At 34.8% G+C, this 65,548-nt stretch overlaps 3 protein-coding genes across 5 annotated transcripts; 2 read left to right on the top strand and 1 right to left on the bottom strand.

Annotated features, from left to right (window-relative positions):
* The first annotated feature begins 11,300 nt into the window (after positions 1 to 11,300).
* On the top strand, positions 11,301 to 21,338 carry LOC127794325 (alpha-galactosidase-like). Its single transcript, XM_052325330.1, has 15 exons — positions 11,301 to 12,042; positions 14,874 to 14,932; positions 15,123 to 15,179; positions 15,255 to 15,289; positions 18,138 to 18,241; positions 18,563 to 18,638; positions 18,757 to 18,815; positions 18,974 to 19,039; positions 19,743 to 19,826; positions 19,930 to 19,994; positions 20,107 to 20,189; positions 20,385 to 20,475; positions 20,587 to 20,636; positions 20,739 to 20,879; positions 21,008 to 21,338. The coding sequence occupies exons 1-15, from the start codon at positions 11,795 to 11,797 to the stop codon at positions 21,092 to 21,094; spliced, it is 1,305 nt and encodes a 434-aa protein (XP_052181290.1). The 5' UTR covers positions 11,301 to 11,794; the 3' UTR covers positions 21,095 to 21,338.
* Positions 21,339 to 21,598: 260 nt separating this feature from the next.
* LOC127794326 (uncharacterized) lies at positions 21,599 to 37,974 on the bottom strand. 2 transcript variants are annotated; one of them, XM_052325331.1, is made up of 7 exons: positions 37,533 to 37,974; positions 36,611 to 36,757; positions 35,508 to 35,725; positions 35,150 to 35,393; positions 34,850 to 34,935; positions 32,515 to 32,606; positions 21,599 to 22,269 (listed from the first exon to the last, which is right to left on the bottom strand). In XM_052325331.1, exons 2-7 carry the CDS (start codon positions 36,683 to 36,685, stop codon positions 21,977 to 21,979), a joined length of 1,008 nt encoding a protein of 335 aa, XP_052181291.1. In that variant the 5' UTR covers positions 36,686 to 36,757; positions 37,533 to 37,974; the 3' UTR covers positions 21,599 to 21,976. The 2 variants fall into 2 exon arrangements, with proteins under 2 accessions (XP_052181291.1, XP_052181293.1); XM_052325333.1 differs by having other exon boundaries at positions 35,150 to 35,390.
* Positions 37,975 to 39,350: 1,376 nt separating this feature from the next.
* LOC127795667 (ABC transporter G family member 11) lies at positions 39,351 to 44,724 on the top strand. Of its 2 annotated transcripts, none has more exons than XM_052327478.1 (11): positions 39,351 to 39,632; positions 39,979 to 40,433; positions 40,989 to 41,278; positions 41,707 to 41,878; positions 41,956 to 42,078; positions 42,533 to 42,661; positions 42,828 to 43,022; positions 43,265 to 43,351; positions 43,472 to 43,744; positions 43,860 to 43,967; positions 44,040 to 44,724. In XM_052327478.1, the coding sequence occupies exons 2-11, from the start codon at positions 40,041 to 40,043 to the stop codon at positions 44,361 to 44,363; spliced, it is 2,094 nt and encodes a 697-aa protein (XP_052183438.1). In that variant the 5' UTR covers positions 39,351 to 39,632; positions 39,979 to 40,040; the 3' UTR covers positions 44,364 to 44,724. The 2 variants fall into 2 exon arrangements, with proteins under 2 accessions (XP_052183438.1, XP_052183437.1); XM_052327477.1 differs by having other exon boundaries at positions 39,867 to 40,433.
* The last annotated feature ends 20,824 nt before the right edge of the window (positions 44,725 to 65,548 follow it).

The following is a 65,548-nucleotide window of genomic DNA, read 5'->3' as shown; positions in this document are numbered from 1 at the left end:
AGGATCAAATTTGACATTTGTTATGCATTTATTGACTCCTTCTAGTCTATATTGACTATTTAGTCTACCTATATAAAGTCATAATATTCTAAGATTTAGATACAACATTTATTACGCATTTATTGCATTATTGCTGTATTATTCTTAAGTGTTATGCTCAAGGGTAAGTAAATATGATTTTGATGATAATAAAAATATTTTTATGATATAAATGTATTTTTTATTCATACAAAATGTAAATTTATTTTGAATTAAAAGTGGGTACAAAGAGTAAATTTATTTTGAATTAAAGATGGATTGTCTTTAGAAATGTTTCATTGTTTTGATCATTTATGTCTCAAAAGTTTATGTTTAAATTTTCATATCCTGATAAATGCATTTCTTACTCATGCAAAAAGTAAATTTATTTTGAATTAAAGGAGAATTACTTTTAGACATATTTCCTTATTTTGATCATTTATGTCTCAAAAGTTTATGTTTAAATTTTTATATCTTGGTAAATGCATTTCTTACTCATGCAAAAAGTAAATTTATTTTGAATTAAAGGAGAATTGTTTTGACACATGTTTTCTCTTATTCATGCAAAAAGTAAATTTATTTTGAATTAAATGAGAATTGCTTCTAGACATGTTTTCTTGTTTTAATTATTTATGTTTCAAAAGTTATATTTGAATTTTCAAATATTGAATTGAAAGAGAATTGTTTTTAGACATATTTTCTTTTACTCATACAAAAAGTAAATTTATAAAGTAAGTATTGAGACTCAAGGTTAAGAACAAACTTGATAAAGCATTCAAACAAGAGTGAGAAGGTTCGAAGTGCTGGAAGTATGTTGGTTGGTAGAATTCTCAACCGTTGGTGACTTGTTTGTAATTGTCTCTAGTTGTAAGTTTGTTATTTTTACTCACTTGTTGTGTGAGTGGATTGTATTTGCTAGTAGTATACTAATGGTTCTTGCTTGGGCAAAGGATTGTATGTTGGTTTTAGCTCCAATTAAAAGCTAGTGTTGATTCTCCCTAATGGAATCTCAAGCTAAGTCTTGAAAAAAAGGATTAGACTCATTAGAGCTGAACCTCTATAAATTTTTTTTGTTTCTTGTTATTGTGTGATTTTATTGTTATTAATCTTATTGCAATCATCACATATTAAAATCATAAATTTAAGAGTTTCAAAAGAGTTAAAATTATTAATTTCTTTGAAAAACCCAATTCACTCCCTCTTAGACAACATTAAGTATAATAATGATTGACATGAGCATCGAATGATCCGTAAGGAAACTAGACTTTACCTCCTTTTTTTTTACAAGAAAAGGTAATTCAAGATAAGTTTGGTGTAACACCCCGTCTCGCCAGGCGTGTCATTATAAGGGTATTCCCGAGATTTCTTTTTTTTTTTTTTCTTTAAGTTAAACACACGCGGTATTTCAAGAATAATCTTCACATGCAGAAACAAAACCCCGCGAACCCCAGTCTTGCCCGTTTAACTATCAAGAACAATAATCTTAAACTAAACGAGTCATAATACAACGCAGCGGATACACTAATACCAAAACACCATAGTATTTCCATAGCAAAATACTTAATACAGATCAAATGATAAAATCGCTATTATACAACTGTTCATTTACAACCTGAAATACATACTAAAGCCTCCAAACGTTACAACGACTTAACAAACTAAGCACCATTGGCCCTCAACCGGCCACATCCTTGCCCTCGCAGCAGTTCCTGGCTGGAATATTAAACGTTCCAGGGGCATAGCCCAAGTTAGATGATAAACATCTAAGTGACGGCATAAAACAGTTCATACAATGCATGAGAGACACACGAGCATGGCATACTCAGACGAACGTAAATATGCAAGACACGTCTAACTCGAGATATCACCTTGACATACTTAATCCCTCGAATGCCCCACTGTGGCACACGTTCACCTGGTCCAACGTTAATCCCTCGAGTGCACCGTCGTGACACCCGTTCACCTGGTTTAACATTATTCCCTCGAGTGCCCCAGTGTGATACCCGTTCACCTGGATTAACATTGTCCCAATCTCAAGTAGACCCCATCCCGCCCCATACGGACCCAATGATGCAATTAAACTTGACCCCAAATGATATGAAAATTTACACGCCATGCACCAACATTTTAAAATAAAACAGTTAATGCAATGTAGCAAATATCGACACAATGATCATAAGCAAAAGCCTTGTAAAACAATTTATGTCTAGGAGGGTATAACCGCTCACTAGAACCCATCACAAGCACCTAAAAACACTTCCAAGACAAGGAAAAGTTGGAATCAAACCACTCACCTCGAATATATTCAGATTGCCTCGATCCTCGTGCAACGCCTCGGTTTGCGTGCCAAATCCCAAATGCTTGAACTTATACTCAACCTCGAGCCACAATACTTCCTAAACACCATATTTAATTAAGGAAGCATTAAAATCCATTTTCCTCAATTTTCCATAATTTTCTCTATTTTCTCCCAATTTTCTCCTCGATAATTCCAAAATAATTATTTATTCAACTATTTTACGAAATATTTCAACACAATAAATCCTAAAATAATTAATTAAAAATACTGGAAGAAGAAATACCCAAAATTCCCATTTCACGCGCCCTCACGCGCCCTGCGCGGGGCTGCGCGTGGAGGCTGGCGCGTGCAGCCACGCGCGTTGTTTTCTTCCTTAAAACCGGCTGGCGACGACCCCTCCGATGACTGATCTGAGCACACCCCCTTCAAGCCCTCGATGATTCGATCCCATTGGCACCATTTTTAGGCCGAAAGGCCACCGGAAAGTGGCCCAAACGGCCAGTTGCAGGTCGGCGGTGGCGGACCGCCTCCAACTCTCAGCCAAGTTCGAACACCCCTCAAACATACACCAAAATGCTTTAAATCGATCCCAAAGTGATCCTTGATTCCTCACGACCAAAAGCCCCTTAATCACTCGCTCAAAAACATTCAAAAACTTGGTCGATTTATGCTTTAAAAGCTCGAACTCGCGGCCTCCTTTTATACCCGAAAATCGGCTAAAATCCGGCCAATCACCGACCAACCCTTGCTCCCCAAGACTCCTATGGCCGTATACGACCTTCCCCAAGCAATCCTCGGCCGTCCCATCACCGGAAACGGCGGCCACGTGCGGTGGCAGTGCGGCGGCCGTTTTCTCCCTTGCATTCACATTGCAAAATTTTGCTAAATTGCATTTTCACCCCCTGATTTCTTCATTTGACATTTTAGCCCCTACCAATACACCCCTGATCTTTCCAAATATACCACTAAGGACCACAAGTCTTGTAATATTCATTTCATTCTTGAAACTTCCAAAAAATTATCGTTTTGACCTCCCTCGGGTAAATTTAGAAAAACTGCACTTAGGCCTGACTGATTGATTTGACCTTAAATCCATTCAATTTAACCCAAAATCTCTTAAGGGTTGTTCTATACACAAAATATTAGTCCCTAACATGCTCCATTGACTTTTCGGATGTCTCTTATGTCGATTCGGTTTTCTCAGCCCGGCCAACAACTGTACCGAAAACTGTTCCTGATCCAATTTATTTCATCACTAAAAATCATAATTCGAATCACTTGTCGATATTATACCATTTTCCTTGGCTATCTAAGGTCCGGGGTACTCCCTCGAGCCACTTCGGTCTTTTAAGACTGCAATAGTGTGTTCTAAAGCCTTATTCTTTTGATAATTCCACTTGTACCATTCATCAAATATTATTTATGACCTCAAATCATTCCTGGGTATTACAGTTGGGCTTGAAAATTACATGAATAATTTTTAAATCACAAAAACCTGAGAAGAGCACGAGTATATCACAAATCAAGTGATGATCAACCTTAAAATTTTTATCAGATAATTTTCTTGCTCTCTCCTATGAACAAAAATAAATAATTACATACTCAAAATTAATATTTTTTTGGGTGCATATATTACTAGTGTCGTTTTAATATTATTTATAGATTTTATATGTAGAATTTTTTTGCATCTGTACACTTGTCTATAAATGATATTTAATCAATTTAGAATTAATAAATTCAAATCTAAATCATTTGTAATTGAAATAGGTCTGGATGATTTGATATATATTTGGTACTAGATCTGCAATGAACTAGAATTGAATATCATTCATTCTTGACCAAAAGGGGTCGATTAGAGGTAGGGTCGCAAAGGCAGGGTGCGGGCTCCGGCGACGGGTCCGTCTGAGGGGCGGCTGGCACCTGCAAGCACTCCGACGCTCGAGTGAGTAAGAGAGTGAGAAGAAAGTAATGTATCAGTAGGTTAGATGTCAGAACATATCTTGGCTCTAAGAAGAGTTGGCTGATATAGGAGGAGGAGGCGTCCTCCTACATGCATACGTCGTGCATTTTCAGGTGATGGGACTGACTATCTAGCGCCGATGAAGGTTCCCAGGTGGTAGCATGGTGGCGGCAGGATCCTTATTAATGTGAATGAGATCCTCCATTAATGACGATGGGATCTGAGGCTGTCGCGCGGATACCCAGTGGGGGTTGCAATGATGCCGTGGCAGGCTGACGCTAGGCCGAGATTGGGTTCAGAGGGAGGACCAAGATTGGGCTTAAGGAAAGGGCTGAGACTGGGCCCGAAAAGGGCTAAGATTGGGCCCAGACGGTCCAAATATCTTAATTGAATTTGTTGATGAGCTCATTAGTGTTGTATATATAAAGTGATAAGTTCAAAATCTAAAGAGATGAGAGATATATGGTTACACATTAAGATTTAAATCTTGAATGAAATGGATTTTATAATACCCCATATTGGCATAAGGTTGCCACATAAGTTAAATAAGTTTAAATTATCGAAAATTGGCTTGATAGTAAAAATAAGTCGCCGAATCTACCATAGGGAGTGCCCTGGAACCTTGATGTCTAAAGAAAATGATATGGTATTGACGAGTATCCCGAGATAGGATTTATGGTATTAAAAAAAAATCAGAATCGAGACTGTTTTCGGTATAGTTGTGATTCAGGCTGAAAAATCGAATCATCGTAGGGGACTTCCAAAAAGTCAATGGAACCCTAGGGGAGCTCCAATTTTATGTAAGGATTAACCTTGAAGTGGTTTCAGGATGAAACAAAGGTCTTATGAGGGCGTAGAGACGAAACGTAATTATCGAGTAAACTTAGAATGATTAATTTTGGATTTTAAGTATCTCAATGATTATTAATTCGATATTTGAGGGTGTAATGACAATTGTGCAAAATCTAAAATGGGATTATGAAATTAATTGAGGGTATGACCTTAAGGGATGTGAGGTCTGATGAAGTATGGTGAGGTGATGTGAGGTATGGTAAGGTATGGTGAGTTATTACGAGTTATGATTGTGAATTTCAAAAGTTAATCCATTCTAACTTTGGATCACTTTGGAGTCCAAGCCTATAAATAGGGCGATGGGGTTATTCTCAAAACCATTCCATTTGAGAAAGATTAAGGTGAGGGATTTGTGCTTGAGAAATAGGAGACAAATCTGCAAAAGGAAGGAGGAAGGTCGGAGCAAAATCGAGGTTGTGCACGAGAATCTTAGTTTACTGTGAGAGTTTCCACTTCAAACTTGGTTTATCGTGAGTGTTCTGATTTAAAAGCTTGGTTTACTGTGAATAGTTCTACTGAAAATTTGGTTTTATTGTGAGAGTTTCTACTTCAACTTGGTTTATTTTGGGTGGTTCGACCATATATTTGATTTGTTTATACAAATGATTTGACATGCGATAGGTTGGTTTCATGTGGGAGGTTCGTCTCAAATTATTTTCTACCTGTGCATTGAACTTCATGCGTTATAAATTAATGCATTGAAATGTTAATTTTAAATGATGCATGTTATGTGTTGCGGCATTGGCATGTTTATGTTTGGTCCATGTAAGATGTGGGTTGTCAACCTGTGTGTGGCATTTGAGTGATAGCACTCGGGATGCATGCCAAGAATTAATGCAATGTGACCTACTTGGGACGGGACTGAGACGGACTTCACCTTATAATACTCAAGTGGTGGGGCTGAGAGTGGACACCACCCTGGATGTTGGCTCAAGTGGTGGGGCTAAGAGTGGACACCAACCTGGATGTTGGCTCAAATGGTGGGGCTGAGAGTGGACACCACTGTTGGTTCCTAATGATGACAAATATATCCCAAGAGGGGGGTGAATTGGGATTTGTATAAAATTTCGTTAATTTAAAACTTTGATTGTTGGCAGAATACTAGGTTTCGAAATATAGGCTATATGTTTTGAAATAAACCTTTATGTTAAGTAGGTTTCGAAACCTACTATATATGTTTCGAAATATACCTCATTGTTTTGGAAGTTTCGAAATATGAAATGTATGTTTCGAAATCTACTTCACTGTTTTGATTGATTCGAAATCTTTTACCTTGTATTTCAAACTAATGATTTTTAACAAAGATGATATACATAAATAAGAGTATACCAAAGATATTTGTATATCAAAGATATGTTTGTATGTATGTATTCAATTAAGCTCAAGAAAACTTTGTTTTAGACTTTGATAACAAAACTTATGAAAGCGTGTGCAATATGCAATAGTGATAAACAAAAGCTAAAGAACACTTGCACACAAGATGTATAGTGGTTCGGCGCCCCGCCTAGTCCACTACCTTCAATCTTACCCATATGAAGGATTTTTCAATTCCAATCACTTTTACTTAGTGATCAACACAACAAGGGTTTTACCATGGTTCATCACCCTAAAACCTTACAAAGTGAGTTTTTACGGGCTCAACTCAAACCTAGCACCAAGTGAGTTTTTATGGGCTTAACTCAAACCTTACACCAAGTGAGTTTTAAGACTAAACTCGAACCTTTAATAAAATGAGTTTTAGGCTCATCTCAAACCTTTACACCATAATGAGTTTTAGGCTAAATTCAAACCTTTACAACATTAACAAGATAAATAACGTTTTATCTTTTACAACCCAATGAGCAATAAATGCCTTACCAAATGGTTGTACAAATCTCTTAACTTGAGGTGAGGAGAGCTGGAAAGATGAGACTCGTTGTTTGCACTTGCTTCTCCTTTTTCACATCACAATGCACATCTAGGATCATATGAATGAATCTTCTTGAAAGCTTTTTAAATAGATTTAGATCACTTGTGCTGTGTGTGTGTGTCTCTAGTGTGTGTTTTCTTGTTCTTGCTTGTTGTTTCTCTATCAATCTCTTCTTGTCTTCAAATACCTGCTATTTATACAAAGAGATATAAATCTGGCCGTTTATAGCCATTAGAGATAAGACATAAAAGTAGGTTTAGAAACATGCAAAGTGTGTTTTGAAACATCATAGAAATAAACCAAGGTTTCGAAACATATACAACAGGTTTCAAAATATACAGCCTTTTACAGCTGGACAAGAACCTAGAGACAACATATAATGGGAGACAGAGTCTTATGTGCATTAAGATTAAACAATGGTCTCCACTTTAAAATTTGAATTTGAATCTCATAGAATGGAGAATGCATTAAACAAATGATAGAGATTAAAACAAAATTGCAAAACCAATGCATCTCGATTTTCAAATAATCTGCTGACAGAATGTCAGAGGTTTCGAAACATGACATGATAGATTTCGAAACATACCTCTTTGGAAATGAGGTTTCGAAACATAATATACAGGTTTCGAAACATAGTCCAAAACCTAGTTTGAAAACACATATAATGCATAGATGTTTCGAAATAGCATACACTGAAAACATTGAAAACCTTTTCAAAGGGGTTTCGAAACATGCATAGAAACATGACAGAGTTTCAAAAATATTTGCATGAAAGCACAATCCACAACATGTATACATCACAGCTTATTTACATTTATTTAGTTCAAGTAAATGTCTTCATTTTATTTTATTTATATTTTATCTTCCATTTAATTTAATACATATATGTAAATAACAAAGTACCCCCTATTTGGATTTAATAAAAATATCTAGAAAATCAAAATCCATAAGAATAAGAAAGTAGATTTTGGATTTTAGTACAATTTTAGGATTTTGCGATTTTACCACCTCTAAAATATATACTTTCTATTTAATGAAAAATTCATTAAAAATCATTTTAGTACTAATGAATGTTAGATATCAAAATACCGGGAGATAGTTTTCTTAAAAGAAAACATTTTCTTAAAAGAAAATATTTTCTTATATGTCTCCTTATAAGGTGCTAAACTTCCAGAATTAGTCAAAATAGGATTTTGAAATCTTAATATTTGAAATTCATTTGGTTTTCATTATCACAAAAAAATACATGATATTGAAATTGATATATGTTGAAAACCATAGTCTTGACTCATAACTTAGGGATTAAACCAATATATGTTTTTCATCATCAAAACTAATATACAAAAAGTACAACAACAAACCACCCTATGTTTCTTTGAGAAATAACATTATTGCCTAGGTGGACGTTGATTTTGGGGACAGTGTTGATCATCTTGTAGCCATGGTTGTGTTGAGATCCGTAATGCTTTTGAGTAGGAGTATAATGTCTAACATGATATAGGGGTGATGCCCGAGTTCATGCGTTGAGGTTGTCCCTTTTAAGCAAGATTGTGTTATGCAAATGTGTTGATGAGGTTGTGTTGCCTTTAGAGTGATTGCATTTTCCCCGATTAGGGTTAAGTGCTATGTGGGATTCTCTTAGGCTGGGTCATGTCGGGATATGTCGGATTTGTTTTATGGTCTTGCATATATTCATAAAAATGTAATTGAACTCTCACTTAGATGATTCATCATCTAATTTGAACTATATCTCTGGAATATTCAAATGTTTCAGGTGAAAGCAACGACGCTAAAGGAAAATGGGTTATTGAGATGTAGCCGTCATTTACATTGGTGATCTTTAGTGTATATTTTGTTTATGTTAGAGGTGTTTAATTAGTAGTTGTTGTTGAGAGATGAGTTTTTATGTATTTTGTTTTGAAAATATCATGTCAAATGATGGTTCGATTTCTACATTATGAATAAAGCGAATTTGGTTAAGTGAAATTTGAGGTTTCGATTTTACTTCTGTTGATGTGATGATATTACTAGTATTAGCATATTTTTTTAAGTTAATATGCTGAGATGGTAGATCGAGATTGCCGGAGTTTAATTTACACTGAGTGTATGTTGAATTATTGTCGAAAAAAAAAAAAAATATCCTCGAAATCTCGAGTTAACGCACGCTTGAAAAAAGTAGGGCGTTACAGATTTGACATGAGAGATGGTTGAGAAATTTGTTTTGATTTAACAAGGAAATATGTAAATTTAGTTAAAAGATGGTGTCCAAAATAATTTTATATAATTAAGAATGATATATAAGGTAATCGAGTTAGTTAAGTTTTAATCAAGTAAATCAAGTCAAGTTATAGATTAATGAATTCATTCTAATCGAGTAAAAGTCTAATCTTATTCTCATACTCAAGTAAATCCCTTTATATAATCTAGTATTTTCTTGATAAAAAAAGTCTAAGTCTAAATTCTACATAAAGATGTTTGTATAATCAATTATAAGATTTTTGTAATTGAGTCCAAGCTTAAAGGTAATTGATTATAAATAAAAGTTTATTCCATTAAAAATTTAGTGCACTTGACTAAATAGGAGTTTGTATTCAAGTAGATAATGAAAGTTTTTGTCGAGTCAAAATTAATTGAGTAATTGATTTTTGTAATAGAGTATGTATTCTTGAAAATTTTGTTAAACTTTGGATATAATTTGTACTCGAGTTCTTAAACTTTTAATCGAGTAATATATGTTATTTACTCGAGTAAATTATTTTTGTAATTGAGTGAATAAGTGTCTAAGATATGCCAAGTTTCTTGATCATAAGTTTAATCGAGTATCAAAATTTGTATTTGAGTAAAGATCCTTATTTGTTCGAGTAAATAGCCTTTCGTAATCGAGTATATGTTGAATTTTTATGTGACAAAAATTTAATCGAGTAAAAAGTAGTTTGTATTCGAGTAAGTAGTAAATGTAATCGATTACAAAATTTATATAGTCAAGTAAAGATCAATATTAGTTAAGTAAACACAAGTTTGTATTTGAGTAACATTTGTTTGAATTTGAAATTTATATTCGTTACAGTTCATTAAATACAATCTGTCTTTACTTTCCAGAATATTAAATGATCTTTAGACAATTTGTGTATAAATTATGATTTTCTAATTGATTGTTTGAGGATTCTAGAGATAAAAAATGACAATTATGACTAAAAAAAAAAAAAAATTCTTTTTGTTAAAGGACAACTCAACTAGAGATTTCAATACCAAAAGGCTATAAAAAGAGTTTGGAGCTTGTGAATTTGTAAAGATTTTCACTATTGTGAATTTGTAAAGGTTAAGGCTTATTCTAAAAAAGACATTGGTTGTGACTAAACTATTTGAAAAGTCATTAGCTGAACTTGTTTCAAAAGTTACCCAAGTAAATTGATTTGATTAAATCCTTGATGGGAAACTAAGATAGTGGAATAGGTATAAGTTAAATCACTATATATTTTTGTGTGCTATATTTTTTATTCTTATTAATTTACTAATTTAAGTTCTTATTTTTTAAAGATAAAAAAAGGCTTAATCGAACTCTTTAGAGACAATGATAATTAACTTCTTTCAAGGGGTAAAAGGAGCATTAAAGATGGATTAATCAATCTCTCTTAATTATTTATATTTATTATTGTTATTGATGTTTTCTTATGCATATTATTATAGGTTTAAATGGGTTTTGTATTATAGTTTTAAATGGGGTCCAGGCCTTTGAAATTTCAAAAATATTATGTATGAGGGGTATATAGGGGTGCTTTCAAGAATGGAAGATATGTATGGATAGGGGGTGTTCCAACATACAATCTAGAGTATGAAACTAAAACAAAATTCTAGTGTTCACATACAATTAGGATTGTAGGTGTAGAAAGAGACGTTTGGGTCAGCTAGCACTAGCACAACAAAACAAAGAGGGCTCGAAACTCTGAGAAGGTGAAAACAATTAAAAAAGAAACGAAAAGAAAAAAAAAATTACTACATATTAGTATCATCAGATCGGATAAATGATTCATTGATTTGTTTACCCTTTTTTTTTTTTTTTTTTCTTTCCATACTTATCATTTGAGAGGGAGATGTTGTTGGTTAATAGAGAAACTGTATAAAAAAAAATAAAAATAGAGAAAAAGACCAAACAAGATAGCGTAGGCAAAGACGTGGAAAGGTTGGTGGGTGGGGGTGAGAGAGAGGGGAGGAGGGAGGAGTGGAAGAGAGGACTCAAGAGGAGGGGGACGAGGACGGCACCGAAGCAAAAGGCAAACAGAAAAGAGATTCTACTACGAACAAATATATATATATATATATCATTTTTGGGCTGACCAACGTTACAGCTGCATAGGAGAGGAGTTGGGATTTCCTTTGTCCAGCTTACCTGCAGATCACCACCATTTCCATCATCACAGAGAGAGAGAGAGAGAGAGAGACTGCCTCGTCCTCATCCCATTGTTTTTGTGTCTTCGTTATTGGAGCTTGTGCTAGAAGATACAGTAAATTAAACCGTCGGGGCTTGCCAAGTTGGATACGAAATATCATCATCATCATATGATATGCAGAGAAGTAGTGGCATTTGGCAGTAACCTCGTATATGTGTGTATAAATATGTGCCTTTGTGGCGCTTCAGTATGTATTCTGGTACGCACCGAGCGAGAGCTTCTTCCTAGTCTTGTTCGTTAATTTGGTGGTTGGTGTCAAGTGTCAACACAACATATACATACAGCTGCTCATCCAATCCAATATTAATATGGGCGATAGCACAACTGTTGGTCCGTCGTCGACCAAAGGATATCGCCAGCTGCTGCTGAAGGGGTTGGGAAATCAAATGCTTATTTCCTTGTTATGCTGCTTGTTGCTTGCCGATTCCACTGGAGCAGCTCGTGATCTACAAAAGAAGACCACGTCCAAGCCCATCATATCCAACAATTCCACGGATCTTTCTCAGAATCGGAGGCTCCTTTTATCCAATGGACTCGGCCTGACTCCTCAGATGGGGTACTCTCTCTCTCTCTCTCTCTCTCTCTCTCTCTCGATATAGTATATATATATGTTCCGAGTCTTCTCACGTGCATAGTGTAGTGGTACATATTAACTCAGAAAGTGGGCGATTCAATTGGCCGATAGCGTGTAATTTCCATTTTGTCTCCACTTTTCGTTTTAAGATAAATAATTTAAAAAACAAACGGGGACAAAATAGGAAATACATACCTCGGCAAATCAAAATCGTCCCACTTTTTCCTTGATATGCCACTGCCTTACTCTCTCTCAATATTGAATTGTGGAGTCCAAATGGGATATCGAGTGGCCAAAATTATCAACACACTATTGTATATTCATTTTAGAAAACATCATAGTTATTAAAAAGGTAATGTTGATTATTATTTTTAGATAAAATATGTTGTTTTTAGTCTAAAATAATTTTATTAATTGTTAAATTGGTGTAAAATATGATATATTTATTATTAACTAATAAAAATATTTTCAAAATAAAAATAGTTTATTGTATCTAAAAATAAAATGTATTCATTGAAGTTAATAATTACTCTAAAAACAATAATTAGCATTATCTATGTAACATTTAATTTTTTAAAAAATGTTATAAAATAATAAATGAATTGAGAAAAAGTAAATAATAAATGTTCTTTTAAAAATTTTGACCTTAAAATGAATACATTTAACTATTATCGTTAATATAATAACATGTACAATGGTTAAAGTATAATAAACATATAATATTATTTTCAAATAATTAATATACTTGAACTTTATTTTTAGTTTTGAAATATTCTTTTCCATCGGTTCACAATAAATATATATCTTGTTTTGAAAAAGTTTTAACAACTAATAAGAGTGTTTTTGCATTGGGAGGAGCATCGCATAGGGTATTTATTGGTGTTTTGGGTACATACAATAGCATTAATTTCTTGTAATATTAGGGTATATTTGATAACATACATTTTTTATAAAAAATATCTAATTATGTGTAATTATTATATATATTTTTTATGAAAATAATCAAATATTCTTAATTTTTCTATAAAAAAATTATATATGATACAAGCATTTAAATTTTTTTTTTATGAAATTTATTTTTCAAGGGAGTGAGATAGTTTTTGTTGTCCAAGGGCACAATATATAGTTATGATATAATACACTTGATAAAGTATATTTCTTGTACTAAATATTATTATTAATTTATAATAAATATACTCTTATTACTATTATTATTAATCAATAAAAAAACACTTAGAATTTGAAAATAAAAAATGTTTAATATGCATGCATAATAAAAAAATGTACGACAGCTGGCTAACTGGTGGCTGCTGGCTGTGAAAGAGGAAAACAAGGGTCTGGACATGTGGGTACAACCCACCCACCTCTATCAGCCATAATTCATCCGTAGACTGTACGTAGTGGAATGCACAATGCATGTGTATGGGATTTTGTCGACCGACTGACTGATGGCTCACCGTCAGTTGCGTATTCTCATTTCTCAGACTAAACATTAAAAGCAAAAACGTCTATCTGTGAAGAAGAAAATGCATGTTAATTTTAATCACAAAAATAATATTATATATGTTATTGGACACTAATGCCTATCAATATTGTCATATTTTCTAAAATATGACAATATTTTAATCTAAAATATGACAATATTGATAGGCATTAGTATCCAATAACATATATTTGTTGTAATGTCATATTTTTTAATTATAATATTCTTATAATTTGGATTTCCCATCAAGTTTTCTTTTTAATCCTTATCTTACGCCTAATTTTGTCATTATATACTCATTTTTATCTCATTTATTTTTTTTATAATAAATTTTCTTATTTTTCTTATCTTATACATCTTTGAGGAGACTCATCTCGATCCATCTTATTACAATAATTTTTTTATATTTAACATTCATTTTAATATATTTATATTTTTCACATATTGATACTTTATTGTCTAACATTATATGCTAGTTAATTAAAAAATAAAAATAATGTTATAATTAATTTTACTAACACACACACACACAAAAAAAAAAAATTTCTAGCTTTTAAAATGTTCTTTTGTATTTGTATGATAATGTGACTAAAATTAAATATATAAAATATAAGCAAACAGTCTAAATAATAATATACATGTCCTAATTAATATATATAGGTAAGTAATGATGTAATAGGCAATTATAGATATAATTGTGTAATGTCTACGTACACTGGAAGATGGTCCACAATCAGGGTCATGCATATATATGATATGATATGATATGAAAACACAAAGAGGGGAATGGGCTTCTTAATGACGTTTTGACTTTTAGTGCCATGGTAGGCGTACTGCAATTTTCTCCGCCACACCACATTCTGATTGATTTGGCACTTTCTGTCTACATTTATATATATATATATATAAAAATATTTTAGTTTTCAATTAAGACTAGGGAGGACTGTCGTTTTGAAAATGGCAAACTTCTTCATCCATAAAAGTAAAACTTGACGGGTGGCAAGAGTCGTCAAGAGAGCAATATTAATTGTTGGTTGCATTGCATGATTGATGATTCTCCTCTCTATACCACCTACTTAATTATGTAGACTAGGGTTTTGAAACATGTTCAAGAGGAAATAGAAATATTTAGTGTCACATGACATGGCGAGTATGTATAAATGTAGCAAGGAAAAGGAAGCATGCATGTTTAGTATCTATCTATCTTTGTATATACGCATGTCCTGTATATATGCATGAAGTAAATATGTATTTAGTCTACTGTGCATGCTATATACTTATATAGGTGCAAATGATGTTCTTCTATTCTTTATATATATATATGTTTCAGATGGAATAGCTGGAACCACTTCCACTGTGGCATTAACGAGAACGTTATTAGGGAAACAGGTAACTGTAGTTTTTTAATTACCTAACAAATTATTTATTCTTAGAAACTTTTGAGTTAACGAGCAAATACTTCTGCAAGAGAAAACAAAAATTGTCTACGCGAAATTTGTACTCGGAATTCAGAATTTCGTCAAATGCCCTCTCTCTCTCTCTCACTCACTCTCTCTCTTCCACCCTCTTAATTTTATAGCGGATGCAATGGTTAAGACCGGGCTTGCTGCATTGGGATACAAATATATAAATTTAGGTAAGACATCGTGTTGCTAATATTTACTCATTATGATTTTTTAATTTGGCATTTCTGAGTATTTTTTTTTTTCAGATGATTGTTGGGCCGAACTTAATAGAGATTCTAAGGTACTGTGTTAATTTCTATTTCATTGTTGACTTTTCTTTATTATTTAATTATCGTCATAACTTTTATACTGTGTCTCCCTATATATATATATATATATATCTTTATCTTAGGGCTAAGCTAGACATGTTAATTAGGCGGCCTCCTCTACAAATTGGAATAAGAGAAAATTTGTCGACCCTCTCCTGTGTAGATAGATAAAAAAACATTGTTTCTTATTTTCTTTTGCCAAGGGCAGGTAACGCAAGTAGGGAAATGAAGCATAAGGATTAAGGAGACTTTTCCTGGGATGCCTTTTGTTGCGGGATTTTTGTAGCTCTATTTTATAATTTTTGATAGAAAAAATAAATTTAAATCTGATTCATAATAATTGTACAAAAATTAAATTCGAAATTAAAAAATCAAGCCGTCCACCACACCTTGCTAACTAAAACAATCCCAAGAAAACATTAAGAAACCTTTCTTCGTACCTTATATGAGAAAGAAGTGTGCCCATGTGTACCAGAAAAATATAACAATATGGTAATCTTGCCACTGCCCACGAGTGCGATTTTGTTCACCCTCTTTGACGAAGGTGAACGTAGCCCCCAGTACTTTGGGGGTTACAACTAAAATTGACTACTCCTCTGTTACATTTAACCCCCAAAGGACTGGGGATTATGTTCATCTCCGTTAAAGGGGTGAACAAAATTGCACTCGGTGACTTTACGTCCGCGGTCCGCCGACCGTTGAAGGAGCGAAGACTTTTGTCGGTGGTAACCTTGCCACTGTTGCTGGAGGAGAAAGAGACTCACGACCATTGTTGGTTCAACAAAGAAAAACCAGAGAAGGGAGAGGAGCAATTTGCTAGGACTAGCTAGGAGAGGGGAGGGGCTTCAAGTCACGCTGGGGAAGTCCCAGCCGACAGAAAAAAGAGCCCTAATTGATTAGTTCATTGAAGCTTAGCGGACGGACCAATAACAAGTACGTACTCATTCAGTCATCACTGACGTCGACTGGTTCAATTGATGGACTTGGTGGGTAGCCATGTCATCGTTGTTGATTTCCAAACCGATAAAAAATATATACTGGAGAAGTCTCTCGTTAAAGGGAGTGTGTGATTGGATCAGCAGCCAACTCCACAACACTGAGAGATCACCCATTGACCAATTGCTATCAGATCAATTGGCCATACGAACTAACTAGCATCTGAGGCAATTCATATTCACACACACACATAGCCAGTTGTTGACCAAGTACAAAGAAGAGCCTTACTGGCAGCTCAGTCACCAAATCGCAGAGCGCTTCACCGCCGTTGAGTACAGGAGAGAAAACTAGCTATTTGGTGTGGTGGTGCGCTGAGGGGCGACCTTTGAACTAGTGAGTGAATGGCTTGATCAACCAGCCAGCCAGCCAAGGAGCTAACCTAGTTTTGGTTTTGAATGAATTGGACGACTCTGGAGGAGGAATTGGTAGATAACTCTTCAAGTCTCAAACTAAATGGGGGATTTTGATTTTTTAGAACAACCCAAAATTAAGAAGGTATGTGAAACTAATTTCAGTTGAGGATAGGAAAACTCGGATAGGAGCAATGCCTATATATAAGCTTCTCAGTATATGCTAAAAGTGAGTACACCTCATTTGTTAACATTGTCCAACCAGAGGATGTAACAAAGTTATTTGAGTTGTGTCCTTAAAAGAGTGCCACAACCTAATAACTTGTTATCTGAGTGAGAAAGAGATCCGAGTTTTTTAAGGTGTGAAAATTGTGAGTGATTTAGTTTTGTTCATAAAAGAACTTGTCTTAATTAGGAGATGATTTGTTGTTTTTCTGTTCAAAATTACATTTTCAGTGATTGAGATATTCATATCTAATTATTATAATATTGGGAATGTAAGTTTGTTGAGACTGAACTACTTTAAATATTCTATGCTCTATTTTTTTAGATTTCGATGTACAAGATAAGTAATCTATGTCGAACACTTTAAATTTATTCCCTCTCATAATTCGAAAACAACTTGGTCATGTGGTGTTTGAGGTTTTAATTTAGTATGTCATACAATCATTTGAATGGAGACAAGTTGGTGATAGGTGATAACATAATAAGTTGCTCAAGTCAAGGCAAATTTGCCCCGACAAACATTTCGGTTAAGAAACGAGAGAACAAGATCTAAAATGTAATGATGCCCGCGTTTTGCATGACTATTTTGTTGAGATCTATTTGAAGGACAAGAATGCTAGAAAACAATATAACGTTGGTCATGATGTATTTGGAGGTAAGTAGCCCACAAGTCCAATCATGCGTACAAAATTTTGCCACAATGTTGACAATATTTTTGTCCAAGCTTGCTTTCTTGCTTGAGAGTGACGAAGAATAGAAAGAACAACGTCACTACTCTATTGTGATTTTAACAAAGCAAGACAAGTCTCCTTCAAAGACTGCACTTTAAAAGGTAGGTAATGGACTCTGACAAAGAACCAAAATCTCTAATGACGGGATGAGGGAACATCAGAAATTGGATCGTGACAAGCCCCGTTCTTAGCAACACTAGCAATTGAATTTCCCATGCTAGGTAGAGAGAAGCATCTTATCCCAAATAGGTTTGATTTATAAATCTCAACAGATCATATAAATATGGATCCTAGATTTTGTTTTCCCCAACAATCGGTATCAGAGGTATGCAGAATCTTAATTTGTTTGATTCATTACTTATGGAATGTGTTCATTTATATTGTTGAATCATCCTTTAAGTTGCACAACCTTATCCTGTTCTTCACCAGCCTTAGATGAAGGAGACTATCAGAACTAATATATTTGTCTCGAAAAATATGTTTGCTATATTCTTCATTGGGTCTTGTAATTATGGCAGGGGAATTTGGTTCCTAAAGATTCAACATTTCCCTCCGGAATCAAAGCTCTAGCAGATTACGTGCATGGCAAAGGGTTGAAGCTTGGAATTTATTCTGATGCCGGGTATTATTTTTAAGATGCTTTCGAAAGAGGAGTTGAACATTTTTAGATACTTCGCGGGATATTTGCAAAAAAGCCCAGAAAGTTATAAAAGAAAGACAATGCTTGGAGAGAGAGAGGGAGAGGAGAAATTATAATATATCTCAAAAGAAAATACCATCTAAAAAGAGTTCTCTTAGAAAAAAAATAAAGTACCATCTAACTAGAGTTTCCTTAACTTCTTTTTTTTGATAAAAAAAAAATGAGAATTTATTAGAATAAGCTTACTACCCCACAAGACCAAAGATGTTATACAGCTGGTTGATTTTTCCTTTGTGCTTGTAGAACTCAAACATGCAGTAAAACCATGCCTGGGTCCCTAGGACACGAGGAACAAGATGCTAGAACTTTTGCTTCGTGGGTATGTTATTCGTTGCAAAAAGTTTACACTTCTGAGTGCTCATGGATTAGCTGATTTTATGTACTTGATTAAAATTTTGCTTGGCTAACCTTCATTTTTTTTTTCTTCTCTCATATAGGGAGTAGACTACTTGAAGTACGATAACTGTAATAACAATGATATAAGTGCTAGGCACAGGTATTTGTTCATTAATTGGTTTGCTTATACTCGGATATAAGCCTTTGATTTTTGTCGCTTATCATTTGCAACTTAAGAGTATCACAAAGAAATGTTCAATTTACAATAACAAGTTTGTTTGTTTATTTGTTTGTTTTTTTTTTTTTTCGGAGCAACAGGTATCCTGAAATGAGTAAAGCTTTGCAAAAATCCGGAAGGAACATCTTCTTCTCTCTATGTGAATGGTGAGTTCTATAAATTTTTATTTTTTAGCTGGGCATCTGAATGGCGAGTTTATAACGTTGTTAATAACAGATTTTACATGTGCTCACTGCTGTCACCCATTTATATGTTTGCTAAATGGTAAAATATATCATCCATAAAGTAAGTTCATAAATATATATTAACTATCCAATATACAGCTACATGGGCAAAGCTTATTGTTCTCTCATGATTTCTATCCTTCTCTTTTTGTTGTTAACGGCCACTTACACCATTTTGTAATGTAGTTTATATTTAGAAAGTTTAATTTCTAGAATTGAGCGAGCATCGGAGCATGGTTAGTACCATTCGCTTCTTTAATTTGAAGATGAACTAAATAATACAAATTTTATGTCTGGGAGACAACTAATATTCAGCACCCAACATTGGAAAGGTAATTCTATATCTTGTTATGATCCGAGCAAAATTCACTCAAATCTACTAACTTGCATTTATAGCATTGAAAAAGTTCAGGACCGATACTTGCACTGGTTAACTGAGAATACGCAAACATTAACATATATATATGCGTGTGTTTGTGTGATAATGTTTTAATGGTTTTGAATATATATATATATGTATATATATGCGTGTGTTTGTGTGATAATGTTTTAATGGTTTTGACTTCTAGTTACTAGTTGTACAAAACAATCATTTATTTCTTATGAGGTATACATAATTGACTAGGGGACAAGAAGATCCTGCAACTTGGGCCTCATCGGTTGGGAATAGTTGGAGAACAACTGGGGACATTAATGATGACTGGAGTAGGTGAGTAAGAAGCTTAAGCATCTTGATCTCATATATGCGCTTCAACTCTCGAATGGATATGGATTCTTCAAAAACCTAAGATGTCGATACTTTCCCTTGTTAGCATGACTGCTCGAGCAGATCAAAATGATCAATGGGCGTCTTATGCTGGACCTGGCGGATGGAATGGTAATTGAAATTCTAAATAAATATATATCTTGAAAACTCACACACAGACATATATGCATGTCTTGAGAAGAAGCAAAGTAATACATATATCGGCCGTCAAATTCTGTGCCAGATCCTGACATGCTGGAAGTTGGAAATGGAGGCATGACAACCAACGAGTACCGTTCCCATTTCAGCATTTGGGCTTTAGCCAAGGTAGGTAGTAGTCTCAGCAGCTAGATGACAAATTTATATTGTTTTATGAGATGGGATAGGATACAGGGCTCGATAGCAACATTGCTTTTTATTCATTTTTTTTGTTGGGAGGGATTGTTATTATTGTTGTATATACCTATGCAAATACATATGCTGAACAGTATTAAATTAATGCTATTCTTTTAAAATATATAGGCTCCTTTATTAATCGGGTGTGATGTTCGAGCTATGGATGGTGCGACAAAGGGAATCCTTAGCAACTACGACGTTATTGCTGTGAATCAAGGTACAATTAACTTTCAAACCAACTTAATTGTAAATTTGTCTAATTAATAATATGCCAAAATATCATGGTTGAGCTGCTTAATTTATAAAAACGCCCTTCAAATGAATCCAGACAACTTGGGAGTTCAAGGTAAAAAGGTTAAGAAGAATGGTGATTTAGAGGTAAGGGGAAGACAAACTCTCATCTTCTTAACTTTTTCCGTATCTTCTTAATACCATAGTTTCTTCTTAACTAACTAGTAGTGATTGAAATGATGCATGCAGGTCTGGGCTGGCCCCCTCGCCGGTGGTAAAGTGGCAGTTATTCTATGGAATAGGGGTGGTTCAGAAGCTACAATCACTGCTAACTGGTCTGACATAGGCCTTGACCGTGCAACCGTTGTTACAGCTCGGGAATTGTGGGCGGTAAGTGTGAGAGAGGAGAAGGGATTGTTAACTTATTTATTGATTACATTGGAATTGGATCTTTACTTAATGGTCTATAGATACACATGCTTAATTATATCTACCAATTTTCTTTGATTATGCTACAGGGTTCAACACAAAAGTCGGTTAAGGGGAAACTCTCTGCCAGTGTGGCTTCACACGACTGTAAAATGTATGTGCTAACTCCGCAGTGAAAACGTCATCCTTCTTAAAAAGAAGTGTGTCTACAGGAGCGAACTAGTTAGCAATAGCAGCTGGAGGCTCCAATCCCAACCCCCAGATAAATAAATAGTCATCGACTGTTCTGTACTAATGTTCGTACATAGGGAGAGAGATAGCAAATGGGAAACTCCATGTTAATTCAATAAGGAGATGGCAAGTGAACTGTTGGAGGTGAAAACAAGTTTCAATATTAATAATATATTTTGAGCTTAATAATTGTTTGCTGTATTAATTTGTAGAGGGGTGTGTGTAGGATTTGCTTAATTAATTGTCTGCTGTATTAATAATTGGCACTTACCAAATTACAAAAAAATAAAAGCAGCAGCATTGTCACCTCGAATCAATTCCCTTTTACGGCGTCAAGTTAACCCAAACTTACTTACCTTCCAACTAAAAGCAAGCTTTTATTTTTAGTGTTCGTTTGAGTTCATGTTTTACATCATTAACCTCGTCCCATACACATCTTTCAAAAAATATTTTAGTCCCATGTATTTGAATTCATGGTTTGGAAAATTGTTCCATAAATACTGAAAAGGTAAATCCTCATCTGGGAGGTACATAATATCTTTCAAAAGATATGTACACAGATAATAGATATACACAATAAGCTAGCTAGGTTATACAGCAATATAACAGTTCTCTCTCTCTATCCACAAAAGATGAAGTAAGGGCACCCCTATGGTGGAACCATCAACCTGGACTACACCATTGCCAGTCATCAACGGGATCAATTTCATAAAAGGACGAAACAAATCCAAAACGGGCAATGAAATAAGAGCTCTTCTCCCTTGTGATCAGTGCATAAACAAGTCATTGTTGTAACGGATGGAGTCACAAGAAACCAAGGGCTGAAGTTACAAACACATATTAACATCTATGGTGGAGCGAGAGGTAAAAAAGTTGAAGTCATGGTGCTGCACATTGAGCTGCTTCAACCAGGAATCGGCAGCACTATGAAGATCGATCAGTCGTTCGTGATCAGATGCATCTGGCTTCATCCAAATATCTCCTTGCATCTTATAAGTAGCCAGCCCAAAGGGGGGAAGAGAAATTTCACCGCTGCCTCTACTTTTAGATTTTCCTCTCAATATTTTTTCGTCCACTACTTGAGAGTGAGGGATGTGATTCTCAGCTGCCAAATCGTCATCTGTGAGATAAAAACAGGCAGACTTCTAAGCAGGGGAAAGCACCTGCTAACAATTCCCAAACTTGGCTTTGTACACTACTAAATACAAACCCATGAAAACATAATAATACACTTTCACTATTTTGAACGTGCAAGTTATCTTGCAATTTCAACTATTTACTACTTAAATTCCGCTTTTATTCATTCAAATAGGGATAAATATACAATGAACATGTTTTGATTTGTCTTTCCTCTGATATCTTTTAACAATCCCCCAAAACAACTGAGATTGCTTCCCTTGTTGAATTCACTTTACCTCTCTCTACTTATTCCTCTTCTTCTTCCCAAATCAACAAGGGAAGCAATCTCAGTTGTTTTGGGGGGTTGTTAAAAGATATCAGAGGAAAGACAAATCAAATTTCCAAAAAAATCTTACTGAAAACAAAGCTAAAATCTATATAAATCATTTCCGGAAGTTTTTGAGTCACAAGGATATCTGTTATGGTTTCGGAAATTATACAAACCTTCCTCATGTTACCAAATAAGTGGAAGTTAAACTAGGATTATTCTTTTTTCTGCTTTTGCAAAAAATATCTTTCCTCTGATATCATTTTCGGTAGCCAACCATCACATTTTCTCCAATACCATTTCAATCAGCATCATCTTGGCTTCACAACATTACCAATGGAATAACCACCACTTCTCTCCCGTATTTCATCCATCTTATTGAATCAAAGCCACTCCATGACAGATAGCCTGGCTCTGTAAACTTTTCACGACAAGATGTTCTTGACATCTGAGTCTTCCACCAAAACAAAGCAACAGTTTGTATTGTTTCCACTTCCGCCATTAACAACCCCCAGTTTACCAACTTTGCAAATTTAACTAACAACAATATTTTATAATTCCTCCAAACCTCAATATCCACAAAGGCAACTACCATATACTACCATCAATATTTTATTGCCATTATGACTGAAGTACATCAGAAAGATATAAAGCCTCTCTTTTAGCCACAGTCATTTTGGAAAATTCAGCTTCTACAGTTCTATATCAAAGTATATATGTATCTGTCTGTAGACTTTGTACTGAAGAACATGAAGAGAGAGGACATGTGCATAGGATTCTTATATGTTACAGAAACAAAAAATCTATAAATAAAAGAGATGGACATATGGACCGGTGTACCTTCCACAGCACATCAAAATGAAAAACAAAAAGTAAAAATCATTTTCTAATGAGTCAAGATCTATAAACACCTTCCAGTCTCCATCATCACTCTCAGCATTAGATTTCACCATAAGAACCGTCTACCATATCCACTACAATAGTAACTGGTGCCACTACAGCTGGTTGTCTAGTGGTGTTGCAGATAAAATTATGGTGACCGTTAAGGGTAGGGAAGGTGGTGGTGGTGGTGGTTTGTGTTAAGCCCTCATAACTATCATCATCAGTGGCACCTTATTCTAACCATGTTCAGGTTGGTGGCATTACATTCATAATATCTATATTGACTTCTAAAAGTCACATTGAAAATATAAATCCATGCAAAAGACAAAATTTTATGCTGGATGCCCTTCTTGAGACAATCTATAGTGGGGAAAAATGAGATAAAGTTTCAACATCTTCATATGGAAAAGTTTCATGATGTAGCTGATAATGAAGATATGGTCGTGTTCCTTCACATAATTGATATTGTGCAACCAACTTATACAACATGGAAACACAACTTTGTTAAGCCCTCATAAATGTGGACCACTAAAATGTTAAGAATAAAGGCGAGGTTTGTCTGGCATAATGTGGGCTATAAAAATGTTGAGAGAAAACGATTGGTCCATTCCTCAACCCATAAGTTTTAAGGGGAGATTGAATCCCCTTTCTGCATCCACACTCCCATTCTATTGGTTGTCATTATCTCCATCTCTCTCTCCTATGCTTTCTTGCTTTACATGAGTGCATCTCTCTCTCTCTCTCTCTCAAATCTCCACCGCTCTTGTTTATAGTGGCCTTTACACTTGGTTATAATGATAAAAACATAAAACATATTTAGTAAAATCAAATATATAACTTAATATATTAAGTTTCAATAATGAAAAAATAAAATTTATTTCATGGAAGAAAAGGGATAAGCCTAAAATGGAGGAAATAAAGAAAGACAACCCCCTAACCAAAAGACAAGACTCAAAATGTTCTCAAAAATAGTTTTTGAATATATATATATATATGTATGTATGTATGTATGTATGTATGTATGAACTAGAAAAAACAAAGAGAGAAACAAGATATTTAAGCCAAGTGAAATGCATAAAAAACAAAGACAAAAGAGTAGTAGTAAATGAGGGGGTGAACAAAAAGAGAGATTGAAGTAGTATTTCTCGAAGTTATTGAATGAAGATGGAGAAACAAGTATTATATTGGGACATTTTAGTAACTTTGAAGATGATAGAAATTACAAGTTCTATAACCTTATATGTCCAAATGAAATAAAATATGCAGTCAAAAAGATGATGAATAGTAAAGCAGTTCTACCAAATAATATAGCTGTAGAAGTATGGAAATACATGGGAGAATATGGCATTTTTTTTCATTTAGGAAATTATAGAGAAATCAAAGTAACGAGTCACACTATGAAACTTTGGAAGACAATGATTGGTCAAAGATTAAGAAAAGAAACCAAGGTGTTGAAAAACCAATTTGGTTTCATATCTAGTAGGTCAACAATGAAAGTTATATATTTATTGAGGCAATTAATGGAAGGGAATAGAAATAAACAAAAGGATTTATATATGGTCTTTATAGATGTGGAAAAACTTACAACAAAGTTCCCAGACATGTCTTATGGAGGGTTTTAAAGAAGAAAAGAGTTCGAAATACATACATACATGTTATTAAAACATGTATAATGGAGCAAAAACACGTGTCAAAACATATAGAGAAGATAATGAGGTCTTTCCAATTATAATGGGACTACATCAAGGATCTACATCAAGCCCTTTACCTATTTGTCCTAATAGTGTTGTCGTTAATTCTTGTTGTTATTGATGTTGTTAGTTCTCGTTGCCACCATTGTTGTAAACCACCAATTGTTGATTGAAACTATGGTCAGGGTTTTTTGTTTAGGGAATTAGAGTTCCCAATTAAAAAATATGGTCAGGCTTTGCTACCATGTAGAAAGGTGTTAGTTAATCTAATTATGCATTGCTAAGTACATTATTGTAATGACCCATTAGTGGGTCTGGGGGATATGTAAGAGAATAAAATATTTGTTTTGTTTGAGCCATAATTTTTGAAGGATTATACATGGTATTTTTAGGTGACTTGGCAAGAAGGGAAAAAAAAAAAAAGAAATGATGGAAAAGTCAAAGGTTTGACTTTGTCGGAAATGGGACCCATGACTATTTAAGGTATGTATGTAAAAATGTGATGTGGGGAAATGTTATGTGGAGTGTAGCTAATGTTTAAATTACCATTTGAAAATAAGCAATTGCCATAAAAGTGATTTAAGTAATAGGGGCATTTTGGTCATTGTGCCTTATGTGTGGATATATATAAAGGATGGCTTCATTTTTTTGCATGAGAATTGAAGGTAATTGAGAGAAGAGAAGAGAAGGTGATTGGGAAGAGAGCTAGGGTTTCAAATTTCTCTTCTTCTTTGAGAAATTGGATCAAGAAAGGGCTAGAGCAAGCTAGTGGTAGGTCTCTTTTCTTCTTTTACTTGAGTTCTCTTTGTTTTGAGGTGAAGAGTGAATTATTTTGTTAGTGTTGGTGCCCTAATGCTAGATTTAGATGGCATCTGGCATTTATTATTATGGGACTAATGATGTAATTCTTGCAAGATATAATAAAATATGTTTTCATATTTTAAAATCATATCTTCATTCATAGCTCTCTAATCATTATATATGAATGAGTCCCTAGATTTCATGTTGAATGTCTTATTTTTAAGTGTTAAGAATATGTAACAATTGACCTTTGTAATAAAGATATCTTAATGATAATTCCTAGTGCTTAGACTTCTCAGAAGGGGACTATAATTAGTCGAGTACGGATTGACACATGGGATACTACCTTTGATTAGTATGAGATACTAATGATAAAAGATGGTGAGTCGCATGCCATAATCCATGAGATGGATATAGTATACATGTAGGTAGGTGTTAGTGGAACACTTAATGAATGTGACACACGTGATAGATCACAAAACTGAAAGGATCTATGATCTATTACAGGTTTCGATTGTGTTACTGGTCCTTTGACTGGAGGCAACACAGTTGTCTTATATGTCGGTGTCAGGGATTAGCCGTTGCTAAAAACCATCCGGTTACTGGGTGGAAGACGCATTGTGTGGTCCTTGTGTAGTGGCATATGGAGGCAAGTGATTGCTATTGAGATCCATCAACCTCCAACATGAGGTAAACATCCTATGCGATCAGTGGTAGTCTTGATTGTAGAAACCCTTGACTAGGGTACACTTGATTGGAAAGTGTTCCAATGTCGGAAACAGTTCCGATGTGTCATCTCAATCTCACCACACTGATTTTGGCATAGTCATCGAGTTAGTGAGTTTGATTAGTCCATAACTCTCACTCGATCGGAATGATAACTAATGGAGGGATTATAGTACACTGGAATCGAAAGCCCAAATAGGTTCTATTCTGGTAGAATCGCCCTAACATAATACTAGTTGTCACTCAATATCTTTCAAGGTACATTGAGAAGATGGAGAGATCCTCGTTGTAGACCAAAATGTTTGGTCAACATCAAAGAGTTTGACATGTCCTAATTGCTACTTAACCTAGAAGGTTACAGGCATATCTGGGTGTGATGGTTGACTAAGTGATTAAGATTGAAATCGTCGTTTGAGTTAATGACGTTGTCATTAAGGGTTAACGGATCGGGTTAAATGATTAATTAATAAGGAGCAATCGTCAAGAGTTGACGCGCATGCCGTTAAGAGTTAATGGGGGCCTTGGTGTCATTATGAAATAATGAAAGTGTTATTAAAAGTTAATAGCGGGTCTAGATGCAATTTGTGGAAGTTTTGGGCAAATAGGCCAAAACGATCGACAGTCTTGGGAAATTGTCGACCGTTGTGAGATGAACTATCGACAACTCCTTGCGAACTGTTGACACTTCCTGTCGATCTGGCTAGCAGATCGCACAACCATTTGTAGCCTTTTGCAATGGAAAGGTAAGGCACGTGGCAAGGGCGGACGACGTGCGTCCTTTTGGTCTCCTTGTTCCCAGCCCAATTTCCCTGTCTCTTGTCTCTAGTGAGGATGATTGGGTGGCTAGAGTTTTGGTTATTTTGATATATAAGCCAAAAAGAGAGAGATTGAAAAGAGAGGCAACTATTGCATTGATTTCTCTCAACCCTAGCCCGAATTCTTCTCTAGTTTTTAAAGCTCGAAAGACACTCTGATTGCCCTCCTTCCATTGCTCCTTTTGCTTCCTCGTAGCTATTATAGCCCATTGTTCTTGATAGTGAGACTATCAAGTTTGAAAAACCCCTTTGATTTGAATCCATTTCATTTCCAGCCTTAATCTCCCTTACTCTCTCTATCTAGCATAAAGATTGTGTTGGGATTCACCATCTTGCTGGAGCGTGAACTCGATAGGCCCCTCATAGTTTCGGGGGACAGTTCGGTATAACCGAAGAAGTTTCGGGAGCTGTTTTTTTGGAACAAGGAGTTGTTGCTACTGGGAGGATTTCAGCCTCTACATCGGCCTTCAAATGTTGAAAGGTATACCTACTAAACCCCCTATGGCATGGTTTGGTTTCGGTTAGCATATGGACATTGGAAACGAGCCTTGTTTTTAGTTTGTATTTCTGCTGCCCTCTTTGATGGTTTTAAAAAAAAATGTTTTTGAAATTGATTAAAACCTTGCATTGGTACACCTATTAATGGCATTCCTCATCATATTTGTTGTTGTAAGGACTTCTTTCATTCAAGACCCAAAAGGACAAGTTTCTAAAGGCAAGTTCTACTCTCCTCTTAGTCTTCTACTTTCTTGGTTCTTCTTGTTGTGAAGGATAGAGCAAAAAAATATCCATGTTTTGCAAGGACTTGGTGTTTGAGGGTCCTATGTAGAGATGTTTGTAAATCTCTCCTATCCTTAGTTTAATCTTGTTAGTTTTCCATGAGTCTCAAAATAGGGCTTATTCTACCTCATAAACTGAAGAGAAGTGTTTTCTTGTTAGGGTGGAGTTTATGAGAGTGTTTGGGGTTGGTGTGCAAGGTTGAGGTGAGTTTCGGGGCTTTTTCCTTGCTGTTAGTAGACAGATGGCAAGGCATCTGTTGATAGATTGCTTGCATCTGTCGATAGTTTCCCTCCTGTTTTGCTTGGCAGCTTGCGCATGTTGTGTTCTTTTAGATATAACTTTCTATGGTTATATCTGATTCGAGATTCTCTTTTTGCGTTGTAAACTAGACTTGATAAGCTTTGTTTTGATGTATATTTTAGATTATTTGGACAAGTATTGAGCTTGTAAGTGCCCTGTGAGATACCCATTTGAAATATGAGATTTCAGTTTCAATTCGACAACGCTCCAGTTTTTGGGGCACAACTCTTTATGGTGTTATCCAAATTGAAATCCGCTTTCTCCACAAACTAGACTTCTTAAGCCTTGTTTTGGCATATTTCTTGGAGCATCTGGTTATGTTTTGAGGATGTAGCAACCCTGTCAATCTTTGCCTAGAATATGGAATTCTTCCATTCCGGGTGGTCCGCATTGCTTTGGTTTTTGGGAGACAAATAACTTACTTTGGGGCATGATTGGAGTATGATGAGAGCCATTGATGGGCTAAATGATAATACTTCTAGATGTAATTCCTTGAGAGATTAGAAGAGTTTTCTTGAGCATTATTGATACATTTTGTATCCACTAGCCAAGTAGGACTTGTTCTCACTACATTTCTTTGTGGAATGATGTTGTACCCTAATGGGATAGGTTCCAGATGGTTGGTATTGGGTTGGTTGTGTAATTTGTGGCTATGTCCCGTTGCATTATGTCGTTTTATTGCTTTACATTATGTTGTTTTAAAATGAGAGCTTATGTCGTATAGTGGGCGTGTGCCAATTTGACGGGAGTTGGGAGCGGACCAAGAGTATTGTTATGATGAGGCCACTCCATACTTGGCGTGTGGTATCATAGATGTGTGCTGGTGCCACAAAGCTGAGCCAATTGAGGGTACCACTATGATGAGGTTACTGCATACTTGGCGTGTGGTATCATAGGTGGGTGCTAGATGGCAGAGGACTGTAGAGCGGACTGAGGGCACTACTATGATGAGGCCACTGCACACTTGGCGTGTGGTATCATAGGGGTGTGCTAGTGCCGTGGAGTTGAGAGTGGGCTGAGGGCATTATTACAGTGACGCCATTGTATACTTGGCGTGTGGTACCGTAGATGTGTGCTAATGCCATCGATCAGATTGGACTTACAGGCCCAGAATGGGTTGCCATGTGATATGGGTATTGTGTTGTTGCAAGATAATGAGTGTTGTGCTCGAGGTATTGTAAGGGTCCTAGAGACTATATGGTAGTGAGGTTATCAGGTTGTGCCTTGTCCACGCTGTGGTAGGAGTTTGTTGTTTATGCGCAGACTATATTATTCTCTATCATGACTTGATCTGTGATGTTCCATGTTACGATGCTGCCATATATTGTCGATTATAGCTAACCAAGTCTCCATTAGCATATATCTCATGCTCCATTTTTTTATATTATACTTGCTGGGCCTTGCAGCTCATTCTCTCTCTTTGCATCATTCCAGGTACAGGTAAAGCAAAGGATGAGAGGGGTCCTAGCGGGGCATGATCTGTTTGGTTAGATGTGTATAGAGCTCACCCGAATAAAAGGTCTTGGGGGCACTTGTTGGTTTATGCCATGCTAATGGCTGTATTATTTGTTCTCTGGGCTTGTGTTCCCCTTTGGGATAGCCTAATGAAATGCAAATGATAATGCTTGTTTTGTTCTGTATGAAAAAATGATGGAATCATTGCTAGTTGTTGTTGATGGTATGCATGATCTTGATTGAGTTTTACTCTATTTCCATCTTGAGAGGACTTTCCCTCGGAATTCCTATGCTAGCGGGACTTCTAGAGGCGGGTTCTCACAGTTTGGTATCAGAGCCTTTATATTGGACCTGCGGGTTATTACAATTATATACAACATATACATGAATTTACATAAACAACCCTATACTAATACAATTATATTCAACTATATACTAACATCTTCGATGCCGTGATGGAGAAAATAAGGATGAGTGAATAAGACAATTTGTTCTTTACTAAACCACTTGAATCTTGATTTATGATTTCAATGAGTTTTTCTTTCTAGGGATCGAGGATCTCTATTCTAGTTGAACCTCCCTTAGTAGAACCAAAAGACCATCATGGCTTTGGTATGGTGTTGGCTCACAGAATATTGAGAAGAACAAGGGAGATGAACTGATGAAGGTCAGAGATAAGTTTTGGCCTTTTTGGTAGGTTTTCTTATAAGATCGCAACAAACAAGAACAGTCAGAGATGGGAGAGATAAGAATGAGGTAGATGGTTGAGTTTTTTTTTTTTTTTGGGGGGGGGGGGGGGGGGGGGGGGGTGTACAGGTTGATGTCCCAATATGCCAGGTTTTCAGCCAATACTAGCTGAAATTGGTCAATATCTCACTTGAAACAGTACCAGCCTTCAACTGATCCACTTTTTACTGGACTGGTAACACTGTTGTGTAGCATAGAATATTAGGAAGTAAAGCACCAACATATGCTAAATATGAGCATGCCAAAGATAAGAATGTTAAGATGGATGTATGGCTATAGAAGAAAAGGTAAAATTAGAAATGGAGTTATTCATAATAAGGTGGAATAGCTCTTATTGAAGATAAAATGTGTGATATACAATTAAGATGGTATGATTATTTGAGAAGAAGACCAATAGAGGCTTTTTTGAGAAGAACATATGGAATGGAATAAATATCTAGCAAAAGAGATTGAATACGATTGAAAAAACTTGGTGGGAAACACTTAGATATGATATCACTATGTGAGGTACTTCCAAAGGATAAGGATATAGGTTGACTCTAAATGTCGAGCTAAAATTCATGTAGCCGACCCCCACATAGTGAGATAAAGGATTGGCAGAGAGAATTGTTATAACTCTTGGGAGGAGAGTTCTACTAGGCCAAGATTTTATAATTTTAGATCAACTAAGATTTTCTTTAGGAAATTTGGGGATTAGGATCTTTTGATTTTATCTTAATGAATTTTCATTAGATTAGGACTTCTAATAGATTATGTGGTAGAATTCAAGTGGTCTTAGATTACCACATTAAGTGGGAGTTGTTTTAGAAGTTTTATCAAACCTATAAAACATGATTTATTCATGTAATCTGAGATAATGATTTTGAGTACAAATAAAATTTGAATGTTTTGAAGAGCTTTGAGCTATCTTTCTCTCGCCCTTCATTTTTATTCCTTCTCTCTTCTCTGCTACTCCTCCCCTGCCTTCTTCTTCACCTCTTCTTCTCTGCTTTTGATAACCTCTGCTTCCACATCTGCCTTTCCATTCTTATCCCAGATTGCCAGTCAATGGAAAGGGAGCCTACCATATTATCTGTGAAACTAAGGCAATGTACTAGGAATTTAGAAACCTCAAGAAGCACAATTTACACATTTGTTCTATGCAAAACTAGGCCTAAGCTTGTCTTGTATCCTTTCCAGTAAGATTGCAAAATGACATATAACTACCCATTGCTCCTCCCATGGGAAAAAAGAGTTAGAAAGTTAAATATTTTCTTCCCTTATTTTATATAGTCTGAACCTAGTATAACATAATTGTACTGTATAAACATCACTGCATTTTACCTTCTTCAGAAAACATATATTTCAGGCTTCCATACATTGAAGCAAAGGGAACAGTTATGGAGAGCAATTGAATGGTTGTCTTATAACTGGAGTACATGGCATTGCAAACGTAAGCATGATAATAACAGAATACCTATTTAAACCAGCCATTTAATTAACAAACAGAAGAGGAGGATCATTTAAATCTCTGATGGCTGTCTATATGTTACTTAACAATAAAAATGCACATTTTCACCTAAATTATATGCTTTATTCTATTTATTTAAAACATCTAAAATATACTAAATTGGAAATGTGTTTCCCCTTCTTCACTAGTACAAAATTTATACCCATACAAGAAACAACAAACTTTTACCTCGATCTAAAGTAGGAAGCAAGATGGATAGAAAGTGAGATACCTTGGAAAGATGAGGATAATGTATGAAAAGTCAGGAAGCATGTTGACAAATCCTTCACATTTCCTTTTGTTGGGATATGATAAATGGGATACCTAATCAAAAGAAAAGAGGGTGTTAAATACATTTAGATCTAACACATTATCCAAAGGCCTAGTACATTAAGATTCTATTAAGAAAAATTCATATAGCAAAACTATTTACAGGAATTAGCATACAGTATTATACCATTTAGCCAAAGGCCTATATGTCACATAGGTCATTTTTACAGAGACCCTATGTGGGCATTTAAGGTCCCTGTAGTTTCCTTTCTTTTTTTTTTTTTCCAGATGACCTCTTCCATTAACCCCATCTACCAATAGTGTTATAAAAGCATAGTAAAATACAAAATAGAGAGAGAGAGAGAGAGAGAGAGAGATCTTCTATGCATCACACCTAGGGTTCTGTAGGCATCACACTTCACATATGTCTTTAGAGGTTCCTTCCAACATCCTCCATCACATATGCTTGCTCTGTATCAATCTTGGCCCAAGTGCTCTAGCCTCTTCAATATAGGGATGCTCAAAATCACTATATGCTTTGACTTCACAATTAAGATGTATGAAGCCATCCATAAAGAGGCAAGTTAAATAAGCGTGCACACACACACATTCTCATATTGGAGTAGTTTTATAACACAACCCACATTCTCATGACACATGCACGATCAATTCGTATCTCCATCAATGACTTAATCAATTTTATATTCAGAACATATCTGTACATATGTTCCCATGGCACTCTCATCTTAGTTAGCAATTGGTTCATAGTGGATAGTGCCTATACAAGATTTTGCTTCATAACTAGAGTTCTTTACAAATATTCTATTGATAACCTTTGTCATAAATAGCCTGCGGTAGATTGTTGTAGTAAGACTGATATTTCTTAACATTCAAGCATAAAAAGAAATAATCAAGTGGTGGAACTTTATCAGGACAAAGAAGAAAATATTGTCAAGTTAGTCAATAAAAGGGAAATGTAAATCTTGTGTTATACTTCATCTAATGTGGTCAAAACGTAGTTGCATCCCACACAAGATATTATCCACTTTAATTCAGAAGTGCATGGGTGGGCATAGCCGCATGATTTTATCCTCAAAAGGGCCCTTATGGGGAGGGGACATGACCTATTGCTTATAACCCACAACTCACCCTCAACTGGCACTAATATGGGATTATCCCTCTTGACATGAGCTTCCTAGTTGAGAGTGAGTTGTTTGCACAAAGGTGCTAGCATGGGATTCCCACAGAATGGCAAATAATGTGATCAAAATATGGTTGCGTCTTGTGCAGGGTACTGTCTTCTTTGGCTTAGAGGCACAAGTGTGATCATACATTTTTGTCTTGAAAAGGGCCCTCATGGGGGAAGGGAGTAGCACCTAGCTGATACGCCGTAACTCACTCTTTACTCACGTTCATGAGGGATTGTCCCATGTATCTATGACTTTTTTTTTTTAGGGTAATATAACCCATGTCATTCTTAAGAGCACTACCTTTTTGCTAAAAATTTCTTCTGTTTTGTCTACTCTCCCCACAATCTATTGGATTTTGTCTCACATGCCCAAAGCATCGTATCTTTAATAGGTACACATCTCAAGCTTCTTTTTCGTCTTGTTATTACTGGATATCTCGTTCATACATATCTTCTCTTTGTTTCCGAGGCCTCTAGTGAGTTACAAACAAAGTTCGAAAAAGCTCAAATCTTTGATGATTTCATCATCTATGATTGAGTTGCAAAAACTTCTGAATAGGTATCCTACATCTGAACTGAATTCTTTTTGGTTAAAGAATCTCTTTCTAGTTGCTTTGGAACAATTAGGAAATTCTCTGGAAGAAATATAAGGTTTCCACTTTTGGCAGCAACATGCTATTGGGTGGTGGTCCGCTTATGGGGTCAAATCAATTTGTTCTAAGAAGAAATAGTTGAATATCAATCTCATCAATATCATCAATCTCACAAGTATCATACCAAATCCCATCAATCGAATTACTTTTTTGAGAAATAGTATTGCTCAAACTTTATTGCGAGTAACCCCATTTTAATTCTATAGTTTCTCGTATGAGAAGACAATCATCGTAGCATCCTCAACTTAGTTATGCTCATATTTTCCAAATGTTAACTACCCAACATTCCATAAAAGTTATTTTTCATTTTTGGTATATTCTTCCCCTTGATGGGAGTCTTCGGACAGTATAAGCTAATAGAAAAAGTTTACCAAAAATATGCTTATATTGAGAAAGATACACGAGATCATATTACAAAAGAATGAGAAAAGACAAGTAAACGAGTGTAGCCTTACCAAGCAATGGCCATCCAACTTGCCGGAGAAAGGTCAACACTCTTCAATGTCACAAGGCCAGCATAATTTTGGGCAAATTCACTGACCTAAACCAGGGAAATAAAGAAGATAAATTCATCCATTATAATGGAAACCAAGGACTAAATTTTTTATAATTTTTCTAATGCTCCACAACTGCAAAGGAAATACTATTATTCCTGAACTAATATAAGCCTCCTCAGCATCAGATAGAAGTGAATTGCATAAGGAAGAAAAGAAGTAAAAAGATATTTTATTCCAAAAGGCAAAGTCTGTTATTACTCTGTCCAGCAGTGGAATCCGCCAGTATGGAGAGCAAGTATCATAATACTGAAAGTAAAGATAACCAAGGCGATCCCTCACTGGCCATGGACTGTCATGGTCAACACTTGAATCCACAGAAGTGGCATCCCATCCCTTGCTGGAGTTGTTGCTTAATGACCTTGATAGCTTGTCACTCTCACTATCATCACTCCAGAATTCAAACTCACATTCCATAACATCAATATCCTCTCTTGGGTTCCTACTGGAGAAAAAAGATGCCTGATTAATTCCGTGGTTAATTTGTACAACAAAGGGGGAGAAGTAGCCTGTCAAATTTTATACGATGTTAATGGCGAAAATAGTGGAGTTTGAATACCTGAAAGTTAGAAAGGATTTATTCGTGTATAGTTGGATGGCAGACAGGTATGGAACATAGTACTGGGTCACGGTCTCATTATTGTTCAACACTACCAGAGTGCCCACACCATATGCACTCCATTCATCATAACATTCCCAGAGATCACTTAGCGTAAAATATTCGATTATATCTTTATCTTCTGCATGCCATATGCTGCTTAGATCACCAATGCAGCTCTGCAGAAATTTAAATACCCCCAAACACTCTCCAGTATGAATCAAGTTGACTGACAAAGCTTTTAGAGAGATTTTATTTCTTCATCAACTCAAATTATTGCCAAAAAAAAAAATCTCAGATGCAAAATTCATTATTTCATTCTAATGATGCAGGTATAGAAAGACTAGTTTTCATTCCACAAATGAAGTCATAAGGAAAAAGGACAAAATAGAAACAGTTGTCTAAGACAAACTATCAGCATGCCTGGAAATTTCATGAGCAATTTAATGAACTAGAAACAATATTTAAAATATTAACAAAGGGCATCATCAAAGGCTCCCGACTTTGCCATAGACGAGAGAGGGTTGTTTCTCCATGCAGTCTTACCCTTACTTTGCAACGAGGATATTCCCAAGACTCAAGCCCATGACCTTCCGGTCACAAAAGAGCAACTGAAAAAATCACCTTTCAGGGAGAGAAAACAATATTTGAAATTTTGAAATGCAATGACAGAGTACAGTATTACTCCAAAATTTTCACAAAGTCCATAACTTGTAGGGGTTGCAGTTGGAAAAAACAAAAAATGGATCCAGTGATGGTGAGATAAAAAGAAAATAAAACAATAGAAAAGAGGGGGAAAAAACTAACTACGAATGCATATATAAGTTCTTATTCAATTATGTAAGATGAATAAACGCATATATAAATATAAGTATCATATTAATTAAGAAAAAGGAATCAGTGTGTGAAAAGCCAAAAAGAAAACAAACACTTATTACAATCCGTGCGCATATCACATAGCTTTATCCAAAACAGCAAAATGAAATGAAAAAGAAGCATTAACGGGTGATGCAGAAGGCGAAAAACCAGAGAGAGAGAGGGAGAGAGATCTAAAAGAAAAATACCTTGGGAAGGATTTTTGAAGGAACATTTGGCGTAACGGAATGAAGAAAGCGCTGGAGATTTGAACACAAAGTCATTGGGGCGCTCGCTGAAGAAAATAGTCAAGGATGATGCAGACTGGACCTCTCTCAACACTCCAATTGAAAACCCTGCAACAAGTGCAACGATGCAACCTAAAACTTTGCCTTACGCCTCTTTGTGCTCTGCTAGAAATACAGCAGATGCGACTGATCCAGAGAAACCATTCTAAGTGGATACAGAAAGGCATGTACACGAATCCTATACTATTCTCTCTCTCTCTCTCTCTCTCTAGATATATATATATATGTATTCACTATCCTTTCAAAAATGGAAAAGGTTTCGCTTTCGAGAACAATAATCAAGTACATGGTTATATTTCCGTGTTCTTTTAACTTCCAAACAGGGAATTGAATATAAGCATAAATGGCTGTCCGGAGGAAGAAGGCAAAAGGCCGACCGTGCGTGTCGGGGTTGTGAGCATAATTGAATATAGCTAAAATGTGTTTGTACGACCGTGCGTATCACAGAGAGAGAGAGAGAGAGAGAGATTCAGTTCACCATGTTATAACAAAAAGAAATCCTACAATTCCAAAACCGAAATAACAAATGCAATACACAACAATTGAGAAGAAGTTAGAAGGAAAGGGGCGAACAAGAGTGTTCGAAACATTAAAGCCAACGCTGCAACTGCACTTCTCGAGCAGAAGACATTTGTTTTCACTTCAGTTAGAACTCAGAAGAACTAACCCAATTGATTTCTTAAAAATAACAGTGATATTAACTAAATCATCATTAATTTGACATAATAATAATAATATTAATTAATAATATATAAAATAATAATAATATTACTACAGTTCACAGAATTAGAACGAAGACACGACGCCGCAAAGATTTCCTTACCTTGTGATTTTTATTTCTTGTCCTTCCCTTTCCAAAGCTGAAATTGAAAGGCTGAGGCTCAATCTCTGTAACAAATCTCAGAGAGAAGAGGGGAGGGGGCAGAAATCAAAGCGATTTGAAACGGCAAACAGTAATGAGGAGTTATTACTCCCACTTAGCCCTTGGGAATGGAAACTCGGATGATAATTGTAAGAATCAAAAATACGAACTCAATTAAATTAACACAAAAACGAATGCGAACGAAGAGAACAGATGTAAGAAGAAAGGAGAAAAATCTGAACCCAGCAAAAGTCCAAATGCAGGGAGGAAGGGAGGGAGAGAGAGGGGTGTCGGGGTTGTGAGCGCTCGCTTCGCCGCGTGTGCAGGGAGTAGTGTCAAGCGGAGCTGCTACTTTACTTTGGCTTTTGGACTTCAGTCTCTCTCTCTCTCTCTCCCCGTGCTTTTTTTTTAATCAGCTAGAGACGAGGATTTGGATTTTGGGTATTCATCTGAGTCATCATTTTCATTTTTTCCTCGTTTCGCCGCGTGTTCAGGATACGTGATCGTTTATGAATTTATTATTTTAGGCTTTGTTTGAAAAAGAGGTAATAATCCTGGGTAGGGATACAACAAAACTTGAAGTAGAATATAAACATTTTTTTAATCTTGGTGGCCACGGTGGGGTCAATCAAAATATACATAAAAAACTACCATAAAATAAAATCAAAACTTTTCAATAAATTACTGGATATAGAAATATTATGTTGATATATGTACAAATATTAATGTGTTGTGGATGTAGTTTCAAGTACGAGAAAACATGCTTTATATTTGAAAAGCCTGTCAAAAACTATGATAAGCACACTCATTAAATTAAAAAAAAAAAAAAGAAACTAAGGTAAACAAAATTAATATGGATCTCTGCTTGGTGCTATGTCGGATGGAGAAGCTTGGTGGGCTAATGGGACCTGCAGTCATCTAAATGGGCCTCATTGGGGGCCCAAATTATTTCTAAAAATTCCACGAAAATGGCAAACATTTTAAAAATCTGTAGAGGGCTGAACTAGGGCTCTTTGCAGCTGGAAGTAGCTTGTTTCCAACTTTGAAGGGGGGTTACGACAACAGACAGTTACTTTTCTATTGTAATGGTGTTTTAAAAATAGCATTTTCCTTATGGGAATAGGCTGCCAGCAACCTACTTTACTCGTAGCCATTTTAAACACATTATGGACTAAATATTGCAATTTGGGAATATAAAATGAAATAAAATTGCAAAAAATTGTTTAATGTACCCGTCCTCACTCCTCATCCCTTTCCATAATTCCCCTATCCTTTTGATTAATTTTTCTGTCCTCATTCTGGTTGAGTAACAACTACATTTTAAGTACTTGTACCCCTATTAATTTGTATGATAAATTAAATAAATAAATATTTGGTAATTTTTCTAAATTAAATAAAATAAATCAAGTCTTATACTCGTAAGCACATCATTTTCCAAATTAAATATATATGTATATAAGGAATATTTCTCTCCATTATTATTATTATTATTATTTTCTAGTTTAAACAACCCTGAAGCCTAATGTAATGCTGTCGCCTCAAACGTGTTATCTCAATCAACAACTTTCTTAGTCCATATATCCAGTATTGACACGATTATGAGTCTTAAATCAGTGTAGGTGGTAGTAGCATGGGGCAGTCGAAGCCATTATAAGGGTCGGTTCGTTATTAATGCCTTCCACCCAACACCTACCAGAACACATTAATGAGCACAAAATATCACTTGGTTTTCTGTTTCTTATTATCAATGGCGATCGATGCTATTAATGAAGGAAAGGGGCAGATGATAGATAGTCGTTGAGAGGAAGAAGAAAGAAACTTGTCTGTAAACTGTAATCTCACACCCAAAAAGCAATTAATTAACCACAGCTGGAGGAGGAGGAGGCTCATTTTAATTGCATGGGTTCCATAATATTCCTTCTACTTGCTCAGTCAAATTCGCAACGCTCGCCATCTACTCCATGCCTCTCATAAGAAACTCGTTTCACCACTTTCAGTTATCACGTCTTCCTTTCCTTGTCATCCTTTTTAGATTGGTCTTGACTCTCGTTCGCTTCAGAGGTATATGTCTCCTTTACCCCGCAACAACGTTATAAGCTTTTTTCAATTTTATTTTATTTTTATTTCTGGGTTTTGACATACATGTATGTTATATATAAATCTGTTGCACAACTTCTTATCATATCGGTGAATGGAGTAGTTATATGCACCACAAATTTAGTCTCTGGGCGATCGATCTACATCTACTTCTTCTGCTCATGGTTGTCACTTTATTATTTTATTTTTGTTGTTCAGATTTAGGAGACGAAGAACAGTAGTCTATTTTGATTTTGCAGACAATTCAGAGTCTTTCTTTCATCCTTATATTGTCATTAAAACATACATACCCCTCTGTCTCGCTGGGTAGAAAGAGATAAGAAGGCGGCAATCCGTAGCTAATTAAAACCCGGCCGGCGAAATTAGGAGCAGATGACGATGAGGAACTCTGCCACTCGCGTGATTATGGAGATCGAGGCAAACCAGCCGCAAGGAAACGGTCTCATAGTGGGAGGCCTAAGTCCTCTGAGCGAGACCTTGTGGAAGGAGAAGGCCAATACAGAATTCGTAGGGGATATGTCTGCTAGGCTTACTTGGAAGGATCTGATTGTGATGGTGACACTCAGCAATGGAGAGACCCAAAATGTTTTGGAAGGCCTCACTGGTTATGCTGAGCCTGGAACGTTCACCGCCCTGATGGGGCCTTCTGGTTCTGGAAAATCTACTCTGCTTGATGCTCTGTCCGGCCGCCTTGCTGCCAACGCCTTTCTTTCCGGCACCATACTCCTCAATGGCCGGAAAACAAAGCTTTCTTTTGGCACTGCTGTGAGTACTTTTCTATCTGTTATATATGTATATATTTATAAAATATCCATCCTCTTTTACCCCTATATCATTACTGTTGTTCATGAGGGGGCTAGGTGTTTTTATTTTGGTTATTGCTACTATTACTACTACTACTCTCATTAGCTTGTTTATTTTTATTTTCTTAATTTTGATAAATGTTCTGTGCGCGTATGCCAGAAAATTCGATATGCTGCTCATGAAATGATATTTTATTCCCATGCTTAATTATAGGCTATTTATGCTCTTGTAAAATGAAAGTAGAGGACAAGGAAAAAAAAAAGGCAAGTGATATGCCTGATCTCGAGGAATCTCGTTGGATATCTTATATGTAGTGTTTGAACAGCAACGCCATAAAAATAGTTAATTTTTATGCATAAAAAGAACAGCATTGCCGTTGGCGCATCATAGAATTCCTTTTGATGAGTAATTAATTGGTCTCCTTAGTTCTCTACCCAGAGACTACTACTCCCGTTTGTTTGGTTGTAGCCTAATTTAGGGAGGCCATGTTGATGTTTTTCTACTTCAAAATTACAGGCATATGTGACACAAGATGACAACTTGATTGGTACTCTAACGGTTCGGGAAACAATTTCTTACTCCGCTAGACTACGTCTCCCCGACAAGATGCCTTGGTCCGAGAAGCGCGCATTAGTTGAGAGTACCATCATGGAAATGGGTCTTCAAGATTGTGCTGATACAGTTATTGGGAATTGGCATTTGCGTGGGATCAGCGGAGGAGAAAAGCGGAGGGTGAGCATTGGCCTTGAAATCCTGATGAGGCCCCGGCTGCTCTTCCTGGATGAGCCAACAAGCGGACTTGATAGGTTATAAAATTAACTTCTGTCACCTCCCCTTGTATTTCTTGATGTATCATTGTTACTATTTTGTTCCTTAAAGAGAAAAAAGGCAGAAACAAAAAAGAAAAAGAAACTTGGGTTTACCTTAAAATGATACCCAACAGATAAAGAGAGAATTTTTGGTTTTTGTTTTTTTGTTTTTTTTGTCCTTCCCACCTGATCCAGATACCCGACTTCTGAACTGAAGCAGCAATTAAAATTGTTGGCTCTCTGTTTCTTAAAGTATTATTTAAGTATCATTACGGAAAGGTCTGGATATTTATTCTTTAACCAAACCAAGTTATAGTCTGTTCTTTTCGATGTATGCCAAATTAAAATGATAAAAAGTTGTTCTACCACATTCCCAGTAACCGTTCATCTTAAGAGGTCCTTGTTTTAATTGGCTATTGTGGCAGTGCGTCGGCGTTCTTTGTAACTCAGACATTGCGTGGTCTCTCTAGAGACGGAAGGACTGTAATAGCTTCAATTCATCAGCCCAGCAGTGAAGTTTTTGAGCTGTTTGATCGCCTATACCTGCTTTCTGCAGGGAAGACTGTTTACTTTGGTCAGGCTTCAGAAGCTTATGAGGTGAGAATCAGCCTTCGTTTTATTTAAATTGCGTTTTCTTTCTGGGAAGGAATTCTTAACCTTGTTTCCATCTGCAGTTCTTTGCACAGGCTGGATTTCCTTGCCCAGCTTTGAGGAATCCATCTGATCATTTTCTTAGGTGCATTAACTCTGACTTCGACAAAGTTAAGGCCACTCTTAAAGGATCCATGAAATTGCGGGTACTAAACCTTTCTCCTCTTCTTCTCATTTCCATGGTCTAATTACATTTCATTGCTTATTTTAACATTTCTTTGTTATGTTGTAACTAGAAGTTCTCATCATGGGATTATGCCAACAAGTGGTGATATTGACAGTAATGCTATATTGGCTGACATGTTGATAATGACATAATGCCACTATTGTTCGTGGCCATTAGCAACTATTTGAATAGTGACTTTTTCTGGTTCTCTGCACGGTTAAATCACTTAATTCTTTTTGATTATATTTATTAATTAAACAAAATTAGAAAGATGACTTTTTAATAGAAAATTTAATTATTTAATAAAAAATTAAAATTAAAAAACAAAGAATAATTTGTACCACTAAATAGGCCGTAAGCTACCCAAACTCTTATCGACTTTAATTTTAGTTGTAGTATTGTCTGATTGTTACTTTCAATTGGTTGCCTGTCAGTTTGAGTCAAATGATGATCCTCTGGAGAAGATAACAACAGCAGAAGCTATCCGAACTCTTATTGACTTTTATCGTACTTCGCAGTACTGTTACTCAGCGAAAGAGAAAGTTGAGGAGATATCAAAAGTCGTTAAGTATCATTCATCACTTTCTTATCTTAATATATAAATAAAATACACACAAACACGACTTCAACACTTGTTCCTACAGCTATCTTTTCAGTTTTACGCCCGTTATCTATTGGGAAGTAAAACAATTAATGGAGATTAATTAGTTTCCGTCTCCTTGGGTGCAGAAAGGAACCGTGCTTGATTCAGGAGGCAGTCACGCTAGTTTCTTGATGCAGTCTTTTACTTTAACCAAGCGTTCTTTAATCAACATGTCAAGGGACTTTGGGTATTACTGGTTGAGGCTTGTAATTTACATTGTGGTTACTGTCTGCATTGGAACCATCTACCTGGACGTTGGAACCGGCTACAACTCTATCCTGGTATAACTTCTCTTACATGCCATTGATCGCCGCTAGTTTGTGGATTACACAGAGAACAGGGGAAAACTTAATTCTGAGCTTAACTGTCTTAGTACCGTTATCCTGGATGCCAAATGGGCTTGCATCTGCTTTTCCAACATTCCTAATCCGAAGTCACCTCTTAAATAAAATATGAATATGAATATTGGACTGATATGTAGTACTGTTTAGTGATTTTTCCTCTAATTTGTGCTATGAAACAGGCGCGAGGTGCTTGTGCATCATTTGTCTTTGGATTTGTCACTTTTATGTCAATTGGTGGGTTTCCTTCCTTCGTGGAAGACATGAAGGTTAGTAGGCTTACTATCTGATCTTATGCAAATGCAAACTCGTTTTACTCGGTACTCAACTTTTGATAATTCAGTGTATGTGTTTGCCAAATGAAGAGAAAAGCTAGGTGATCTTTGCAGGTTTTCCAAAGAGAGAGATTGAATGGCCACTATGGTGTTACTGCATTTGTCATCGGCAACACATTATCAGCAATGCCATTTCTAATACTGATTACTTTTATCTCTGGAACTGTTTGCTACTTCATGGTCCAACTCCACCCGGGCTTTGAACACTATCTGTTCTTTGTGTTGTGCCTTTATGCAAGTGTCACTGTTGTGGAGAGCTTGATGATGGCCATAGCCAGCATTGTTCCCAATTTCCTGATGGGCATCATCATAGGAGCCGGAATACAGGTTTTTTTTTTTTTTGGCCTAGTCCTTAATTTAAATAAACTTTTATCAGTAACATAATACATCTAATAATATTAATTGTAAGACTTACATTTTCATGTCTTTCTCCGAACTGAAGGGAATATTCATGCTAGTCTCTGGGTATTTCAGACTTCCGAATGACATTCCAAAGCCTGTCTGGCGTTACCCAATGTCATACATTAGTTTCCATTTCTGGGCTTTACAGGTATAAATCTTACAGTAGTTAATCATTACATTAATAGCTACTGATTTAACCATCGTCATCGTAAATGATCAGGGACAATACCAAAATGATCTGAAGGGCTTGATCTTTGACAACCAATCTCCAGATCAACCAAAAATTCCGGGTGAATACATACTGGAGAACGTGTTCCAGATTGATGTGAACCGGTCAAAATGGGTGGATCTCAGCGTTCTCTTCAGCATGATTGTCATCTACCGCATAATCTTCTTCATCATGATCAAGATCAGTGAGGATGTGACCCCTTGGATCAGAGGTTACATAGCAAGGAGAAGAATGCAGCAGAAAAATGGAAATCAAAATACGACAATTGCTCCATTTGGTCTCACCCAATCTCCTTCCCTGAGGACCTATAGCTAGATGCGGCCAAGTATTGCCAGTGTTTAGAGTTTGATGTGCAAGTGCATGATTTCCACCCCCATTGTGATACACCCCATTTAAATGGATAGCGAGTTAGGGCCACGTGGCGCTTGCCCATTAAAATGATGTAGCGACGAGTAAGTAGTTTGAGAAAAAGTTCGATGCACAACCACTCATCTACTACATATTTTTAATACAAAGGATCGCTTTTGGTTGCCGCCCAAAAATGCATATTCCCATCACTAGTTTGATCATTAGTTATTGATTATTATTTTAGAAGATTTCTAGAAAGAGTGATGGTGTACGTAACATTGCATACCTCAAGTTGACCATGATATTAAGAGGGTGTTTCGCTTAAAAGTTTCACTGTTTATGAATTCTATTTTCATCTTATAAGCTACACAGTTTATTTAATTATACATTTATTAAAATTTGAAAAGTTAAACGTTACCGAACTTATAAGTTATTTTAACAACGTTTGAGACAAATTATCTCTCAACTTTTTCAAATAAGTTCTTGATAGCTTATTTCACTAATCAAATAAATAATAAATTTATCTTCAAACAACTAACATATTTTCAACCTCTACCTAGAGATGACAATTATAATCGAAATCATAGAGAACTGAATCGAAACTGAATCGGTCAACGTGGATAAAAACCGTTTGACAGTGTAATAGTTTGGTTTGGGAAAAAACTGAATACTATTTCAATGGGTATGGTTTGGTTATAGTTTTCACTAAATCCAAGCTAAAACCCGAATTGAAACTGAACTAAATATGTAAGTAATCAAAGCAAATCGAACTGAATATACATATATATAATATATTTATTTATTTAATAAATTATATATACACAATATATATATTGACTAATGCATTTTCTTACAAGTATTTTAACTAATACATTACAAATATATAAAATATTTAACATTTATAAAGTAATTAACAAATAAAAATAAATCTAATATTTTATTATTTTATTTTTATCAATCAAATAATTATTAATAAAAATAACTAATTAAATATTTAAGAAAAATAAAACTTGGCTGGAGATCATGGATCAAACTAAAAAAATCATGGTTAAAATCGAAATCGAACCAAAACTGAATTATTTGGTTATGGTTTTTAATTTTTAAAACCAATGGGTAATGATTTGGTTTTGGTTTCAGTAGTTTAAGTTTGATTTGATTATGATTTTAGCAAAAATCAAAACCAAACCAAACCATTGCCAACCCTACCTCTACCCTTCTTCGTCATCCTTCTGTCTTCTCCATCACCACCTCATCTATATCTTTTTCGTTGTTCTCGTCGCCTCACCTACATTTTCTTCGTTATCGTCACCACCTCACCTACATCTTCTTCGTTGGTCGTTGCCTCCAGATCCATACCCATCCTATCGCCCGTTACCTTCTCTATGTTTGTCAATTTCATCTTCTCCTCAATTGCCTTCATTGCTGCCTCCTCTGTGAAGTTGCTCTTGTGCCTAAAGATCACCTAGATTCGCTGCAAAAAAATATCCAAAAAATCTTTAAGCAATTAAAATAAGCTTTTCGAAAAACCTTATATTGTTTGATATAATTTTATGCACAAAGCAAGGCAGTGCTACAAGAAAATCTATTACTTTGATAGAAACTTTTGCACAAAGCATTATAATAGTAGATGAAAAAAAAATTATTCAAAAATTGTCTTAGGGTCATAATGGAGATTTTATCAAAAAATATTTTTTATTTTTTATTTTTTTTTCACAAAACCATATAATGATAAAAGAAACATTAGGCAATTTTTTTTTTTTTAACGATTTAAGGTTTGAGGTTTAGCATTCATAGTTTAGGATTTAGAGGCTTGAAATTTAGGAAGTTTAGGGTTTACAATTTAAGATTTTGGGGTTTGGGTTTTCAGGGATAAGTCTAGGGTTTAGGGATTTAGAACTTAGAGAAACTCCAAATGGAGATGCCATTTTAGGATGCTAAATCACTCATCTATAACTTTGAATAATGTTATGGCATTCCTGAATTATAAATCTGCTTCAATGGTAGGTGCCAAAGTAAGGGTATCATTTTAATATTTTAATTTTTTTTAATCAAATTTCAAATTCAAATTTTAAATTTCAAATTCAATTTCACAAGTACTTTCATAGCAATCAAACTTAGTACATAGTTTTTCATGAATAATAACAACATAATAAATAATGACTAAAAAGTAAAATCCCGTTTTTTCATAATCTCTATTTTCAGGTTATTCCAATATGTTGCAAAAATTCACTACAAAAAAAATGGCATTTAGCGGTGTTTTTTTTTGCATTTAGAGGCGATTTTTTTTGCATTTAGCGGCGGTTAAATTAGCCGTCGTGGAGTATTTAGTAGCGGTTTTAACCAACCGCTGGAATAACCGCCGCAAATCATATTTTTTGTAGCGGTTTTAAAACCACTGCAAAATTAGTGATTTAGTGACAGTTTTTAAAATATATAGCGACGATTTTTCAACCGCCGCAAAAATTAAAATTTTTAATTTTAGCGGCGATTTTAGAAACCGCTGCTAGAATTAAAACAAAATTAAAATTTGTAATTTCTCCCACCCGCCCGCACTTGGACCCGCCTGTGCCCGCCCAGCCACGTGGTCGCATGTCCGCGAGCCACGTGGCGAGTTTCAAACCCACGACCTCTCATGTGCACGTGCATGCGCGTAACCATCTGATTTGCCAAGCTCTCTTGTTATATAACCGCATATATAAATTATATACCAAAATAACTACTACTTTCCAGAATTATATTTTATATTTTTTAATATAAATTAAAAAAAATTAATTAATTAATTATTTTTTAAAAGAGTAAAGGAATAAATTAAAAATAAATTAATTGAATTAAATTAACTAAATTAATTGATTAAAAATAAAAAAAATTATATATTTTTTATAATTATTAAAATTTTGTTAAATTTATTTTTATTTTTATTTTTTTAAATTAAAATTTTAATTAACTAGTGGTGAACCCGTGTGATATATGGGAGGGTTTAATTTAAAAATAAAAAAATAAATTTATTATTTTAAATAATTTTAACAAAATTGATAATTATAATTTTTTTAATCTTTAATCATGTTGAAAAAATTTAAGTTTACTTAATTATTCACTATTCAATATGTTAATGGAGAACACTTTTAATTCAATATATTAAAGAATAATTAACATATTAAATAGGTCACTTGACAAAATATTTATAAATTTTTTTATTATATTATATTTATTTATAAATAATTTATAATATTTCCACTTAAGGACGTTCGTTATTTTCTATTTATTATATTATAATTATAAATATAAATTAAAACTCTTAAATATGAGTAAGAATAAGTTTTTTCAATAATAACAAAATTTAAAAAAAATAAATTTTGATTTCTTCCATAGTCTTAAAAATGTGATACCTTAAATATTAATTAGTATTGAAAAACCCTAACATTTGACAACCTTAAATAATTTTTTATGAATTTGTTAAGACATCACATTTTCAAGACTATAATATAATTATTAAAGTAATTAATAATTAATTAATCACTACATTTGATTTAATTTAAATTTTTTAGGAAAAAAATTCACCATTGATTGACACTTGGCAAAATACTTTATTTGACTATCATATTTTAATATTATATAAATATACATAGAATAAAGATATAAAAATAATATTTTAAATAAATGAATAATTTTCTATGACTTAATTAATAGTTTAAGTTATCTATTAATATTTCTCATAAAACTCATGCAAATTTAATACAAAACAATTAGCATTGAAAAACTCGTATATTTAAAATTTATTATTAATTTTACAATAATTAGTATGTATTATTTCAAAACAGTTGAAAGATTTAAATTATTAATGCAAATTACAAAATATAAATTATTAATGCAATAACTATTAAATGCAAATTATTAATGCAAGTTTTGGGGAAAAAAATTATTACTACTTATTATTTCAAAGCAATTGAAAGATTTAAATTATTAATGCAATAAGTATTAATTGTAAATCATTAATGCAAGTTTTAGAGGGAAATTTCTTTTTTCAAGACTATCATACTTTTATATATATAAATATGTAAATTACAAAATATAAATTATTAATGCAATAAGTACTAAATGCAAATCATTAATGCAAATTTTGGAGAAAATTTTTATTACTACTTATTATTTCAAAGCAATTGAAAATTTTAAATTATTAATGCATATTACAAAATGTAAATTATTAATATAATAAGTATTAATTACAAATCATTAATGCACTATCATAGTTTTATATATATAAAGATGCAAATTGTAAAATGTAAATTATTAATACAATAAGTACTAAATGCAAATCATTAATGCAAGTTTTGGGAGAAAATTTTATTACTACTTATTATTTCAAAGCAATTGAAAATTTTAAATTATTAATGCAAATTACAAAATGTAAATTATTAATACAATAAGTATTAATTGCAAATCATTAATGCAAGTTTTGGGGGGAAATTTTTTTTTCAAGACTATCCTACTTTTATATATATAAAGATTTTGTAATTAATTTAAATTAAATTTTAAATTTCTTTTTAAGATTTTATATTTCTTTTTATTAATTTAATTCAATTTAATTTTAATTTTGAATTATTTAATTTTAATTTTAAATTATTTAATTATTTCTGAATTTAGCGGGGGTTTTTCAAAAACCGCCGCAAATGTTAATTTAATTTTAATTATAAATTATTTAAATATTTTTTTTACTTTAGCGATGGTTTTGAAAAACCGCCATTAAATTAAATTTTTTGATGAATTTTGCGACGGTTTTCAAAACCGCCGGAAATGTTAATTTAATTTTAATTATAAATTATTTAATTTTTTTTAATTTAGCGGTGATTTTTCAAAACCGTCGCTAAATTAAATTTTTTGATGAATTTTGCGGCTGTTTTCAAAATCGCCGCAAATATTAATTTAATTTTAATTTTAAATTATTTAATTATTTAATTATTTTTTAATTTAGCGGCGGTTTCTCAAAAACTGCTGCTAAATTCAATTTTATTTTTTAATTATTTAATTATTTTTTAAATTTAGTGACGATTTTTTGAAAACCACCGCAAAATTGAATGTTTTAGTGAATTTTGCGACAGTTTTTCAAAATCGCCGCTAAAATAGTATTTTGCGACGATTCCATTTTTTGCGGCGGTTTTAGAAACCGCCGCAAAAAAACAGCCTCTAAAAATCAATATTTTTATAGTGATTGGGTCCATACTAGTAGTGTTAGTTTCTATAATTTTTATTTCATTATATCTTTCTTCAACTTCTACCTATCCTTTTTGAACTTCTAACTGTATTTCTTCAATTTCTAAATATTTACTATGTTGCTCCAATACTATCTCTTATTAAGCAAACATTTTCTCATCCTGCTCAACTTTTTGTCGTTCCACTTCCATTCTTTGATTCTAGTAGTGATGATCTAATATATCCTCAGCCTTAGTTTGCTTCTATTTGTTTTTAAGTTGTTTCTTCGAAACCTTTCTACCCAATGGCCTATCGAGGTTGGGAGTGGACGAGGGTTTAGTGTCAACCTCTAAATGTGGAGTTGAATAGCAAGATTTAACATAATTTGATTCAATAGGACTACTAGTTGAATGGGTTTTTGTTTTATTATTGTTGGTGAGATTATCAGTCCATTTACGCTCCATTTTCAATATATTCCAACAATGCTCGTATTGAAATAGTCTTCCAATAATCTTAGCAAATATTTTTTTTGTTTCATCATCCTAAAAAACAAATAAAATCATTCAGTCAATAGTTCAAATATCAAATCATAGTAATATCTATCCAAACAAGATCAATCATTACATTAATTTGCTTGGTGTGTTCACTTTGTCGCAATCTTTTAATTTGACTATAAAAATCGATAAATTTGCCACATTTTGCATTTATATTAGTCCAATGGCTTTTAATAGAAGCTTGTGAATGCTTTTCTTGATTGCCTCCATGAAGTTTTATGTATTTCAATATTCTATGTCAGAAAGCACCACCTTATAGTTCATTATCAGTAATTGCATCTTTATTCGTGTTAAATCACGCAAACACAATGAATTTATCTTCTTAAGAGAAGTTCTTTGTACTTTGTGATTTTCTTACTCTTGAAACGATTTCATTTTGTACTGATGCCAATATTGTGGGATTGGTCTGCATAGCATCATCATATAAATCAGTGTTGCTCATAATCAATTTAAAGAATGAGCATAAAATAATCAATTAAAAAAAATTACCCTTAATTAAACAAATTTAAAAATTAAATCAAATTAAAAAATTCAAATTAAATTACAAAAAGTAATATATAGGCACTTGTTTAAATTCTAACAATCAACTAAAATAAAAACACTTATTTTAAATTAAAATCAAATATATATATATATATATATACCCCGCCTCTAGAAAATTCCACTTTTCTTTTTGCGCCTCTCTCTCTATGCCTCATTCCCTTCGTCAGTTGCCATTCGCGGCTCACCCTCGTAGGCTCTCCCCTCAGTCACTCGTTTCTCTCTCGCTTGTTGCCACTCTCGACTCTCTTGCTCTATCGCTTGTTGGCGTTGTCGTCTCTGCCTTGGCCTCGTCGACTTACCCCTCCGACCCTTCATCCCTCGCTGGTCGATCGTTGGTTGTTTGGCTCTTTCTTGCTCCGTCGCTCACCTCGCCTAAAAACCCTTATTTTAGGTAATATAATCGTTGGAAATGCCACCTCTCATTTTTTTCTCTCTCTAGAGGTTGGAAAAATGGCACCGTAAGAAGATTATTACCATTTTACAACCTTATTTGCCATTCCCGTTGGAGTGGAAATTTTTTAATCCAAGGTGCCATTTCAGCAGTTATGGGGTTGGCACCTCGGATGTCACTCCCCTTTGGAGTTACTCTTAGGGTTAAAGATTTAAGGCTTAGCACTTAGGATTTGGGTTGTTTTTTCTTTTCTGTAAGTAAGAATTTATTAAAAAAATCTCAAAGTGTCTATAGTTTTAGTTAAGGCATACCACAAATTTCACAAAAAAAAAAAAAAAAACTGAATCAAAAAACGAAACCACAATATCTAAACTACCAACATAAACAACAAAAATATAACATGTCGGAGGAAGTCGCCAATAAAGCTGCACTTGCATCATGAAAACAAATGCCATACTTTTTCTTGTATCTCTTAGCATTATTAGGCTTTTGATGCGAATGTCAACATGATGAAGACACTTAATTACTCTTGTAGTATCTCGAAATTTTGGAGATAATTAATAATTATTAATTCTAGTATTTGAGGTAATTATGAAATATTTGGAGATTTAAGATAAAATAATAGTTTATATTGGTTTGAAGGAATGGGCAATTAAGACAATTAATTATTTTATTTTGGAGTATTTATGAAAATATTAATTTGTATTATTTTGAGAAAATAGGAAGATATTTGGTTAATTCGGGATAAAAGTGTAATTATTAATGTGGGGGTGAAAGTGCTGGTGTTCGGGAGTTCTGGGGTTTTAGTGTAATTTTGGAAACTGGGGTGAAATCACCTTGAATAAAAGTTGCGCGCAATAATAATCAAGGAAAGCTATAGGAGAGGTGGCTTGTGCGCATGATGGGCTGCGGGAGGTCGCAGGATCAAACCCGCGGCCAAGCAAAGAGAAGGTTGGGTTTGTTAAATCCAGTCGTTTCAGGGCGTCGCTTGGCGCTCGTGCGCGTGGGCCACATGCACGGCCACGCAGGGCCCTGCTGCAAGTGCCACACGGCTGCCAGCCACAACCACCCCTGCCACGTGTCTTAGATGCTCTTTTCCACCAGAACTTGATTTCCCTTGCCCCCCATGTTGCTCCTACACTATTCCATCTTCATGGCCTATATATATAGGTGAAGGATTGAGGAAATATAAGAGTTTTGGGGAAAATTGGAAAAATTTTGGGGAATGAATTAGGGGAAATTTTGGGGAGCAATGATTTAGGCTAGGCTAGTGGGAAGTGAGGAGAATGGTCCCCCTATGGATAAAGGCCATGTTTGATAGCACTTCAATTCCCAAACTTGAATTTGCTGGCCAGGGATCATTCTACTAACAATGTCGGCTGCCGCAAGACGAGTGATGCCCCGAAGTTTAGAATTATGAAGACCTCTCTTGTGGGGAAAGTCCTGTTGGGATGTGTTAGCAAGAGGGTTTTATGAACCCAGGAAGCATCTTCCTGAACTTCCCAGCTTCATCGGATATATTTTTTCCAAGTTTGGGGAGATTCGAGAGTGATGGGGTAACATCTCCTTCAAGTGAAAGACGAGTGGAAAAGTTGCATGAAGTGCTGACTGGAAAAAGAAAATTTAGCACTTTCTACAGTAGCTCCGCAATAGCCAAATTGTTAATCCAAGAAAACTCTGTGGAAGCCTTTTTTTGCAACCACTCCTATTGTAGCCCTAGCCCCTTCTGTTGGAAGGTGTTTGGCGTTCCACCTTGGCTCATTCAAGCCTTAGGATCAGCTGCAATGAGAGTTTCTCGTGACCCCGGCCATGGGTATTTCAAAGGTAGGGGGTTGAAGTTGCTTGCAGCGTTATATTGATCGCTTTAGGAATGCCATATCCAAAGATGCAGAATCAAGTTACTCTAGGATTGCAAGTAGAAGTTGCTAAGTGAAGATTTAGCTTAAAATTAACCTCTTGTAAATCATGAATGTAGGTGTCTATACTGAACTGCGAAAACAAAATGCCTATATGATGTAAAAAAATATTTAAGATAAAATATATATGTGTATCCTCTGTTTTGAAGCAACTCAATGAAAGATTAAGAGCCAAACTGGGGAGCTAAGGGGGTGAAAACCCTTAGGCTCATTTCTTGTAAGTCTTGAATTCAAAGTTGGACAATTACAAATAAACGAGGTTTTGGAACATAAGTATTCAAGTAACATCACAGGTTATCTGGTATTTTGGCATAAGGATAGCCACTTGTTAAAGGCAGCCTCTGAGGAAAAACGTAAAAGTAAAGGCTGAACTGCCAGAATAAAAACATTAAGACCTTGATCGTCAGTAAGATGACACCTATTTTTCATCTAGGCACAAGAGTCGTGCCCCAATATATTTTTAAACGCGAACGTGGCACTTCGTTGAACCACTTCCCCAAAACATTATGATAGCAGAAGTAGGCATTTTGCCAAATCGCTTCGATAAAACATTATGATAGCAGAAGTAGGCACCCTATCAAACTACTTCGACAAAACATTATGATTGCGGAAGTAGGCATCCCACCGAACCGCTTCGACAAAATACTCTGATCGCAAATATAAGTGGCCTAGGAAAATCCCATTGAACTGTTGAAACAAAATAGATTCGCAAACGTAGACTATCGAATTGCATCACCAAAATATAGCTCATCTTGGTGCGCTTCGTGCCATTAGGGCCCCTATCTTCTCTACTCGATATTCTCTTTTATGGGCCTAATTCATATCCATTTGGAAAGTTCCATCATCTTTAGACGCAAAGACTAGGGTTGCTCCCTTTAATGGTTGTTCCATAGGCCTTATACATCCTCGGGCTAATTTATGAAAGGAACGGAGTTTTAGGGATTGACTTTCTTTTGTGCAAATCCATTGGTACTCACCTCTTCCAATGCATTAGGGCGCCTAAGACTGTGTACCGCTTCTCGTAGCCAGACCTTTCTATAAAGGGACTTTATGGGTTGGTGTCCTTTATCCCGCATGGTCTCAAGGCACAATGGCCACATTCTAGCTACGGATAAGATCGACAAATCAAAGGCGGTCGGTGGACTCGGACACGAATCTCACCCCTAGTTGCAAGTGGCGACAGTGGTACTCCCAGATGATGTCAAATGCGGGATGCCTTATATCTTACTCTGGACCTCTGAATATTTATCTCAAACTCTATATTATATGTTTGAGGGTCGGATATTTCACGTTGCCCTGACAGGTATATCGATACCCTTGAAATTACTTAACTTTCTCCATAAATTTATATATATAACCGTTTTACCCTCCATGAGTTGGAGGAAGTCGGTATCCCCATTGCACAGGGGAGTCGAATTTTCTTGTTGTGCCTATGAATATGTAGGAACACAGGACTCTTGTCTAGTCAATCAAATACCAAATCATTACCCAAAAGGAATGCTCATTCTATTCGTATTTGTTTAGTTCCCAAAAATATAAAAAGTGTAATGAACCAAAAAGACAAAAAGGGGCAAGAATGAGTCTATCCTAAGTTAGAGCCCCAAGAAACTCGTCATCTTGAACGGGGACTCCTTCTAGGAAATCTAGATCAATAAACTCGATATCTTCCAAGGCACCATTTGCCTCGGTCACTTAGGGAGCTCCGTGATCGGCTGATGTCGGAGGATTTGAATTTAGCTCTGATACGTACGGGCTCCATGGACTAACAAGTTTGGTGAGATCTTTCACCTCTTCATTTAAAAATTCCTTTAGTGCTATAGTGTTAGAATCCCCATACTACTGCTAGTTGTGGATGTCAGTAATCATGTCATTTGAAAATATGACGTCAGAAAAATCAGTGCCTGGGACGTGTTCTCTCCAAGTATCCCTGGGCCAAATAAAACTCATACTTTGTAAAGCACGAGGCATACCTTTCCTTTTCCTTATAGCACTCATGGGACAACAGATATTCCTTAACCGTCTCACTAGCTTCCATCTGCCCTTTTTACCAACAATACTAGGGAAGAAAAGGGCTTTGACTGGGGCAGATCAACCTCGAGTGCAAGAGTTCTTGAACTAGCTTTTCGATTTCTGGCTTTTGGTAATATGGGTAACAGTAGGGCCTAACATTGACATGACCACTGTGGGGTTGAAGCGGTATTGTGGGATCATGGTTATGGGCTGGTGGCAATTGAGAAGAGGTTTCAAACACCTGCTTAAACTCATCAAGAATGTTAGCAAGGGCTGGAGTATGACCTATGTTGTTTTGGGGTGGATTGAGGGATATCAATTGAAGAAACAAGCTAGAACCATGGATACAGTGACATTCCTTCTCGTTGAGAGCCTCTAATCCTACGTGCCTTAAGCCTCGAAGGGTGCAAGTGGTCCCATGATCCTAGAATGTCATGGTCAAGCATCGATAATCTATTTCTACTGGTCCCAGTGTCACGAGCCATTAAACTCTCAAGACTAATTGACATGCTACTACTAGTAAGATATAAAAATCAACCTTAACATGATATCCTTGAATGTCTAAAGCTACTTCTAAACACTTCCCTGTACAATTGATCTTGTCTCAAGTTGTAACCATGACTTGAAATGTCCTGTCACGAGTTATTGGTAAGCTGCACTTCGCTACCAATGATTGATTCACAAAGTTATATGTACTCCCACCATCGATCAAGACTGTGACCTCTTACCTTTCAATCTACCTTGAAGTCGTAAGGTTTGGGCATGTTTGATTCTAGCGATGGCGTGGAAAGAAATTTTAGGCAGCAAATCTCCTAGAGTTGTTGGTTGGTGCTTATCGTCATGTGGTTCCTCTTCGGTGTCCACTATGTCTTCAATCATGAATAGATGGGGTCGTTGACACCGATGTCGAGAGAGAAATTTTTCATCACAGTAATAGCATATGCTTTTTTCCTTATGCTCTCGGGCTTCCTGGCTCGTAATTTGTTTAAAGGGACTGGCATTGTTATTGGCATTAGTACCTGTTTTAAGCAAGGGTGGGGGACCTAAAAGCCCAGCTAAAGTATTAGCCCCAGATTTTGGCTAATTGTTGAGTGCAAGAGGTTGAGAGAAGCAGAGTGCTTTTCTTTATAAGCTATTTCATTCTTCAATCAATCTAGCAATGCCAATAGCATCTGTCAGTGATCGAGGCTGTTTAATCTCAACATCTAGCCTTATCTTGTCACGTAATCTGACTATGAAGCATCCAACAAAAAAGGATTCCAACAGACCATCTACTTGGTGGGATAGTTTCTCAAAGGCCTTTTGGTAAGCTATGACAGTGGTTGTTTGCTTGAGTCGAGTGAGTGCTCGAGAGGGGTCCTCATAATTTGTTGGTCTGAAACGGAGTAACAAAGCCTTGGTAAATTCTCTCCAGGCTAGTCCTTTGAACTTGGTGAACCATTAATGCCATTAGAGAGTAATTCCCTCGAGGTGAAAGGAGACAAGTAAGACTTATTGATCAGGAGCGACTTCCTTGAAGTCGATGTATTGTTCGGCTTTGTAGATCCATCCAGTCGGATTGTCTCCATCAAATGTTGGGAAGGTGAGTTTGAGATGATGATTGTTATGGTTTGAGAAAGGTTGTGAGTGGCTGGCTAAGGGTCGGTGAACTTGATGCGATGATTTGGTTGGGGGGAATGGGTTTGTGTTTAGGTTATTGGCAAGAGAAACATGTGATGCTCGTAGGGACTATAGTTCTTGCAAGACAGTCTGCAATGTGGCGTGAACCTCATCAATACTGAATTCGTGGAGTCCTAATATTTCATGAATTTCATTTTGAAACTCAACATTGGACTTGCCTAGAGTGTCTATAGCCAGAATCGCGCTCTAATATCACTTGATAAGTGAATTTGTGTACAGGAAAAATAATAGGTGAGGGGGAAGACTGGAGAGGAGATAATTGTTGTAGTTGTTATCCTTTATTCAGTGACTGTTACTGGCTGTGTATAGACCAGTTATAACTTGACAACTAAATAATTTAACTAAGAAATAACAATAAAAGATAACATGGGAGCTATTTTTATGTAGCCATTGAACACGTTAAATATGTTCAACGAATTCCAAGGCTCTGTTATTCACCCACAACAGTCTGCATAGACTTGGTCTTCCTAGATTGATGACCCACCACTTGTAACCCATGCATAAAAGTACATATCACATATATATAAATTGTTTATAAATATAGGTTTACATTGTATACGTATATTTATATATATGTACACATATACATTTGCCTATATATATATACTTATATGTATATATGTAAGTATGCATCACAAATACATATACAGAATTACATGTGCACAGTGGCGGAGCTAAAAATTTTAGACAGGCAAAAATTAAACCCTAAATTTTAAACTCTGTCTAAAAATTGTCTAAAATTAAATAATATAATAAAATTAAAATAATATAATATTAAAAATCTATATAATAAAACACAATTATTTTTGAAAATGTCTCACTTTTGAGACATTTCAATGGCTGGGATTCTTTTTGCTGTATTTGATGGTTGAGATTAAAATTCTTCCCGCCCAACAATTCTCCTCCAATTTGATGGCTGATCGATGGACATGTGGGCGGCTACCTCTCTCTTTCTCTCTCTCTCCCACTCTTTCAGTCACATTTGGTCTCACTTACTACCGCTCTTTCTCTTTTTCCTCTCTCCAATTTCCTCAACTATCCGCCAAAGCTATCCGCGCATGAAGCTCCATTGCTGCTCAAAGTCACTGCTCAAAGTGTGTATCTCTCATTCACCGTGTGTCTCTCTCATCTCTTATCTCTCTCTCCATTGCGACTGTATGTATATTTAGTCACTGTGTATATCCATCGCAACTGTATGTATATATAGTCACTGTGCATTTTCTGCTCTTATCACGGCTTTAGATTTTGTGTTTGTATGTGCATTTTCGTTATGTTGTGTTCTTTGTTTTTTTGTTATTCTATTCGTTTTGCTCTAAGGTTGCTGATCTTCATTTCTGTCTGCCGCCGCGCATGAAGCTTTAAGTCACTGTATGTATATCACGACTGTGTGTATGTATATATATTCCTGTATATATTCTTCTTCTTCTAGAAAATATAATGTGGGTCTGTATTTATATAATGTGGGTCTATATTTGGTCTCAGGTAGATGGAGAGCGCAATGGGTTTTTTATGCAGCATGGTTCCTGGGTTTTGTTATCTTGCAAACTGATTCAGATTTCTGGGTCTCTCTCTCTCTCTCTCTCCATATTTGTGGTGAGTCTGCTGCAAATTTTGAGAGTGTTAATTCATTCTGGGTTTTGTTTTGATTTCTCAGTCACTCTCTCTCTCCTTCATAGATGTAATATGTATGTATAAAAATTAAAGAAGTAAGGCAGCACTCTGCCGTGCTTGCATATATGTATGTATGTATATATAATTTGTTTTGATTTCTCAGTCACTCTCTCTCTCCTTCATAGATGTAATATGTATGTATAAAAATTAAAGAATCAAGGCAGCACTCTGCCGTGCTTGCATATATGTATGTATGTATATATAATAATCTATATTATATATTAAAGAAACAAAGGAAGCACACAGTATGCGTCTTCCTTGCGTGTGTATATTTCTGCTGTGTGTGCGTGTGTATTTTGTGTGTGTGTATTTCAGCATTGTGTGTGTGTGTACATTCTGCTATATATAATAAAATGTGTATACTTCTGTAGCAAAATTCTTAGTGTATATATACGCGTTGTGTGTATCTAATGCAAAATTTTGTACCCATTATGTGTACCCATTTTGTGCACATTGAGGGTAATTAAATCTCACTGGAAACAAAGATTGGGACCATAATAATAATTTATATAATAAATACTTAGGTAGTGGGCCATTTTATAATAATTATAATGTAAAATAATAAATACAAATTCATAATAATTATATTTAAAATTAGTAATAATTAAGAATTTAGGTAATGGGCCATTTGATCTAATTCAATTAAAGTTGTTTAATTAAGTACCTTGGTAAGAGATATTAAATTTCATCTCACCCATTCATATACATTTTCATGTAATATAGCTTTAGTTTTAATTGAGATTTTTTTATATTAATTTTAACAACAAATTAAATTTAAATTTTAAATGTGTCATGAGTATGTGTATTAATTTAAATAATAAATTAAATTTAAATTATAAATTAGTGTCATATATATGTGTATCCATGTAAAAATTGTAAATTGTAATTTTTGTCATCTTTCTAAAGAAAAGAAATTTAGTATTGGAAGAACAAAAAAATATAATAAAAAAATGAGTTTAATTTATTCAAAATTTATTCAAACATTTTAATTTTATCTGACAATTATATTGGGTACAATTGAGTTTGACCCAAATATATTATTTTATCTTTTAAAAATTTTATGGGACGAAAATGAATTGGATTCATTTATGTGTTTATACAATTTTATTTTTTTCATAAGTTAGACTCAAATATAAGTGCTTATTTTTTTATATAATATAACTTATTTAAGTTTCTCTAAGAAAAATTATAACTCATAAGAGTAGTATACGTAAATTATAATTCATTGAAAATTGTAAATTTAAATTAAGCAACTAAAAACAGTCAATGATAATTTCATGTACCAAGCAAATCCTCTATCAAGACCCAATTTGCTCGGAAACTCATTTAACTCAACATAAATGCTATTTTATTTTTATTTTTATAAAAAAAAAAGTAGGTGTAAAAAATCAAGGTCGTCATCTTCCTTAATTTTACTTTTCAATTATTCTTCTTAGACTTTCCAAGTGATAATTATTTATACCAGGTTTTGATTTTGATTTTAATGTGATTGTTAAAATAAATTTATTCTAAACATTGGGTTGGCCTTTTATCATTTTGGTTTATATTTTTTTTTCTTCTTCTCATCATCTATTCTATTATTTGATTTCGTTACTTATTTAAATAAAATATTTAATTTTATTATCTGATTTGGTAGCAACTGATTTGTTTTTTAGGTTAAAGTGCAACAGTTATGGACAATATTACTATTTTTGGTCAAGTAAGTTTTTTTTTTCTTCATATAAATTTAATGTAAGGTCTATTCTTTTTTTAAAAAAATACTTATCATATCTAATTTTTTTTCCTCATACTTTACAGGTGGATGAAGACTTACATCGAACCGTAATATCGACTTCGTTTACTAATTTTTTTATTTATGTGTATAAAATTTTATTTATCACTTTAAAGTGTTTACATGTATAGGTTCGATTTCTTAAAGAAATAAATGTTAATGTTGTTATTCGTGATGAACGTGATCTTAATATAGTCTACTTATTTTTTATTATTATAGGCAAAGGCAAAGGAAGAAGAAAAACCTGCCTTTTCTGGCAAATGGAAGAAAAATGCCCATCCTGTGATAAGTTTCTCAATAATTTTTAAAAGTTTTTTTTTCGAATATTGTCATATAATTTTTTTTAGAAATTTAGTGTCATATACTTTTTCTATTATTTCAAAAACCGTTGTGTTTTATTATATAGACTAGGGAATGCCCATGCCTAAAGGCACGATGTAAATAATATAAGATTAAATAATATTAAGATTAAACACTGAATAAAAAATAAAAATTAAAGTTATTGTATATTTGTTTCGTTTCTCTTAACGTTTTATAATAAAAAATAAAAAAATTAAATTAAAAAAAATATTCTATAATCTGAACAAATTAAATTAAAATTTAAATATCAAACAATATATACTAGTTAGTGCTATTGCTGTCAATCAAATATAAAAAAATTAAATATCAAATACTACTACTATTACTGCAAATATAAATTAAAATTAAAATACACACCAATTAGTACTACTACTAAGAGAAAAACACATGTTGCATTTATAGCATAGCATAATAATATAATCTATATAATAAAACAGAACCGTTTTTGAAAATGTCTCAAAAGTGAGACATTTCAATGGCCAAGATCATTTCTGATATATTTGATGGCTCGGATCAAAAATTTTCCCGCCCACCCACTCACTACACTCTCTATCTAACCTCTACGGTGCAATGAGAAGGGTTCAGAGACCCACCCACTACCCCCTCTCTCTCTCTCTCTCTCTCTCTCTCTCTCTCCTACTGCCCTCCATCAGCCTCCTCCCCCCGCTGCCTCTCTCTCCAAATCCTCCTATGGTGGCACCGCTTTCTCCCTCTCCCCCTCCTCCAACATCCATCGTTGCACTGCCCTCCGTCGCGGACCCCATCTCTCTCGACCTCTTTTACCGAGGAAACCCGACGCCTTCTCATCGCCCTCGCCGGCCCAGAAGCGAGGCTACTTCTTCTTCTCCGAGGCGTAGTTCATCCTGGAAGCTGACATCAAGGCCATGGACGAGCTCTGGAAGCAACACAGTGATGGCCAGTTCGGGTATAGGGTCTAGAAGAAGATAAAAGTATAAAATAATGGAAAAAACAAAAATGAAAGAGATTAGGGATTAGGGATAATGATGGGATGAGATGAGGGAGGGACAACACCCAGCATGATTGAATGATTTTATTAAATAATAAGATGTAGAAAGTAATAAGAAGAAGATATGGTCCCAAGTTATCTATTTAATAATTATCTATATAATAATCATTTAGTGTGAAATGGTTTTGCTTGACAAACAGTTTTCGTTGAAGGGGTAATTGGTCTGAATTTCAGACCCCTGGATTTTTTTTTCTCTATTCCCATTTTACTGCAGTGCCTTCTGAAAATGAATTAAAAAGATAATAATTTTTCATGCAGTGTTGGCTATTAGATTTCACGATACCATTTATTATATTGCCACTCTTCTTTTATTCTTTAGTGAGTACTACAATTTGAACAATCTATGTCTCTTCCCTTGATGCACTAAAAAGAACTACTTGAAAATGTATAAAGAGAGGCCGATTTTTTAAAATGTATTAAAGACATATTTTAATAGCTGAGATGAATTTTAAATGTATATCAATGGTCGAGATTGGTTGAGATAAAAGCCCATTCACTCCCTCACTTAGTGCCTCTCTCTCTCCCTTTCTCACAAACCCACCCACCCACGCCATCGACGAGTGCGATAGTAGTGGGGAAAAGCGAAGGTCGATGGCGGGTGGGGGGGCCGACTGTTGTGAGGGGGGACGGGAGGGACAACGGTGGGTGTGACGACGGTGAGGAGGGGCGGGAAGGACTACAATGGGTGGGGGCGAGGCGTTGCAGCGGCTGGCAGAGGGGCGATGGCAATTCGAGAGGCAGTGTAGGGGGCGACGACCTTCTATGGTTGGTGGAAGGGATGACGGGGCAAGGCAATACGAGCGGCAGATGAAGGGGCATTGTAGACGGTGCTCACGGTAGAGGAGTGACAAATTGCAAACGCTGCTCACGACGGTGGAGGGGCGACGACGGTGCTCGCATTGATTGGCCGCTGGTAGCAGCGAACCCATAGCCCCCGACCAGCCATGGTCGGAGCCTCCAAAATTTTTTAAAAAATAATATACAAGGTCGGGGACTCTTTTTCATTTTTTTTAATTTTTTTAAAATTTAATTTTTAAAGCATTTAATACTTAATTTTTAAGTATTCTAAATATCAACGGTGTAAGTTTTTGAAATTTTTGGAAATATCATATAAGTTTTGAAATATCATGTAAGTTTTAAATAAAAAAAACACCAACAATGTAAGTTTTATTATATAAGAATTTGACATGGGTGGTTTAATTCTAAAAGAAATAAAAATCTCTTTTTTAAAATTGATAATCAAATATTGGTTTTAGTGTAAAACTTTATTTAAATAATGATATCAAAGTACGTAGGAAGTTTAATTTAAAATTTAATATTTTTATCTTTAGGTGTTGAATCTTTGATACTTAAATATTTATCTTTGGTTAATGTATCCTATTAAGTTACTTAAATATGCAAATATTCAAAAAAAATTATTTATTTTATTAATTCTATTTTTTATTTTAGACACGATAATTTTTTTATTAAAATAATATAAAAATCAAATAATTCTTGTGTGGTTGGGGAACTCAAGGTTTGGGAATACAAGGGTTCTCGACCATTCACGGTCGAGAATCTAAGGTTCTCTTACCTCGAATCGGGGTTTCCCCCATTGATGGTCGCGACCATGGTGACCGACAGCAGTGGTATGTATTGTTTGATACTTAATTTTTAATTTAATTTGTGTAGATTGTAGAACACTTAATAATTTTTTTTTTATTACAAAATGTTAACAAGTATACAATAACTTTAATTTCTATTTTTTATTGAGTGTTTATATTTTTTTTTGCTTGCTCTTATATTTTGATTTACAAAATTAGTGAACATTATAAATTTTATATGTTTGTTTTTTATTTGAGTTTTGCAGAGCATTTAATATAAGTAAAATTATTACAACATAATACGTATAAATTATAATTGTATTTTAATCTTAATATTATTTACATCGTGCCTTTAAGGCACTTACTGTTTTTTAAATATATATCAATTGCTGAGATGAATTTTAAATATATATCAATGGTTGGCGGCGGTTGGTATGTATTGTTTGATATTTAATTTTTAATTTAATTTATTCAAATTTAGAGCAGTTACTGATGTGCTTTATTATATAGATTTAGTAATTTTTTTTATTATAAAACGTTAACAAGTATATAATAACTTTAATTTCTGTTTTTTGTTCAGTATTTAATTTTTTTTGTAATATTAGCAAATATTATTACATTTTAATTTTAATATTATTTACACCATGCCTTCTTTCTCACTGCCCCCCCTCTCTCTCAGACCCGTCCACCCATGCTGACAGTGGGAGGGGCAACCTATGAGGGGGTGACAGCAGGCGGTGCGAACGGCGGGGGGTTAAAGGGTGGGGGCGAAAGGCTAGGGGGGGCGATGGCGAAGGGAGGTGTGCAAATTGGGGGGGCGATTGATGGCCGACGATGCTAGCGGCAGTGGCGGGGCGATGGCAGTGCTCTTTGCGGTGGTGGGGACGAGTTAGTGCAAGCACAGAGGGAGGGGCAACGGGCCGGTGCTCGCGGCAGAGGGGAGGCGATGGACGATGCTCGGGGCGAGGGGAGCGACGGTCAGCAAATGGTGCTCTTTGGGTAGTGGGTTGTTTTATACAGAAAGTGTGTATGGGGGGGAGAGAGAGTGGGGGTGGGGAGGGATGGCAGAGGAGATGAAAAGACTGGCAAAATAGCGGATTTGGTCCGGTGGTGCGGTGGTGGGGAGCGACAGCAACCGATGCGAACGGGCAGGGGGCCGACGAGACAGGTGCGAATAAGGAGTGGCGGTGGTGGGGCGATAGCAGACGGCATTGCTCTTTGAGGTAGAGGGGTACGAATATGAATTCAGTGCTTGATTATTTTGCGTTCAAATTTAATATTTGATTTTTTTTAGTTGCACCGTGTCTTCAGGCACGGGTTATCCCTAGTATATCAATAAATTATACCATCGACATATTTTTATATTTTAATAACGTCACATAATAATATCATTATCAATTTTATTAAATATTTATTTTTGAATATACACAACTAAATTATCGTTCAATCATTGATTTCTAATTTAATTACATAGCCGAGTCTTGACAAACTTCATGATAAAAAATATATTTTTTGTCATAGTTTCAAATATGTTTGTAATAAAAAATAAAAAAAATTAATCCCTTTAATTAAAACATAGTTAAAGAAATGGTAAAAAAAGTTTAACATACACAAATGAAAAGTGGATCAAAATTTCATATATCTTATTTTTAATTTTTGTCCAATATTGAAAAAAACACTTGCAGTGGCCACCAACTACTATGACCAGTGATTTTCGGCAATTAAAGATAACCACTCGACACCCTTATTCCCATCGACTAACATACCCAAAGATAAATAAAATCTAATAGCTAAATTTCGTAGATCTAAACTTAAATTTATGGGCAAACTCAATGTGCATAAACACATTGGCAATTGCCACCATCCAAAATGGCCAATGGTTTTCGATAATCAAAAGCAATCACCCAATACCCTTATTCTCATCGACCAATATATTTAAAATTCAGAATTTTTTAAAAATTCAAGATAAATATTTAGAAACAAATTTATTATATATAATAATTTTTTTTAAAATCCAAGGTGGGCAACTGTCCATCCTTGGTTGTATGTGGCTCGGCCACTGCATGTGCACGTATGTACATATATGTATATATATGCATATAAATACATATATTTATATATGTATTAATTTATATATACATATGTATACTTACCTAGGTACATATATATAAATGTAGACATAAATATAAATATATGAATGCATGCATATGTAAATTTAAATGTATACACATATTTATGTATACGTATATATATGTAGGTATGCATATAAGTATTTATTTATATGCATATATATCTAAATGCACATATTTACATTTATACATGTATCTATATGTGTACACAAACTTATAGATATGTATATGTATATGTATACATATAAATGGTGTATGTATACAAGTATACATATAAGTATGTTTGTATATGTATATATATATACATATATATGAGCATATGTATGCATA

The sequence above is a fragment of the Diospyros lotus genome, chromosome 2 (assembly GCF_014633365.1).
Source record: "Diospyros lotus cultivar Yz01 chromosome 2, ASM1463336v1, whole genome shotgun sequence".
Taxonomy (NCBI): domain Eukaryota; kingdom Viridiplantae; phylum Streptophyta; class Magnoliopsida; order Ericales; family Ebenaceae; genus Diospyros; species Diospyros lotus.
This window is presented reverse-complemented; position numbering and strand designations above follow the sequence as displayed.

Coding starts and splice junctions, on each gene's coding strand:
- LOC127794326 (XM_052325331.1), bottom strand. CDS start 36,685: ATGACTTTGTGTTCAAATCTCCAGCGCTTTCTTCATTCCGTTACGCCA. Junction 35,394..35,507: donor AAATCCTTTCTAACTTTCAG/GTATTCAAACTC, acceptor TTTTTTCTCCAG/TAGGAACCCAAGAGAGGATA. Junction 32,607..34,849: donor AGTTGGATGGCCATTGCTTG/GTAAGGCTACAC, acceptor TCTTTTGATTAG/GTATCCCATTTATCATATCC.
- LOC127794325 (XM_052325330.1), top strand. CDS start 11,795: ATGGGCGATAGCACAACTGTTGGTCCGTCGTCGACCAAAGGATATCGC. Junction 12,043..14,873: donor GGCCTGACTCCTCAGATGGG/GTACTCTCTCTC, acceptor TATATGTTTCAG/ATGGAATAGCTGGAACCACT. Junction 15,180..15,254: donor ATACAAATATATAAATTTAG/GTAAGACATCGT, acceptor TTTTTTTTTCAG/ATGATTGTTGGGCCGAACTT.
- LOC127795667 (XM_052327478.1), top strand. CDS start 40,041: ATGACGATGAGGAACTCTGCCACTCGCGTGATTATGGAGATCGAGGCA. Junction 43,352..43,471: donor CCTTCGTGGAAGACATGAAG/GTTAGTAGGCTT, acceptor TGATCTTTGCAG/GTTTTCCAAAGAGAGAGATT. Junction 43,745..43,859: donor TCATAGGAGCCGGAATACAG/GTTTTTTTTTTT, acceptor TCCGAACTGAAG/GGAATATTCATGCTAGTCTC.